The following is a 72,089-nucleotide window of genomic DNA, read 5'->3' as shown; positions in this document are numbered from 1 at the left end:
GGTCCTGCCTGCGTGGGTTTTCTTTGCTTTGCATCCTTAAAAAAGAAGCAGTTCTCTTTGTTCTGGCAAGCATATTTAAAGCAAGGTTAGAGAGGAAGATGGAAGAACTACCCCCAAACCTGCATGGCACTGACTTGGAAGAACAGAAGCTGAGAGAGAGCAGAGTACTTACTTCACTTCTCACAGACTGGAAACTCCACCATACTCCTCCGTCCCAGCTGCCCCGGGCAGACGTTTTGCAAAGCAGAACCACTGCCTCAGCCTTTCTCCTAAAAGCCCCTTCTGATAAGGAGGGAGGAGGAACAGTAACACCCACTTACTGAAAACACAGGCAGCGATGAGATTGGCAAGGCAAATGGGTGATGCTTGTGGAAAAGGTTTTCTTCCTTCTACAGGAAACTGGAGATTATGAGTGATGAAAAAATAAATGTTCTGCTAAATCAGAGGCTGAACCCAATTCTGTTCAGGAATGCTAAAGCTCACCATTAAGTAACAGGTCAATTGCTGTTGTACACTAAACTGCAAATTTAAGAAAAGCACACCAAATCCATGGGGGAAAGAAGGAGAGAAGGAGAGAAGTCAGTTCCTGAGGCTGTCCTTTTTAACTGTAGTAAAGGAGTCATTTTAATTCTGCTTCTTCATAATTGGAATTTGATTTTCCTAATGTTACACAATCTCAGGTGATTAAGTGATATAGCACAAACAAACTCTGTTTATTTCAGCATTCAAGGCACACATGTGACATGACCTAACAGACACTGTAATACATACAAATTGTCACTTGTTTCACATACAGGGATTGTCTAATACTTCCTAAGTTTTGCAAACACTGTAAGATGAACTACAACTAAACAACTACTTGCTCTCCAACTATGAAGTTAATTCTCTCTGCCCCTCCACCATACACACCAAGTGACTGATGCTGAACTTCCACTAACTTGAATATGATCAGTCTTGTTCTGCACCCTTTTCCTTAAAGAGAAAGGAAGAACTAAGCCACATATTAACCATCTGGCACCACCTCTCCTCTGGCCTCAAGCCCATTCATTCTGCAGCTAGAACCAATCTCCTACAATAATGTCAACACACAAAAATCAGCACCCAGCCTTCTAGATCATTACCCGTGGCCATCTTAAAAGCTACCAAGAAAACTCAGTCTGCAGCTAAAGGAGAATATTTCTGGCTTGAACATGCTTTTCCAGCAATAAGCCCACCTGAAACACTTCTAATAGGCTGTATGCTCTCTGCACCCAAGGACTGCCACCGCAAAGTGCCACTGGTACATTTAAACAGCACAGCTGAAGCCACAGACGTTTTGGCTTGGCTCTTGGCATCAGCAAAGCAGTACCAGCACTACCCTGCACTTGTACTACTTCTCTGGAATTATTAATTCAGGTGCAGATTATGCTGCACCTGTTTCTGATCCTAGCCAGGCTGTTGCTAGCTTCTCTGGCCTGTGCTCCATTGACAAAACACAGCTGAGCCCAAGGATGAACATCTGGAGTCGCTCATTCCACGGCTGACGTACAGTTTTCAAAGAATGCCATGAACTGGATTGGTTGTACATTTGATAAAGGCTTTATGAACTAGAAACACACTTTGCATGCCTCAAGAAGAACACGTAGAAGTGGTCTGTAGGGACAACCCACAAGAAGTGGAAGCTGGCATTGATTATTGCTTCACCTCAACCACTCTCTTTCCCAGGCTACGCTTAAATGATCTCATACCTTCCCTTACATACGTAGAAGCATGATGAGTCATGAAGCACCTAGAATTTCTTCAAATGCAGGAAATCCAGTGACACACAGGTTATTAAATCCATCTTCAAAGGCCAGCCTTTAGTTACAAAAGCTCTGGCTATGCAGTCCCCTGGAGCCATGCTAGACCCAGGCATAATGATCTGGCTGATGTCAAAAAGCTTGCAACTCATCCTCACAATGTGCCAGCCAGCAGTACAATTACTGAAATCAGTTATTTGGAGATGTTCCTCAAAATTAAGGGTTATCTTTCATCAAATCAACAGAGTTTGGTTTTAATTCGCACTGCAAACATCAAATCGTTCTTGCAGTTTTACTGCTAGGGAAGCAAGCTATTTACCTAGCAACTGGCTCCTTTCTGCACTTGTTTTATTCACAAGAAATGTGAAGGAACTTTCTACTTCCTCAGAGATACCAAAATTGATAACAGGCCATAACTCCTTATATGTTTATCTGCTAAGATTATTTCTAGCATTCCAATCATCAGATTTTCTTTAGTCAGAGGAAACTGTCCCACCAGACTACAGATACAAATCCCTTTTTAACTTCTGCAAGGTATTTTTTCTTTCCCACATGCAGTTATGTGGAAACCACACTCCTTCCCAATGGAAGACAACTCTTAGCACGTGCAACATAAAAGCCAGCTGCCTGCCTTAGCATCTGCAGTGACAGCTATAGAGGCATGCTTGAGCCTTAGCTTATGGGAAAAGGAGCCCAGAGCCACCTGTAATACACTGGCTACATCCCAGCTAAGCACCACACGACCACAGAAGCGAGCATGTGGCTGGGAAGAAAGAGCTGCAAGGAGGTGCTGAGGTCAGGCAAAAACTACAAACAAGTAGCTGGCCTTCAGGGAATTTGGGGGAATTTTAAGCATGCGGCTTGCAGAAGAGAAGGCTACCGGGATAAGCACCGGGCTAGAGAGGAATGATGGCAGCGGCATTGTTCATGTCTCATATCAAAGCAAAATTGCTCAGGACCAGATGAGAAGGCCCTGAACCAGCTCCAGGGGTGCGGTGTTCCTTCCCTCTGGGTTGTGGAAGACCACAATCTACTCTCCATATTGCTAAAATTGTGATCTTTAAATATTTTATCAGGTATCTACCCTTCTAAGTCACCCATGTAGATTAAAGGGGAGCCAAGTTCAAGTCTTCTCAGTAACAATAGCTGTTAACAATCGTTCTGTAGGCACAAACTCGGCCATTCGCTCTCCAAAATTAAAAGCAGTTTAATAAATTCCTATCTTCTTTTTAGTTAGCCTTTCAGTTGCTTTTGCCAGATGCTCTGCGAAGACCACCTTCACAGCAAGCTGCAAGGCTGAAATCAATGCATTTCATGGACGAGTTATCAGAGGCAAGAGTCAAGTTTGTGAGCAAGAGATTAAGCACAGCTCCTGCTTGCACTGTACACCAGGAGCCATCCCAGTGTTTGTGCAGCAGCATTACACTTTTAGCAAAATTAAGCATGAAAAAGGCACACTTGAGGTAACTATATGCTGCTTTGTGGTAAGACACTAGCTATTAATGATAGAAATTTGCATAACATACCTTTTTCATTATAATGACTGTTGAATTTAAAAATATATATACCAGAAACTACACTATGTTGAAACACATTCATTAATAGGGCTATCAATCTGAAAAATACACACATATTAATAATTGGCTTTAAATAGAGACAGAAACAAGCACCCACTGGAGCATGTGGAAGCTGCAACGGTGAGAAAGAGTTCAATAATAAGCAGGGGAAATTCAGCTGAAGGCAAAGCTTTGAAGTTAACTCAGATGATAAACTGACCTGAACTCACATGTTGGAGTCCAGGTTGACAAATGTGTACATTTCCCCTGACACTCTTTATTACCTTGAGGCAGTACTGTAACGTCACTTGATAACTGTTGCTTTTTTGCACCTATTTAGTAGCTGACTAGCCCCAGACCTTCTCTGGTACAGAGCTGATAGATGTAGGGTTACTGGTCACAACTGTCTTCAGTGCACCAGGAAAAACCCAAGCCAACAAGCAAGGGGCAGGAAATATTGCAAGTTCCGATGTCTCAAGTTTCCCCTGCATCATTTTCATCAGGATACGGCCTCTCTGCTATATGAAACAAACACAAGATTGGATTGGAAATGAATGACTTGTCTACAGTTCAGCTGAGATGTTGTACTACCGTTCGCACATGTGGCAATTCACAGCTTCCCAACCTGTGCAATTTTTGCTCCGCTTATCAAAACAGCGGTGTTGGCAAGGTCCACATTCTTATCTTCTGATTCCAGCCTCTCTTATGTTGGATGGGTTACAAGGAAAATTTCACATAACTGAGACTCAGATGAAACTCAACTCAAAATTCCCTCACCCTCATTTTACTGAAATAGGATAACACAGCTCTTGCTGCTCAAATTACCACTTGATTGCACTCAGAACTGTAGTAATAATGCTACCAGACAAAATTTCACGTTGTCATGCTTTGTGTTTAGCTGGCATGCGATTCAAAGGACTATATTTACAGCAGCTTTCGTTTTCTTTAGTAAGTTAGCAAAGTCTTTCAGTTTCTTCTTTGCTCTGTACTTGAACTAGGTGTATGTTAGGATACGGATTAGAAATTAAAAAGTAAATACCAAAACACCTCTAAGTAGAATCCACACTGATGGGTACTTTCTGGACAGATAACTGGAAGAGCAAGACCTATTTTCCTGAAGTTTTTGAGGCAGATCCCATGGAGTTCTACCCTGAACTTATCTGCAGAGTTCTGTTAAATGGTTTAACTTTTAATTGCATTTCAGCCTCTTACTAATGAAGTCTCTGCAAACACGACTGAAAATCCAGGATGCAACCTTGAAGAATTCCTTCTTCACATACAACACAAGCAACACCAAAGGACTTTAGTTTCACTGCTGTCAAGTACTGATTCAGGGAAATAATTTCTCACTGAGGCAGTGCTGTCATCTTGTGTTTTCTCTTTCTCCCAAACTCTCACTCACATGAGGTGGAGAGCATCTCTGGCAAAGAGGCTCCTTAACTCCACTCACCTTGATGTCAGCTCTCAGATGTCAAGGTGCTTCAGACATTGCGAGCTAAACAGGGAGCAAGAGCACTCATCAGGTGTAACAACATTTAACATCTTAAGGAATTGTATTCAGCTTAAATTCTCTTTGAGACATCAGTGATACCATCATTAACGCATGATAGCGTTGTTCTCCATCTGATCCACTCTGATGACTTACGGCAATGCATAAGAACACTACAGAAAGGACATCACCAGCAGTAGGGCTGCCACCACCCAGTCCCACTGAGGGCACGATTACAAGGGGTGAAGGAAAGACACTGTAAATATAAGACAACACAGTCATTTATGGCTAGCTCTCAGGTTTTCAAAGGGAGTGCCTGCTTCACGCTGACTTCCTGGGTTATTTCCAATTCAAGAGATCCAGAGAAATACCTGAATGAAGCTGAAGCAATTCTGCTGCTTGCCCATTACTTCAGTTTTTAATCAGCCAGAGCACACAGCTGCATAACCAAACACTACCCCGTGACACATTATGTGTAAGGCAGTTGAACAGAAAGTTGCAGTGGCAGTTTGGAAGCCAGGACTCCAAACACCTGAGTACTAGACTTTTGCATGTTGAAAAACATTCTTTTTATTATCTTCACTGGATACAGCATAGGCAGCCCTTTTACTTCCAAGAGATCCCAAAGTATATTTAAGATTACCAGTTTTAAAGGACCTGCTGTGGGACAGGGAGCAGTCCATTCAGCTCAGCTCAGTTTACACATCCAGAGGCCATCCCCCTGAATCGGGTCTCGCAGCCCAACACGGAACAGGCCCTCTCTCTCCTTCCCCCACTGTGGTACCCTGAATGGCCGTGGTTTGGTCTGCATCTTCAGCTGGAAGAGATGCTCATAATCATGGGGAGGGGGTGACAAAAGCCAGCCCCCACGCAACTATTCCTTCCCCAAGGATGTGAAGCTTGGACATGCTGCAATTCCCAGGGCAAGCAGCAACCCGAGGCATGACGAATTTGAAGCACTGCTGTTATCTCACCTCTACTTTAGCATAGAGAAGCTGACAAAAAGACGTTCACACAGGGCCATCTAGGAGACAGAGTCATGAGAGCAGCTTTCATCTAAAAGCAAGGGGCAGTTATCATGTGTATCTGATGGTGGGTTATGTGGCTGTCTTGTGGGGGAAAGAAAAAGTCTTCTTTTTCTCAACAAGCACTGATGGCCAGGGGCAGGTCCCAGCGTAACAGGGCAGGGGCCTGCAGGCCCTCTGGCGGTGCAGGGCGCCTGTGCCCTGCCCAGGCTGTGGTGCAGGATGAGCGACGCTCGCTGCAGCACGCAGAGAGTTTTTTCTGCCCTATATTCAGGTGCAACCAAGGCGTAGATCTAACGTCTTCTTACGATTTAATCAGATCACAGCTCATAAAAGGCACGGGGCTGAGCAAAACCCCTCCTGACAGGAAACCCTCCTGTGACCTACTTGAGCACGCAGGCAGTTGTACCTGACGTGTGGCTCAGTGGTACCCAAACACCCACCGATACAAGAAACTTGAACAAGGAGAGGTAGGAGTGCCAAGAAAACGCTCAGCCCAGGCTCCACATACCCCCAGCATGCTGCAATCTCCTCTTTTTCTCTTTTTTTTTTTTTTTTCCCTGTGTTTAACTTTGCATAGGATCTTCACCCTAAGAACTGGGTCGGCACGCCCCAGCTGGCAGCCTGCTGCTTCCCCTGGGAAGAGGGGTTCTCCCCAGCAGCCACAGCAACTCGTCCCGCTGTGGCACGCTCCCGAAAACCAGCTCAGCTGCCCATGGTACCAAGGCTGGGCCATGCTGAGCCAGGCGCAGGCTCTGCCGAACCTCCCAGAATACAGGCCAGAGGCATCTTTTCAGCACGGTGGTTTTTCTTCTCCTAAATATCCATGTGTTGTTGAAAGGGAAGACTTCTGTCAGGTAACGTCATTCTTGCTAAGACAGGTGAATGCGCTGAGCTATTCCTAGGAGGCTGCTGCTACTCTCTCAGAAATTTCCTGATCCCATTTGAACACAGCACTTTACTCTCCTTGCAATAGACTGACATCTCCATCATACTTTGAAGTTTAGGAAATGATAAAAACCTGCTTTCTACCCCTCCCAAAGCATCTCTTACAATGAGACCCTTCTCCCCACACCTGTACGTGAAGCCAATTTGTGTTTCAAAGTTTAATCTCACATGGCTATCTCACATTTTCCTGCCTCTGCATCCTGACTCTGAATCACAGCCCATGCAGCGGAGCGGAGGCAGGGGATGACTGAGAATTGCCAGAGCTGTAATTGCCACGGGGCAGTGCTCAATCACACGCCTCCGCTCCCCAGTTCCTCTTCTGTCCCATCAGACAGAAAGGGCATGTGTGTCCACCCAGATGTCGGCTTCCCTCGCCTACACACCGCTTTCTTTGTTAATGCATTTTCCTTTAGAAAATAACCAGAGAAAATGATGAGAGTGTTGCTCTGCCTGAGGACCAGCACAGTAAACCAGGGATTTGCATTTAGAAGTAATACCTAATATTAGCAAAAATACATTTCTTGAGACCTAATCATTTGTTCAAATGAATTTGAGATGCAGATACAATCTCACTGGTTTCTGGAGAGCTGTGTCCAGTTCGATCAGTGACATACTTAATGCTGAATTAAGCCCTGGCCTTGAGCATTACCGCAAATTGGGGATACCCCTCTGCAGTGAGCACACTGCAACCTGTGCAGCAAGGGCCCTTCCCTTGCATTTCACGTGATGGAGGAATCCACGGACACCAGCAGGCTGCTCCCTGACTTCCATGGTGCAACACCTGACTGACTGCTGCTGTCATTTGGTGCACAGTTACCGCTACCTTAGCTAAAAACATACACACCTACCTAATAATGAAAATATCTGTGGCACAAATGCAAAGCATATGATAGATGTCCTTTAGAAGCATGTGCATTCTTTGAAATACACAAAAAAATAAAAGCCACCTCAGGCCTTCTTCTCCATGCCAACCATTAGTCCTCTTCATCCAAGTACTGCTTTCCATATCTTTTGATTTCAATACCAATATTTTCTTATCCTGTTTCTGCAGAAGACCCATTGTAGGCTGCTGAAACTGATTCTTTGGCATACACAAACTTGTCTTTTTTTAAAGCACAGCTCCAACTTCAGCAGTGAAAATGTAATAGGTTACTGAAAAAAAGTCAAAACAAACAAAAGTAGCAAAACATCTTAGAGGTCAATGGTTAATAGAGGCTAAAGACATTTTTTCCATGATCTTTGCATTGACAGTCAGAAGCACAGAATTCCATTGTCTAATAAACAGAAAATATTTTGCATATTTGGGATATAAACATTTGTATAAAAAGTACACCATTCTGCACCTTATCTTGTGTATTCAGTTTATAAGCTAACACAACCCAGAGGGAACTAATCTGCAACAGGTTTCATCTACATTTGGTGGAGGGGGAGACTTCTGGTGCTTCCAAGCAATTCTGTGAAATTAACCACTTCCCCGTTATTTTAACCTTAATTAATGGATACCACACTATCACGGCATTTCTGAATACAATGTTGTTTCAGGGCAAGATAAAATAATATACGGCTGACATTGTTTTATTTTTCTCCATTTTCAGGCATTGTAGGCAGTCAGCCAGGTTACCGGATCTATCGCAATGCCAAATTCACAGGACTGAGCACACGGCTAAGAATTAAAATGTAACATAACTCGGGACATAATTTTAGCTACTTCACAGTCCATGGATTTAGAAGATTAAACTCTACAATAACATCCAAAAGAAGAAAAAAAAAAAAGTGTTCCTTAAGTAACTTTTGAAAGGCTAATAAAGTCAGGTCTGGCAGATGAGAACTTTTTATTTTGCAAAGTTATTTTGCAAAGAAGGGCTAAGCAGCAGTGTATTCTACCTCTGAACTCCAAATCTTTGCCTTGGATTTTCATACCTGTGAGATTATTGCATTTTTTAAAGTAGAGAGAGAGAGAGAAAGAAGGGAGTAACCAGGTGCCAAATATAACCACATTGCTGTGTTTTCAGTGGTTTCAGCAGGCAAACTCCCACAGAGATCATTAGGTTCAAAACAATCAAAGTATTCATTTAGAAATTTAGCAAAGCATGTAAAGCACCCCTTCATTCAGGAATAAATGCAGAGACAAGCGTGACTATCTCACCAAGAGCTTTAATGTCTTAGAAGATGAATTTTGCAACAAAAACCTGGAGAAATACGAAGACTACCAGAGGAGAGTCTGACAGCAAACGGGCTGTCTCCCCCCTGCAAACCACAGTCATCAGATGGCTATGAGAAGCAGCAGCAGAACTCTGAAAGAGAGGGACAGCAGGCCACCGAGCGCTCCCTGCCATATGTCCCAGGAGACCACTTGGCCCGAGAAGGAAGAGCTTTGTGGGAGCTGCCTCAAGGACAAACCCTCTGGGGAGGACGAAGCCTGAAGGAGAGCCGCTGTGGGGATGGAGCTGGGAGGGCAGCCTGGGGAGGGAAGGCGGCGCGGCCCTCAGCCAGTGCACTGAGGAGAAAAGGGAGCATGTGCCCCCTCACCTGAGGTATTCACCAAAGGCTAGCTGGGGGTCTCTTTGCATGGGCCCTGCCCTCCAACGGCCCAAAATAGCCTTGATACTTACACACCAGCCATAAGCAGCAACTCATTTTTTAGTTAGTGGGGAGTTCGGAGAGAAATTAAACAGCAATGCCTCACCCCGGAGCCACACCGTACCCAGGGTACAGCACATCTGCAGCGTTTAGTCCAGACTGAAAACGAACGGTCAGGAAGCAAGCACTCCCAAGACACGTCTGTATCTGCATTTCTGCTGCGGTCAGTTTTTACATCGTTAGGAAACACTCTTGCTTACTTGCCTGTGCATCGCAGATTAGCATTAGTTACCACGAGACCTATCCATCACTCCAAGCAGCGAGCTGGCGGCCAAGGCTGCACGAAAAGCTCAGCTGGCGGCTCCAGTGATTACCAGCTCCGTCCTACGAGAGCTTGGACGGGATGCCCGGGGAGAAGCACCAAACCTTGTCACCCACTGCACCAGCAGTGCCCGAGCAGCAGCCCCCAGCAGTGCATCCACCGCAGGGAGGGAGAACCAGGCGGCGGGACGGAGGGCACGGCGACCTGCTGGGATGTCTGAACTCACACGCCGAGCTAGCCCTGCCTTCAGCCAAGCCCTCTCAGCGAAGCACAGCAGCTACACGGATGCGTTGAAAAACCCTCAGCAAGTCACAGCAAGGAAATAACAACAACAAAAAGTCACAAAACAAGGAAATAGTGAAATCCAAAAGGATTCCGCAGCCCAGACGGCGCTGCCTCGTACCCCACGAATGCCACCCATTAGGAGCGAAGGTGGAAGGCACAGCTTGTGCCACAGCCTCCCCTCGGCAGCTTCCCCTTGGGAACCGCAGCCCCTGCGCGGCGGCAGCCGGGACGAGCCGGGAGCGGGCACCTGCTCCGGGGGCACCCCCCGAGCCCCACAAAGCCACCACGGCCTCTCGGCGGAGGGGGAGGGGGACGGGGGCAGCCCCTGCCCTGCCTTACCTGGGTCTCCCGAGCTCCGCCACCGCGGAAAGGGCCTCGGCGCCGGCGGCGCGGAGGGAGGCGGAAGGAGGCAGGCACCGCACCCCACTGCCCCGCTCCGGCCCGGGCGGCCGCCCCGGCGCCTCCTCCGGGAGGCGGCCGAGGGAGCCGAGGGGAGGCTCCGGCCGCCTCCCTCGGCCCGGTGCAGGTGCCGAGAGTCCAGCGGCTGAAGGGCTCGTCCGAAGGCCAGGCGGCTTCTTGGGGCCGGCGGGAGTCCCCGCCGAAGCGCAGCCCCCGGGGTGTGTGAGGAGGTGGCACCCGGGTGCTGTGCCTCGCCTTCTCTTGCCCCAGCCCTTGCCTGTGGAAGCTGTCCGCCTGCTAAGTCCCACTAACAAAAAAAGTCTTAAAGTTCAGTCAGAATACATCTCTGTTGTTTTCCAGTGGCAGCCCAGAGGAAAGCGAGTGGGGCCTATGCTGCTCAGGAGCAGAGGGTTTTGTTGTGACTAGTGCGTAATGGCTGGATCAACACAGATGTCTTTCTGTTCAGTTCAGAGGAAATGACTTACAGAGCCTTTGTTTTCACTTGGGGGATTTCCTCTAAATAACATGTTTGGCGCTGTGGCCATGCCTCCCATGCCCGTCACACTGCCTCGGAGCACAGGGAGTTGTGGGGCTCCATCCCTAGCACAGGGCGTCCCTGGTATAGAACACCTCACGGGGACCAGTCCCTCCAGCCCGCTCTCACCACCCTCCCTCCACTCCATCCCCACACCTTTGTGGTAGTGTGCACTCAGCTGCCCATGCAGACCTCCCTACCCGCTGCCACCGATGCCGTCGGTTTTGCAAAACGGGCAACTTCTGCTGCATTTTTCAAGCAACAGCAACATCAGCTCCTGGAGTTGCCTGCTGCTGTGGCAGGAGAAAAGGGCAAGACCAAACAATTGCTTAAGGAGGAACTTGGAATAGCTTCTCCACATTAGGTGCCATTTTTGAGCTCCAGAAGGAAGTCTCTTCTAGCAGAGAGCAGTTATGATCATGCGACACCACCAGCTTTACATCAGCCCTAAGACTCCATCCCAGAGCTGCAGCAGCAGCAGCAAAGGGACAGGAGAGCACACCTCTGTGGTCCAAAGCAGGTGCCTACTGCCATGTGGGGGCTTCTACCACAATGGCAAAGACTTTAGGATGCTGGGATCAAGGCAACTGCATGATGACTCTGCTTCTGAGGATGGGGACACACTTCTGCAGGACTGAAGAGGGTTTCTCATTGCCTGAACGCTGCTTAGCTGTGCTGGATGGGGTGTGAGAGCAAGGGAGAGAGCTTTGCAAAGGCTGGGCAGCAAAGATGAGGATGTGCTGAGCAGCCTTCAGGAAATGCTCTGTTAAATGCACACTGAGCACATGCATTGAGGAAAGGCTATGGAGCTTGGGAAAAAGCATTGTCCACCGTTCTGTGTGGCTTCTTATGGCTCGGTAAGAAGGGCAGCACCACGCACTTGGATTTCTGCTGCAGTTTTGGTTTCTCGTGGCCTGTATGCCTTTGCTATAGTTAAATAGAGCAACTGGTGTGATTTCATTTTGAGCCACATGCCAGTCCTTGCACAGTGCCAGGGCTTGCAGAATTACCAGAATCTTGCCAGAAGTGTTTTGTTTTCCTTCCATGCTTCAAATATTTCTAAAAGCGTCCAAAGCCAGGGCCACTATAAAATATTTAAAGCATAAAGGTACTTTTCAAATAACAAGCTTCTTTAACACATCTATATAAATTTTACAGCCAGGAGGAGGCTGAACTTTCCACCCAGGGGAATGTTTCAGCTTTAGGATTAAAAAAAAAAAAAAAAAAAATGCAGAAAAAGCAGCAAGTTGTAACCAGAAATTATTTCATTTCCCTAAAATTTCACATGCTGAAATGTGATGCAAACAGTGCAGTAGTGGGGGAATGAGAAAAGGAGGGGACATTTCAAGGTTTTAGCTCTGGTTCTACTTCCAGAAGAGCTCAGTGTTGCTTGCTGTTTCCATCTTTCTCTCTTTTGCCTCTTAGAAGTTCAGGAATCCTGTGGACTGGGGTGGTGTAGCATCCATCCCACCTCTGGGCTGCAGGGATCGGAGCACATGCTGTCTGAGCCCTTTTCTTTAGTAAGCCCCTGGGGACTCAGTGAAATGAAATGGCATAGTGATCTTGCTGTGTTTTGAATTAAGGGCACTTGGCATCCAGAGTGGTTGATTTTTGCTCTACTGCAAAGGAGAAACAGTGGTGAAAAGTTAGTCTGGCAAATTGCCCCTTTCTAGGAGGAAGTCCCCCCTTCGGAAAGGATGGAGGCTTATGAAATTTCAGGACAAGAAAAATTGCAGTCGTTGTTCACTGTCTGGTTTCTATATCAGCAAGTGTGCTGTTTTTTTCTGCCTACTCTTTCTCCAAAGCTTCTCCTTTTTGAGAGATTTTGGAGGTGATATTTCCATTACATCACTGAAAGTAACTCTAAAGAGCAGCGTGAAATACAGACATACCATAAAATACATTTTCTTGCAGTCAATGTTGTTGTCACATGAATTTGTGACCTTGCATATAAGGATGTCTTAAAGGTGGATGGAGAGACCAGCAAAATAGCTGAAAACCACAGGGAGTATGTCTGAAGAAGCCTTGGTTAGAAGAGAAACCAGAAGGCAGGATAGCCATGGGCACTCTGGACAACCAGCTTGCAAGGTGTGCTACGGTTTGCTGGCAGCCACTTTGAGCTTGTATGGGGAAGATTTTAACTGGGGGCTGGGGAGCAGAACTCAGAAACACAACAAGTTCACACCAGCTAAAGATGTCTTCCTTCAAAATGGCCACTAAAAATATATTCAAGAAGGGAATTCAACTGGGAAGGGGAAAATAAATATGTGAATAGATTTTAACAGAGAAGATCGCTTTCACAGTTAATAATGCTGAAGTTAACTAGTTTGCAGCTAACTCAGATATGTTGAAAGGAACTTAAACCTTTATTAATCTTACCTACGTTCACACATTTATGTCTTCACATGGAATTATCATCTAGACTCCTCCTAATGAGACAACTCAGGACTTCTAGAGCCCAGATCATCTGACTTGTTTACTGTGGGATGAGGTAAATTGCCTATGGGCAGGTTTCTCCCTCTCTCAGTTAATCACTAAAGGCATGACAACTAGATATTTAGTGCATTTTCATTGTAAACTTTTGAAGCTAGGGAAGATTAATTTATTTTTAATGTGCCTCCCATTTTAAGCCTACCCTATGGAGTTCTTTACTGCAACCCACTGTAGTAATATCTTCTACATTTTTCTACTGGGAAACCAATAACAAAGTTCCCCAAGAATTTCCGCGCTGGCTCAAACCAAGAGTCTATAATAGTGACTAGCACCGGACACCTAAAACTAAGATGTAGTTAGGTCCAAAGATAAGGAGTTGTAGCTCTAGGTAAAGTCTCTCATGAGTTCTCTCTAGCTCTGAAACTTTAGTTTTAACTTCCTTGCAAAGCATTTTCAGTTTAGTTTTGGATATTAATACTCTGGATATTCTTGTTATCCATGTATCAAACTTCCTTTTTAATCTCGCTACTTGCTGATGCCCATGGCAACACACTGCGCGGCCTAATTGTGCACTTTACCAATGCTATTTCCCTTCCAGCCTTTTACGTCATTTTGTTTCTATTCGATCCTCTCTGTGAAACAGAGAAAAATATTTTGTTCTTCTACCTAGCCAAGTTAGGGGAAAAAAATATCAAGTATGGTTCAATCCAGGCACAATGTGTATCAAGGGAACAATAAACCAAGAATTTCTACTACACCATGAGACAGAGCCTGTGCTTTGTCCCAGCCCTTGCTACTAGGACACGTGTCAGGACTCCATGGGGGCCAGGGAGCCCTGTTCAGCTCCCTGGGAGCCATGGGAGATGCCCAGGGGGACACCAGGACAGGGTCTCACAGCCAGGGCCTCTCCCACCACCCTAGCCAGGGAGCAAGGCAGGCTTGAGGTCAGCCAGGTTCAACCAGATCATCAGATTCTGAAAGAGGAGGAAAATAGACTGTGAGCTCCCAAATCCTTTTTCCCTTTCTCCCTGAATAACCATTTGTGCTAGAGTTTCAAAGACAAAAATGAAATGAAGACCTCTCTAATTTTACTTCAGTAGCCTTCGAGCGTTGTGATGCAATATTTCATTACACAATCACAATGTTTACTCCACTCCTCTGCTTCTTTCTCGACTCATCTGCTTCCTTATTCAGGATGAATAAAGTTTACAAAACAATCAATTTTTCAGTCTTTTCCCATATCTATCTCACAGACAGCCCTATGCCTTCATTTTTTGGTGTATTTTCTGAAGCTTACTCTGAGGAAACATTTGATATATTCATGGGGTTTTCTGTGGCATCCATCACTACAAATGAGTGGAATGGACCACCTCCAGCCTTCAAGAGAGGTGGTACAAAGTGGGTATGGTCTACAAAACTTTGGATGGGATGGAGAGGGTGAATAGGAATCTGCTGTTTACTGTCTCTTCTGATTCAAGAGCTAGAAGTTCTCCAGTGAGGCCAGTAACAGCTAGATTGAAACCAAACAGGAGATGGTTCATCAGGCAGCAGTCAGAAGATGTGTGGAACTCTTTGCTTCACAAAGGATGATATGGACAGAGTAAATCAGATGGGTTTCAAAAGACACTGGTCAGATGCTTAGAAGAGAAATCTATTGAGAATCACTAGAACCTCAGATCCAGGAAACATTCTGAGACTGAACCTTGAGGAATACTTGTACCATATAGGCTTGCCCTGTTCTTGCTTTTCCCTAGTCATCCATCTGTGGTCACCAGTGGAGGCAGGATGCTGGGCTGGGTGGATTTTATGCTTGACAGGTACAAATGAATGTATTTTTTACAACAGTCCTGTAAGTTATTGCAATATTTTTTGCCTGTCCTACAAGTCATCATAGTAACTCACCAAGAGCATACTAGCACTTTCCCCACCATCAACTGTTCTGCATCTGGCACAGCCCAGGACCTACTTTTCAATCTCCCATAAAGAGAAATCAATCTTCTTTATTCCTCTGAAGATTTTATTGCTGGACAAAGACAAAGTTCTTGAGAAGCAGGGATTGAGATAGCAGTTGTATCATCCATTGAGGTCCCTACTCAGCTGAAACATTTAAGAGCCCCTGCATGTCTTTGAAAGAACAGATTATTCCAGTATAGGGGTAGGTTATAACTATAATTGCACAATCCCATCATAGTCTGAGGACTCCAGCAGTCATGATCTGGGCACACCAGCACCAGATATGCCAGGCTTCTGCATAATATCTATGTGTTTAGGAAATCTGCCTAGCTCTAAGGGCAACCAAGCTACTTACTGCTGCTGAGTATTGTTTTTACCTGCTTTACTTGAAACTAAATAATCCCTATGGCTCTGCTTCTCCTTTGCAAACAGTGTATTTCCTCTACTGCTATAACAGCAGGCAGTATTCTGGCCACAGTGGCTACACCACAAAGACATTCTCTGCCCTCTTTTATTAAGATGCATTAGGATGATCTGGGGAAAAAATATATACATATATAAATCTTCTGGATTCATTACTAAAAGGTAATGTAAAAAACAGGAGAGAAGAGTTGCTTTCAAGCTCAGATCAGGCTATCCTTCCTTTGCAGACTCAAAACCCAGATTCTCCAGCATATCATGGAGTCGACAGTAACGATGGTGGATATACTGGACTCCTCTGCGTGAGAGTCCTGTGAGCTTTCTTCTGAGAACAGACCACACATTTAAAATACAGAAGTAACTACTTTCTCAAGGGCTCTTCTGCACTGTAAAATTCAAGCAAGAAATTTTATAGAAAGACTGCTGGCTGGAGGAAGCCCCAAAAGACAAGCTTCACGTAACTGCTTTCTGGGGACAACATGCTCCACTGGAAGACTGAAAAAAAAGAGCCTGAAGAAGAGAAAATACTAACAAGTCTGACCATCCCTTTTTACTGGGGTAGGCACGTGGTAACTGGGGTATCATCGTTCTTTGCAGTGGCCAGATCAGGTTCATCACAGGTCTGCCCCAGTCCATGGAAGAACAGTCTCCTCTCCCACTACCGTTTCTGTCCTCTGGAGTCCCTCTGAATCTTTGTAGATTAGGGTCTCTCTGTTTCATAGCCCATGACAGATAATTCAGAGGAAAAGATGATGTAAACACAGTTCATGTTCTGGGGCAAATTTTAAGGGCTCAGAAACAAAGAATATTCCTATAGCACTAAATGGACATCCAAAGGACAATAAATGAAAATGTGAGCCCAGTCTATGGGATATTTACTCATTTGCTAGTTAATTGTCTGTTTTCCCATTCTGTAGCCAAACATAAATGGGATAGCCAAACATCAGAACAGCAAAGGATACAATCTGAAAAAGAGAAAAAAAAAAAAAAAAAAAAGAAAGAAAAAGAAAAAGAAAAAGCAGCAATTATCCATATGCACCACTCATCCTTTCTCTTCCTGACATTCCTTGCTGCTGCCTTTGATCCTTTGATCACTGTCTCCTCCGAGGAGGTCCCTCTAAAAATAACTTTTCTTTCTGGACTAGGCCACCAGCTTCTCCAAGTGGGAGGTCCCAGCTGCCTCTGCCAGATGCTGGGAAGGGTGACCATGGCCTGCCATGACAGCAACTCTCATCAGTCCAGCTGGGATTAACCTTCCTGCAGCTTCCAGATCTTTGTTACCATGAGGCCTTTTTATCCTATCAGCACTAACCAGTTGATGTCAGATTTCCCTTTGGCATGCTGAGCTATGCCACCTGAGATTCTGTGGTGTTTATACCCACAGCTTAGGCAGGAGTGATAAAGAGATGAAGGCTAACTCCATGTAGAAAAAGAAACTGAGGAAATACATGATCAAACACTTAGGTGATAATCATATACTAGAAGAAAAACTGAAAAGACTTGGTAAGGAACATTAACACAGTTATTGATTTAAGGATCAAACAGCAAAAGAAATATACATCAGGCTGAGTTAGCATTCAAAAACACATACATACACCTCTCTCTCTAAACCTACTGTATTGATGCATTTGAGTGTTAAGCTGGATCCAAACATTTGCAAAAGGCTTTGCTAAACTTCTTTAATTTGTGGTAGATCTGTTTGACCACGATTTCTTTGATCGTATAACCCCCACACTCTCTTGCCCATTCCTCTCTGTGGCTGTGTAGCACTGCAGTGCTACTTGTCATACCCCAGGTAGTCAGTTATTAAAAACAACTCTTTAACTTCAGTACAGCACAGCCTGATTTGAGGGATGTCTTGATGTGCTAATGTAATAAAATAACAGGAATTAAAGTGGTGTATATAAAATGGTGAAGAACGTAAAGAGTCTTACTTATTTGCACAATTTACCCCACACGCTGGGTCAGCATGACAGCACTGGGGAGCATCTTAAAGTTTTTTGCTGGTAGTGAAACAAAGAATAACTACCTAAAAAGGCAAGGATGTGGATGAGGGTGTCAGATTGCTCCACTCTGGTGGTTTTCAACTTGTGATCCCTGGGCCTCTAGATACTTGAGCAAGTGCTTCTCAGGGCACCATAGGAGCTAACCAAGAAGGGCCACCTCTCTTAGGCCAGTCTGAAGAAAACATGAGGATCCTGAAATCAAAACCACCTGAAAACCTCCACCCTGCACCAGCACATCTCTCCATGTGTCTTGGACCAGTCTGCAGCATGCAGCTACCAGCAGCTGTGGCTAAGTGACGCTGCGGGGCAGTCTGAAACGTTTCAACAGCACCGTGTGTGGTTTAGAAGCCACATGTGTGGCTGCTAAGGAAACGCTTGCCGACAGCTCTCTTCACGGATTCAAAAGCAGGTTTAGACTTCAGATACAGGTGGCAGGGCAATAATTTAACCACTAGATATAGATGTTACACCGAACAGATGCAGAGATCAGCAAAACTGGAATTTCATGGGTGACTTCAGTGGAATTACACCAAATTTATAGCAAAAATATTGAGATTTTGTTTCAGGATGTGGTCTGTTTAGCTATACTACTGTAAGGTAGGTGGTCAACGTGTAATTTTAGTTTGTACATAAAGTTTCATGTGAGACTCTGCATAGGCTTAGAACACAGAACAAAAATGCTAAAATTAATATAACTTTTCTTCTCCGGGAGACAAGAACATTTCTCCATTTACAAGAGGTTTTACCATTGTGATACACAGCCATGTTACACTGATTTAATTGGAAGAAGTAGCTGAACCACTTTGATTAAAAGGCTATCAGCCAAAATCCTAACCCCCAGGATTAGATTCTATTTAGATATGTTCCCAGGGAAATTGTTCTGAATTTACAGGTAGGTCAGACTATGCTTTGTTTATAGAGCTTTAGGGTATTTGGGTTTCCCTGACACAATATCAAACCAGAGAAGAAAATATGTCACAGATCTGGTTGACTGTGTAAATCCACTTCAGAGAATGCCAGCAGTAGTATGACAGCAGTCTTCACATTTTGCCACCTGACCTTGATTTATGCCCTCATCAGGCCAGTTTGTGGCACCCCAGTAATGACAATTCCGAGTAAATCCAGCGTAATAATTACTTATCTCAATATATGCTACAGTGACCTTGATGGCATCCTGCAATCATCCTAAAAACCTTTTTTTCCAATCTTCATTGACAGCAATTAATGTTACATGTTTTCAAAAGACTTCAAACAAATGGCTTTAGCTTTGTTACTAAGCAATTAGTAACTTCACGTTGAAGTGTTTTATTAACTGATGTTCACTTGTAAAGTAATATTTACCAGTTAAATATGGCTATGAAGTGGGGACAGAAAACAAAACATTTTTGTCTAATTCATCTTCTGTGAATTCTGTTGATATGAGTAAAAGCTAAGTGGCGATAAATGTTATCTTTTTGTCAAGTCCCCAGCCATAGTGTTGCTGAAAACAGTTCTACATCTGCTACTTCATTGTTCCAAAACTCTCTTAAAATTGAGGTATGGGGGATTCAGGTGACAAAATGAGGCCGTAATTGGTTTTCCACTGCACAATTAATCCTGCTGTTTTGCAACCTCCTCTAATTCATGCCTAAGTCTGATCTTGTTCTGTATTTGAACTCCAGCTGTCTAACTTTTTTTTTTTTTTTTTTTTAGATCCAGCATGGTTGAATGCCATGGTGCTTAAGAGATGTGTATGTACTTGTATGTGCATGTACAGATGGAGAGATTCACACTCACACACAAACATACGTATGCACACACACAATTTGTTACACACCTAGGAAAGCCACATTAAAACAATACAATTTGTCCCATCACTTCAAACTGCAGAAATACGACAACTGAACAATGGACAATGATGCTATTCTTTTCCCAAGTTAGTACGTGGTGTGCTTCAGTGGATTCTGTCATAAACTGTATTTTTGGAGAACTGTTTAGCTACCACTGCTTAGATACTTAACTCTTAGGAAAAGCAATTGTGATGAGCATTAAAAGCATTTTGTAAAGTGTAATCAAACTCTTTGGGAAAAAAAAAAAAAAAATCATTTTTCTCAATCATTTCTTGCCAAAATTCTTATGAGAAAGGAAGAAGACGGTAGGTCCCTTGCCTTCACGTGTTTCTTTGTTCTAACACACAGGCATGTCACTGGTGATAGATGCCTGGGCCATGACTACGCATGGGCTGACCCATGACTATCTAGCCTCACATTTGGCTTGTAAACAATAGTAGGAACTGAGCCCATAGAAAATATCTCACTCTCGCCAGGCTGCAGCATTGTTTGAGCTGGGAAATCGACACAAACTGCTACATTCCTGGTTAAAAATACGAGGCCTTTGATTTTCTCTCTACTCTGAACTTTCCACCAAAGGTTGACTTTAGTCGTTTCAGCACATCTTTTGAGATCTGAATATAGTTCAACTCTTCTGTAGAGCTTTCTGTATTGAAAAAAAAAAAAAAATGTACAGCACTGGAACAGGCTCAGACCTGTTAATAAAGAAAGTGCAAAATGTGCCTTATCGCATCAGATCCTAGCATCCCACTGCGCCCTAACGTAAGGGCTTGGTGTTGGTGGAGGAAAGGCAGAGAGCTACCACTGCTGCCTCAGCCCAAGGCAGCTTTTCCTCCTCCTGGAGGAGGCCTGTCCTTGGTTCACATTTTGCTCTGGAGCACCACTGACTACAGTCACTGCCCACACCTGGGCTGAATCTGTCTCATCTGTTCTTTTCATTTTGCAGCCTCTACAAATCCCTCACAATGAGTGATTCAGCCTTTCCACCAAGCAATAAAGGCATTTAAAAGTCTGTAGCTCACTGGCACATATAAAAGATTGTTTCAAGCTGCAAATGATAAAATCAGTCACATTGCACGTGTACAAAGTATGATACCGCAAGGTGTTGATCATGTATTGTTTGTATTGCAAATGTTTGGTCTGTGTAGTATTGCAACTTGAATATGGACAAAGCTAGAAAGACAAATCTGAAATCCTTCCCAGATCTCTGAACACCACTCCTGCTATCACAGCCACCCCACAGGAACAAGCCACTAACAAGGGCGGTAAACTCTGGATGGAAGGCAGCTTTTTGCCTCCACTACCCTCAGTAATGAACAAGTCTAGATTATCTGGCAGTGATGGGTCTGTTATCAGTTTAGATGTAGTGGCAGCTAGTTTAGACTCATTTGCTCCTGAGGAAGCATCCTTTGACTTGCACAGTTCTTCCTCCCAGGTGTTTGCCCTCATTTGTAGAGAGAAATCATATATTCTCAGAAACCACATCTAGCTAAGTTGAACAGGACTCTTTCAGCTTATACTTACAGTCTCAGTATTTTCTTGACAATTTTAAGATACTCTTTTCTGAGCTTCTCCCAGTATGTATTAATCTTTATTAACTGTGACAGTGTTGTTCTGGGTACTCCAAAAAAAGTCTCAGCTTATACAGCTGTATAATATTACTCTTTAACCTACTTGAAACACAGCACCAGTAGATCTTTAGAGGTGTTTTCACTTTTCATGATGATGTTGGAGTAGTGGTCTATAGGTATCCTGTAACGGACAATTGACTAAAACAGACATCTGTTCATCTGTAAAAATATCTGTTCATCTCTTTTCAGCAGCTGAAGGACCTGCACTTACTGAAGAAAATCCTACTGGTCTCTAAGTTTTTACTTTAGACTTCTGTTAATTGAGTCATTGATTTATGTCGGTTCAGTCCTGTGCATTAAAGACACTTTCTCTGTGTTGCCAGTTTCTTCCCTCTATTTTTCCTGTATCATCACAGTGACTTCCCACATGCCACCATGTCAGGCACTTTACTGAAATCCATATAGGTTTGCTTTATTGCAGTTCCCTTCTCTGAAAAAAATCACATAATTTAGCAGAGAAAATACCGTGTTAATTTGACACAATCTGTCTGTGGTAACTATTTCTCCCACTCTTGTATGCTTTCACATCTTTATTTCATTCAGGAAGTGTCAAATCTAATGGTAATACACCTTTGTAGATTACATTTTTTCCTCAAAAATGAAATTTACTTAATTTTGTATTTTTTTAATCCTATGGTTTAATCATCTGTTTTAATAAATGCACTAAAACACATACCATGGGCTTTATTACCTCAGTCACTGGGCCTCCTCAAGAACTGAGCTCTTTGCACTTTGCTTTCACCTCACATGTGATAATCTGTTTCCACACCCAAGCTCATTAACTGTCTTTGGTTTGCCTCTGTGTACTACGTCATTACCATTCCTGAAACTGAGGCAAATACTTTGTTTGGAGCAGTGCCTAGATTGTCTTTAATCACAACATGTCTACATTATATAAGGCATTCAACTCTCTTATTTATTTATTTTATTTATGTGGCCAAGGTACCTTTTATTATTTGCTTAAATTTCCTTTGCCGTCTCTATGCTTGACTTTTGTTATTTTCACCTTTCCCATAAGCTTCTGCCTATGAAGATTTTATTTTAAGTTCCTTGTAAGCTCTCTCTTTGCACATAAAGTGAATGGCTTCTCAGTTTGTTGTGAATGTAGTTATTTCCTATAGTTTTTCCCTTTGGAGTGCATATTTAAGATAATTTCTGCAGCACTGACTTTGAGGAACTGCAGCTGCCTTATAAAATTACCTGACTGAACGATTCTAGCAAAATATATGCTCGTACTTCAGCTGAGTAGCACCAATAGGTTCAAATTAACATTTATTATATTCAACAGAGCTTGGCTTCCTATTGAACAGTACTACTAGGTGTAATTTGGAGGATCACCTTGCCATTGCAGCCAATAAGTCATTACTGAAAATAAAATATCCCCGTTATCCAGTCTGCTCGCGTTATCTGCTTGTCGTGGCAAGACTGGGAGGGAAGCAAATAATTCTTCACTGGCTCTCCCCACTCACTGCAGGTTTTGAGCAACGTCTTCCCAGTTCGCCTCTCATTCACAAGCCAGATAATCTCCCTAGAGTGGGAAATCTAATGGTGGCTCTTGTGGGCTTCAGAAGAAAGTAGGCACTTAATTAGGCACTGAGACACACGCTCAGGGATACAAGTGGATTTGAAGTTTCTCTGACTCCCTGCAGGGCTTTTCCTTTTGCCTACACCAGCTGAGAGCAGCTGCTCAGTTCCTCCTAGGGGCTAGCCAGTTTGGGAGGGTGGCGGGAGGCCACAGGGGGAATGGCACTAGAACAACCAGCAACGTGAGCAGGAATGTTTTGCTCAGTCCTATGCATTATACACACACACACACACACACATATATAGATTTACCACAGGGGTAAAATCAGCCCTCATTTGACATATAAAAAATATCAGTGCCTAAGAATCAAGAAGAAAAGAACCACGGCACTGTGATGAACAATTCTGATGTTGATGGGAAGATCAGTAAGGGCTGGGAGAGGTTACACTGGCAGATTTACTCTTTTTTTTTTTTTTTTTGTATTTTTTTAGGTCATCCTCCAAACACAAGGAGGGTTGAGCAGAGTTTCCTCTCCAAGTGCCTCCAAAGCCAGCACAGAGACTAGAGCCGACAGGCCCATGGCACCCAGTGCTCCACAGCCATCCCCCAAACCCCGCAGCCACCCCCAAACCCTACAGCCATCCCCCAAACCCCACAGCTGTCCCCAAACCCCACAGACATCCCCCAAACCCGGCGGGTGAGACTCGGGCCCAGCGGGCTGACGCTAGGTGGCGACGGCCGCCTTCCGTATGGTGCCAAGGGGCCTCACGATGCCTCCAAACAGGAGGGGGAAAAAGGGCAAAGCTGGAAGTTTATTTATCTTGTGGGTTCTAATAATGCAGCCGAAGGCCACTTATCAAATAAAGAATTGTCGTTTTCTCTCAGGCTCAAGTACAGGTGTGGTATCCCCGGCTTTTACTGCTAATATAACTCCCTGAAAGGAAGGTGTGGGGAGCTGGGGATCGGCCCCTTCTCACAGGTAACTAGTAATAGGACTACAGGGAATGGCCTCAAGTTGTGCCAGGGGAGGTTTAGGTTAGAAATGAGGAGACATTTCTTCTCAGAAAGAGCTGTCAAGCCCTGGAACGGGTTGCCCAGGGAGGTGGTGGAGTCACCGTCCCTGGGGGTGTTCAAGGAAAGGTTGGACATGGTGCTGAGGGACATGGTCTAGCAGGTGACATTGGTGGTAGGGGGGTGGTCGGGCCAGGGGATCTTGGAGGTCTTTTACAAACTTAGTGAGTCTATGATTCCTGCTATTGCAACCACATTTAAAACTGATCGTACTTCTTTCTTGTCTGTGAACCTTAACTATTTTTGTCAGTATTAGCACATTGCCTTCAGTCTTGTTAAATACAAATCAGAAATGTATCAGTTAAGCATAAACCTTATTTAATTGCCAAGTTAGGTCTCTACGCTATGCTCTATCTGTATTCCCTCTGTCCCCTCTCAGTCACAAATTTTCATGAAAATGTCAACAAGAAGATATTTAAAACATACCAGCTTTTTTCAGTATATGTGTAAATGAAGCATTTCAAACTTCCCACATGTCTGAAAATTGTTCACTTTTCAATTATTTTGCATTCTGAAGAAGACTTGCCTCTTATTCCTGCTAACAAAAAAGTGCTGAGGGAAAACTGTTTTCAGACTCTCCTGAGTGCAATGAAATATTTTTCCTTACAGAGCTGGCTTGTTAATAAAGGCGTGTCGGGAGAGTTCTCAGTAAATTTTAGAAACTTTTTGGAACGGTTTAACAGATGATTGCTTCATACGGGTGGAGTCATATAAAGCTTCACTTGATGATAGTCAAGTGCATGAAAGTGGTGTCTGTAAACGAATATAAATCATGTATCTTCTTGACAACAGAAAATCCTTTCCCAGTGTTCTGAGTCACCTCAGTCTCATCACAGCATTTTAAGTACGCTGAGCTCAGCGGGTTTCTAAAGAGCAATTATTTCCAAGTGATGGATAAACATGAAATACTGGTAACTATCTCCTCGACAAAAATGAATTTACATTTGTTAATGCACAGTACATGCAGATATGCAAAAAAATCAAGGAGCAAAAGACGTTAAACTTGTGAAAGGTATACCGTGATGATGAACCGAGGGTGAACAGTCAGATGTTACTTGGGGTGTCTACAGTGATATGAAAGATTTATTACAATGCTCAACTCTGATGACAATCTGTGAAAAGAGTCATCAGCCTAAATTAATTATACGAATTATAAGGATTGAACCATATATTTATTCATATATTTCTAGCCACACGGCATGCCATGAATTCTAGTCTCATTAGAAATCTGTTTGTGCAGTATCCTAAAATTGCTCTTCTTCCAGATCTGGAGCATAAAAGCATGTTTAAACATGGTTGTGGTCAAACTGCTAACATCTTCTTTCCTGTGCAGGTCTGTGAGGTCTGTTAATTCATGCCAAAGAGATATACTTCGTATTTGATGATATCCAAGATAAATGTACTTCAATAGCAGAACTCAAATGGGATGGGATCTTGCCTGCCCTTCAGACAGGCTTATAATTTAGTAAGAAGACCAGCGTACTGAATGCAGGTCCTTCTTCACATGGGGTAGCATCAGTAGTAAATACAGCAGGTAATCTGCCTTTAAGAAGATTTGTAAGGGCTTTTAAAATGTATTTTGCCCACAAGCGCTGTTGAAAAATTTACTGCTGTTCACAGTTTCTAAAACACAGTTATTGAAGATGTGTTCAAAAGCCCTGACTGTATTTCTGTATTTCCAGCTAACCTAAGTCTAACCCAATGCACTAAATATGTTTTCACACCACTGACAGGGTCAGATACACTCAGAGATATCTTTCATAAATAATTAAAGTTACAATGTAGGTTTTTTCAGTAGAATTTTGAAACTGATTCTGAAAAGGACATACATTTATTCTGCTGTGTATGTAATGTTTGTGCGCACTAGCTATTGTAATGACAAATGATTCTTTCTATTTTGCCAAACTTTAGATAAACACTGCCTAACAAGAACATGTGTGGGCCTGTTGAACACCTCCTTTGAAAAGTCTGGCAGGCAACAATCTTCCTCAGGAGACTAAACAAAGCTGCTTGAAAAGCCATCTAGTTTTCCATATTGAAGTTAAATATTTGCTACAAATGTTAACTGCCACTCTGCACCTGTCCATCTTCATGTATTCTTCCCTCTGAGGGATCTTTTGTTATTCCAGGTGACAACTGAAATAAAGGTTTCAAAGTCAGAATCTAATAATTTCACCAGATACAGAAGCAGCAACACAGCAAGTTACAGCTGTAAAAAACGCAGTTGTCCATACTTGAGAGCTTAAACAGCACCAAAGCAGGGCTCCTGTTGGCCTTTTTCTCAGGAACCACTTGTCAGCTGCATGCTGAATTATTTCTGTGACATGGGAACTTTGCCCAGGCTTCTTTTCCTTTGGAGGGAGTGCTCCTCATTTCTTCTCACCATGTGAGTGAAGAACCTGCCCTGAGTCAGAAAAGAGAAGCACGCACACAGGTAGACACCATTGCCCTTAAGCTTTGCTGTTACCCATTTCGATATTACAGATCCCTGATCATGTTATCTGTGCACTGAGGGGCTTTCAGAGTCCCTGACTCTACAGAAATGCTGCTTTCCCTTTCCTCCTCTCTGCACAAAAAATGATAGCATAGACACAAACTGCAGCTGCTCAGAAAAAATAATAAAAAATAAAAAAATAAAAAAATAAATAAGTCTGCAACAGGTCTAATTTCACTCGCAGAGGATTTTCTCTTGAACTTCTGACAGTGGAGGGATTTCATTTTCGTGGCATTAGTATCAATTAAAGCTTTTTCTGTATAAACAGACAGGGCTCTCTGTTTGCGTGTTTTCTCACATCTGGCCAGCACAAGCTTGGAATTTGTAGAGTGAGCTGTTATAGAAGCCCATTATTGGCCTGATATTTAATGGGAGGTTTCTGGTCCAAGCCTTCCTTCCCGTAAGCTCTCAAAACATGAGAAGGGCACCCTCTGCATGAGAGTGAATGAGAAAACAAGATTATGATCCTTGCTATTCAAGTCCAGACTATGGTGACTATTAACCAGTGACTCCCTTTGTTCATCTCAATTGCCTTTATGTTTTGGAAAAATAGCAGATGATTCAGCAGTATTCAAACTTTTTTTTTTTTTTCCCCCCTCACTTTCCTCCCCACTACCCACTCATCTTTGCAGCGTGTATCTTGCCAGGAGAAATAACTGTGAATGCTACTGGCAGCAAAGCAACGGTGTCAGCAGGGGACAGAAACTTGGGGTAGGGAACCATAGGGACAGACAGACCACAAAAGGGGCTGGGGAAGGACAGGAGGAAGACTGAAGGAGAGGACAGGCGGGATGCTGGCAGTCCCCAGAGCACTCCTTGAGCTGTGGCATTACATCCCGTTGTGATGACTGATGCCCTGTAATGACACAATCACAACAAACTCAGCACCCCCAGGAGCCCAGGGCTCTCTCTGGTCCCAGTTCTTCTCCACGCTGTCTGCCTCATTCCTCCAGCACAGCCCTTCTTCATGGCCTCACTCACTTTGTTCCCCTTCAGTCCCCAGCCATCAGCCCCATCCTGATCCCAGTAGCTGCAGGACAAAGAGGACCACCCCCCACACACTGCTTTTATAAAAGCATGATTAATGCAGGTGGCCAACATCTGATCTGCGAACAGTTACAGAACAATAAGGAAGCTACACTGTATGATCATTGTACAAATAAACTGAGTTAAAACAAACTTCTCAATATAAGTTAAGACCGTTTTTACACTCACCAACCATTGAACTGTCAGCAGTGTCACCAGGAGTGTCACAGGGTCACCAAATGTCCTTAATAGTAAAAATCTTATTGTTTTTGCTGCCTTTCGGAGGACTGCAAGTTCTGTTAAAATTATCCGTGCTGATAGAACGTGTCTGGATTTCATTAAGGCACTTGGTACCAAGTGACACAGAGAATGAACTAGATTTACAGACTTGTTTACAGAGTAATCTCCAATTAATTGGAGAACAATTAATGGTTATTAATGTAGTATCACTGAGCAGAGTGATACCTGGCAGAGTCCCAAAGGCCTCGGGACTTGTTTCATGGGCCAAATCTGTTTTAATAGTTTTATACTTGTGACAATTCGGCAGACCTGTAGTAGTCTTCTTCTGATAAAAAGTTTGCTTTGCCAACAAATAATGAAAGCTGATTTCCCTGATAGTAACTTTATAAACTGCGTCATTAACTTTAGGAACGGCTTTATTAAAATATCCCATCCGAGGAGTACTTTGATGCCGTTACACACCAGGTGATCCTGGTCCAGGTGAAATAATATGCATAGTATTTATGGATCAAAGGCCTGGATTCTGGAAGAGTCGGACTGTGACGGCGGGTAACTACCTCAGCACAACTCTCAAACAAGGGTGTTCAAAACGAGGTAAGAATTCACGAGTAGGGAGCACCGCACATGGCAGCAAAGAGACCCCATCCTGCTCTCCACGCTCCAGCCCGCTGCATTATGCCTAGCAGCCCACACCCCACACTTTCGGGGCGCTATGGCGAGGCCCTCCCCGCGGCGAGCAGCGCACCCCCACCCCTCGCCCCAACCGCCGCACCCCAACTGAGGCGCTTCCGTCTGAGCGCCCTGACGTCACGCGGCGGGGCGGCCCGGAGGGAGGCGACAAGATGGCGGCGGCGGCGGCCGGACGCGCGCCCTCCGCCCTCTCCGCCGCCGCCCGCCGGCGCCGCTGAGGAGGAGGCAGCGCCCGCCCCGCTCCGCCCCGCCGCCGCCCTCCTCCCCTCCCTCAGCCGCGGGCCGCCCGGCCATGTAGACGGGGCGGAGGAGCCCCCCCCCACCTCAGCCGCCATGGAGGACGCGGTCCCGGGCGTGAACGCGGACGCGGAGGTGCGGAAGCTGCAGGAGCTGGTGAAGAAGCTGGAGAAGCAGAACGAGCAGCTCCGCAGCCGCCACGCCGCCCTGCCCGCCGGCCCCGCCAGCCCCAAGCGGCCCCCGGCCGGCAGCGGGGCCTCGCCGGGGTCCCCCCTGCTCGCCTCCGCCGCCGCCTCCCCGCCGGCCGACGGCCGCTGCCTCAGCCCCGGCCCCGGCCCCAGGGCCGCGGGGCGGCGGCCGCCCCCCGAGGAGCCCGGCGGGGAAGGCGACGGCCTGCTGGACGACGCGGCGCTGCTGCGGCCCGACGAGCTGGAGCGCCTGGCCGGCTGCGAGGAGGACGAGACCGGCTGGTGAGGAGGCGGCTCCGGGGGTCCGCGTCGCCAGGCGGGGATCTGGGCGCTTTGTGCGGGGAGGCAGCCTCGCCCTGTGGCTGGGAGAAGGGGTCGCGGCCCTGAGGGGCTGCACATGGCGGTACTCCTCCGCTCCGAGGCCCCGCAGCTTTTTGTTTGTTGGGCCGCGGTGGGGGTGTGCGGAGAGCCGGCTCCGGTCGTGCCACGGAGGCGGTGGGATGTGCTGGCACAGGTTGGGAAGGCGGGGAGGTGTTGAGGGACCTGTGGAAGGATTTTGGGGTAGAGCGGGGTGAGCCACTGTGCTACTTCCTGAAACACATCAGGCAGGTTGAAAGCCGGGATTTCTTCTCGCTATAAAGGCAGCAGATGTGCCGTGCTCCTTCATCTCAGAAATGTGTTGGCTTCCGTGGTTTCCTTCGTTGCTAGCCACAGTTTACTTCAGGCAATCCCTCTGTTTTAAATGGACTGCTTACCCTGCTGCTCCAGCAGGAACACCAGCGGGTGTTTGCTCGCCTTGTCTTTGTGACACTTTGAGCTTCTACTGTGAAGCAGGAAGGTTTCCTTTCTCTTAACGTCATGCTGTTCTCCAGCTGTCTTTCTGAAGTTTCCCATGACACTAGTTGAGGAGCAGCATAAGAGCTCTGGGAGAAGCAGTGGGGAGGAGCATGGTGTCAACAGGGAAACACAGGGCAAATGTGTACTGCGAGGAAAAGTGTAGCAAAAGCAGTCTGACTTGGCTCAGAGATGGTTATAAAGTTCAGCTGCAAAGGTCTTTTTCTAGAACTAACCCCCTGACAAACAGATTTTTGTTTAAAAACAGAGATCTTTCAGAGTAATTAATGCTATTAAAAACACTTAAATGATTTCATGCGTGGGCAGTGTTTCAGTTGCTCAGGGAGAATGCAGTGTGTATATTTCCTAAGATAAGTTACTAGCCTGACATCCAGCCTGATCCACTAGAGAAGTATGAGAACATAAATTTATTCTGATCCAACACAAGGCTACTAAAATAAAACAAGGCATCATCTTCCAGATGACGAGTCCGTGCAGAATAGCTACTCTTATTTCCCAGCTTATGTCTTGTAATCTCCTGGTTTATAGCACGTTAGGGAAATAAAATATTCTGAATTTGTACAGTAAGTTTGGAGTGGGATGGCAAAATCTGTGAGTGTCATGTTTTCTGGTGACAATAGCTGTTACTGTTTTTATGTTAATCCTAAATCGTGGGAACCATAACACATCTCTTCAGTGAAAGTTAATGTCACAAGAGCATACGGTGACAGTGATGACAAATGCAGCGTGGCTTTGTTTACGCAGCTCTGGACGCTCGTGGGCAGGCGGCAGAATTCGCTCAGCACTGTGCTTGCTGGTGTCAGGTGTTTGGCACTTAGGCTGCCTGTTGTTGTGGCTTCAGTTGCGTTTCTATGCAAATTCCAGTCCTCAAAAGACAGCAGAACTCAAGTGCAGTTTGCTGCAAGTCTTTGCTCCTTTCCTAATATTATAGTGACTATAACACTAAATTTCAGTCTCAGGTGTAGCACTGAGAGATAAAAGAACTTGAAACGAGTAGTTTTAAACATTTACTTGTTGTAGCACATGTCAAGAAATATCAATGTGTAATTAAATAAACCTTTGTCCTTTCATGCTATAATTTACTATGCACTTAATGATAGATGTGGTTTGGCTAGATTGAAAAGTTGGCAGGTGAATATTTTTTTCCAAATTATTTTCTTAAGTGGAAATCAAACTCCTGCAATTTCTGAAGACCATTTAATTCAACTGTAGAGGCACTAAGTATTCTTAAGACCTTTTTTTCTTATGAAGGTAGGATGACTTTATCTTCATAGAATCATAGAATGTCTTGGGGCCGGAAGGGACCTCACAGATCGTCTAGTTCCAGCCTCCCATGCCATAGGCAGGGATGCCAATTTAAATAAAATGATCAAACCAGATTTTTGTGCATTTGGTAAACAGATTATCACTCTAAATGAAGCTGGAAATTTTGAGAGCGCTAGTGGATCAGTCAAAAAGAAACAACTCTGAAAATAGAAGGGATGATATATAAGTGGATTTCTCTTAAACTTTAGTAAAGATCCTTCTCTTAAGGCCTTGCTTATGCAAGGTCACTCAACAAGTAGTTGAATCAACTGTGAAAAGAGTGAATGTACTCAATTAAAATTAATCCTTGTGTGAACTCTTTGTGGTTCAAATGGATTTGGATCACTCCTGCTTATCCCAAAATCCCATTTGAACTGTAGGATTATACCTCTGTAGAGGTGCAATCCACTTACCAATTGAGGAGGCCTCAGATGGAAACAAACTAAATTTAAATCACAGCTTGAGCATTAAAAGTTGATTCATCTGTTGATTCGTCTGCACAGAGAAGCCTGGATTTGTCTTGGCTGCTTATTTCAGGAGGATGTTGCTGTGGGAGTTAATACATGAAGAAGGGTGCTGGTTCTCTCAGCTTTGTGTAACGTGGGCATTTTTTCAGTCCATGTATTCACAGACCTCATCATGAAATGGTCTGCAGCCTCATTGTGGCAGAAGCAATACTTTTCTTCACTGCTAAAACTGTATTATTTTACATTTAATGCTCACACTAGATTAGTGCTTCTGGATCCTGGTTAAGAGGCTCAGACTTTATTCCTAATATGGTCCTGACGTTGCAAATAGCCCCGTGCACATGTGCCCAGTATACTGAACTTTACCTAGTCCTGCTGAGAGTTTGTTTTAGGCTTACTAATGACTTTATCAAGAAGTTAACACTAATTCTGGCGATGCATTTGTATAAGTATGCCTGTTTAGCTGTTCTTGAGCCAGTCTGGATTGATTATTTTTTTCAGATTTCAATGTGATCAGGTCTTTCTGTAAACCAATTAAAAAGACAGGAGGGCAGGAAGGGGGGATCAGAGTGGAGAAGTCTTCAGAGAGGCAGGAGGTAGCATGCAGCTGCCTTCCTGACATGCTGGCGTGACAAGGTTGGGCGTGAGCATGTAGCGTGCTGGAGATGACTCGGTAACAGTACACAGGGTGGCCTGCTGTGCTGCTTCTTAAAAGTGAGCTGTCTCCAGTTTATTGCAGGATAAGTGTGCACACATGGACAATTACCATAGCGTAGTTAACGTACTGTGGATCCACGCTGTAACTGGTTTTGCGGTAACTTGTTGCATGGTCACTTTCTTAAGCTCTCTGAGAAGCTTTCTTTTAAAAGGGAGAGCAAAGCATACATTGATTTTTCTTCCAAACGTGTATGCAGTCTGTGCATAGCAGAATATAGAGGTTGCTGTGTATAAGCTTTACATGTGCTGCCCAGCAAACTTTGGAGCAGTTGCATCCTCTTTAAATGATGCTGCTGTAAAAGCCAGCCTGCACTGACCGGTGTTTTCATGTCATGTTTCACTTCAATCTTAAGCCTCCCTCGTAAGGCAGGAGTAGCCGATGGCTGGCTGAGTTAATTTCTAGACAGAAAGCATTTGCTGGATGTTTAAAGTTAAATTACTGGGATTTATTCACATTAATATTTCAAATAAATATTTTCAGCGTTTTTGAAGGCCTCATATTGGTTGGGTAGCCTGTTTAAAATGGAAAGTAAGTGCTCTTACTACTCCATGCGGTGTCATTCAGCAGCTATTTCTGTAAAAGTGATACCTATTTTTAATAGTTTACACTTCTGTTCTAGTCATCCATTCCAATTAGCTGGCTATGCTGCTGTTTTGAGAGAGGATAAAAATATGATTCTCATCTGTAATGATTCGCACTGATCATCTTTCATCTCCCTGCTTAATGTTCGGTGAGCACTGGCTTTGTGTTTTGGGAATCTAAAGTTTGTGGTGGTAAACTAGCAAAATGTTGGGTGTTTTAGGCTAGAGCTGCACCTGGGTGACATCTCGCTGCTGGAATTGCATTGCAGCATTTCCTGTTGGGCTGCCAAAATTGCATTGTGTTAATGTGGCTTGGGCTTCTTGGAAACCGAACAGGTTCGGATCAGTTCCAGCCTGGTCATTTAAGTAAAAGAGAAGCGATGCTCTTCATTTTCTGGCAGACTAAGTATGAATGTAATCTGAAGTCTGTGGTGTTTCTTAACCAAATTCAGATAAAGGCTCCTCAAACTAGGAAGACAACGTGACAAGAAGCATGTAAGATGAGTAAGGATTACAGAAATTATCAGCTAATTACATGTAACAACTGGTAACATCGAAGACTAATGTCCTTGAGATATCCATTTTGTTGTGAAACAGATGTTTGGGGACTGAAAAAAGAAAAGGAAGACTCAGGAAAGAATCCTGAGGAACAACTTTTTTCCGTTTCTGACTTTTTGTGTGATATTTATGGCTTTTAAATACAACTGATGTTTGGATATCATGAAAGCTTTGGTACAGATTTCCTTTATTGTCTTAAAGATATTGCTAAAATGTGCCTCATAATCATGTCTTGTTTAGGCATGGTCCACGTTTCTGCCTTCTTATAGGTGTTGGTAGAGCTCTTGAGCCTAGTAATTAAAGAGGCTTATTTTGGAACATGTTTAACAGGACACAAAACTTCTCAACTTCTTTCTCTGTAAGTAACAACAATGCCATACTAGAGTGTGCATGCTCTAACAAATTCCTTGTGAAAAGCCTCCCAAAGCCTGTACAGAGTTTGTGTGACCGTTCCAGGAAAGCTGCATCATGGTGTTACAGGAGTCTTCCAAGCTCTTGAAGGCCTCTTGTCCTTTTTTTACAGTATCTCTCTCAAGCAGTAACGTATTCCTTTGAGATGAGGAAATGAGCAAGGGCTATAATTTCCAGAACTAACCAGTCTTTAATTGTTGTGGTAGTTTTGCTCCCAGGTGCACTTTGCAAGCCCTGAAACTTTCCACTTCTGCTTGAAAATAATACCATGTAGTTAGAAGTGCAATTATAATAGGAGGATTTAATGAGACTGGTCCAATTAGAAAGTCCAGATTCTTTAACTCTCTACTGGTATAAAGGCTGTCAAAGCATTTTTGTAGTATTCATCTCTTTGTTTTTGAGAGACGTCCAGTACTTGACTGGTGCAGGAGGAGACAGAAGGAAGTCTGTGGGCCAAGTATGTTCAGGGATGCTAAATAGTTGTTTGTTTTTTTTTTTTTTTCTTTACAACCAGAGGGTCTCTTCAGTTTTTTACCTGTAGCTGTTTATTCAAAATTGACCTTAAAATTTATCTCAAAGTGCTCCAAATAGTATCTCCAAGAATTTCAGATTCATCTAAAAGTTTAGGTCAATGGTGTTGTGTCCAAAACTGTATTTCCAAGGCTGTCCTATATTCTCATCTGTTGCTTTATTTACTTTTAGTAGCTTTACCTCATGTTTTTTCCCTTCTCTTCTAGGGGAGTGTCTTACTGACCAGTCCTTAGATACCCACTTTTCCTTTGCTTCTTCTGTTCAGGTTGCTTTCTTCATCCCACTTTTGTCTGTGATGTGTTTTGTCCACTGATGCTTCCTTGTCTCTATCATATGTGACTGTTTTTGCTTAAAGCTAATGTGACTAAAATAAACAAGCTTTAACTCCAGGTCCTTCAGCTTGCTGTCTTCCATCTAATCTGATCTGTGATTTCATACTCACCTGCGTGTTCTTCTCCTGCACTCGAGCAGTAGAAGGATTTTAGTTCAGAAAGGCTCCTCCTTTCTTCCTGGTTAGAAGCTTGGCTTCTGACTTCATGCCTGTGGCAACCAATTGCTTGCATTGTAATGCAGTGCAACGGAAGGTGCTCATCAGGTGAGGTAATGATTATGGAACGATTCTGTTCCTATCTCGGTGTCCTGTTCTTCAGAGCTTCTTCCAGCTCAACTGTGTCCCAGTGCAGCGTGCTGTGGCTTTCCATGCTGGCATTGTCATATGAGCATGTAGGAACAGTTGTCTTTCTGCAAAAGCTTTTCCCTTTTTGTGCTGTGTCTTCCTAGGACTAATCCGTAGAGCCCCTGACTGCTTTAAATTTCAGGTTGGCCCTGCTGTGACACAGTGCCTGGTATGACAGCTGAAGGAAGGAAACAGTGCTATGTTCAGCACAGTCATAGAGTTCTGGGCTTCTTAATGCACCTTCAAAACCAGTGGAAGTTCTTGAGCTTCTTTCTGTGTACTGTTTTCTTTTACTCATCTTGTGGCACTAAACTTTACTTGAGTCCTTATTCTCTTGTGGATCAATTGCAGTGCAGTTTTTCTGGTGTGCTAACATTTGAAGCGTGGGTGGTAACCGTAAGCTGTCAGCTTCCTCAATTGCTTTCCATTTCCTGTTTTTAGAAAGTTTTTAGAAAGTTTAAAGATGTATGAAGCCATTGGTGATCTTCAGCCGTAGAGTTGCCGTGCTGCCAATCAGCAGTGCTGCCAATCAGCAGTTACGGTGCTGCAAAATGCATGAACAGGTACAAGTGGAACAAGTCTTCTGGGAAGCTCTTCAGCTAGAGAGGGCCTGCAGCCTCAAAGTCAAGCAGTAGTTTGCTAAAATGATCGCTTAGCTTTATGAGGCTATTTCTACATGCTTATTTTAATTGTGTACTATCCTTTCTCTTCTTTTTTTTTCCTTTCTGCTATTGGGAACAGAGAAAAAGTAGAAACGTGACTCCAGTCCTTCGCCTTGCCCTTGATCTGGATTTTCTTGATTAAAATTAGGCAAATAGTGAGTAGAACTGTGTCAGTTTCAAAACTTAAGACTGGCTGTTCTTTCTCAGATGCAGAATAACAACTGCTGCTTCATAGGAATGAGAATTAATTATTTCACAATGTAAAAGAAACTGTCTTGAGAGTCATTGTGTTACTGCATTGATGCACACTTACTTATCGTGAGGTAGCGGAGTAGCATGAAATATTCTCAAGTTCTGCCTTTCTTGATACGTAGGGTGAAACAAAAACCTTCAAAGGCAAAGCCACTGGCTGGAAGGAGGTGGGAGAGTCTGCAGTATGTGTTTGGTTTGAAGGGGAGTGGAAAAGTAGGAGCTGTATGAGCCTGAATTGTTTCAGTAGATAAACTACTTGTGAAACAAATGCAACAGCTGCAAATTGCAGAAAATAATGCAGTGGAGCTTAAAATATTGGGTGCCATTTTGATCAGTCTTGTAGGGTCGTTCAAGATACCCGTTGTGTGCATCTTTAAAAAGGGGACGTGTATTTTAACTTCTTGCCTGTTGCACTGGGTATTACTGTAAACACTTCAAATGTGCATGGAACTTCTCAAACACAGCACAGCATGCCAGCGATCCAGGGAGCTGGGAGTCTTCTCCACACAGCACAAGAGTTGGCAGTGTTGTCTTTGACACTTCTCGGTACTGTGTTACCCTGCCTTAGGACAGACGAGTGCAGGAAAGACAGTAAAAGTGCATTCAAACTGTTAGAGAGCTAGTAAGTGTTAAACATTGTCTTTAACTCCATGTAGATAACTGCATAAAGCACAGCAATTTGTGTAATTGTTGCCATAGAACTGTGAAAATCCAGAAGTTCCTGTCCTTTCCAGGGTTATTCAATGATATAAATACGTGATGGGCTCTTAGCTTTTCTTGGGGGCAGAGTGCTTACAAGGATCTCTACAAAATCAGTGGTACCTTCCGCCCAGTGTCATGTTGGGCATTAAGCTGCATGGAGCAGTGGTGGTTCGCATTGTTACAAACTGCTTTGGTTTTGTGTGAAAACAGGTATTCATAATCCTCTGTCCTCCATTCACAGTCACAGCCTTTTAGTTTTGGTGTTTGGGGGACGAATGTATCAGAATATGCTCTGGACAAAGTGATCAGTGTTTTGGGTAAGATGTCCTTGGTGATTTTTAAATATGCTTCTTGGGAAGCTTTTGTAAGAAGCAACCTTAATAGTAGTGATTAAAAATAAAATTCTTTTAAGGTGTTTATAAAAACAAACCAGGAACTACAGAAGAAGGGTCAGTTAATAATCTCTTAATAGACCAGTGGAGAATAACTTCTGTGTTGTCGATGTCGTTGGCATAAAGGGAACAGGCAGTTTTGCAGTTTTGTGTAGAAGCATGCTGGCTGGGCTGTCAGATGTTCCTAAGCTACCCTGTGAAGCCTACAGCCATATTCACCTGGCATACAAGGTCTGTCATTGGATACTCCTAGAAGAAACACTTGTTTAACCATTTCTGCATATACAAAAGCTCCAGGTAGAGCTGCAGATCTTGCAGTTCATTGTTGTCTTTTGCTGAAGCAAATATCCCAGTTTGCTTTTATTTCAAAGATAAGGCTTAAATATCCCCCTTGTGAGTGTCTGATTGCATTTGACTTTGTCTTTAAACTGTTTGTTGAGGGAGGGTGAGTTTTCAGCTACATTTTTAGAGCCTTTCAAATTGGATATTTATTTCTTCCATCGTGGAATGCTGAAGTTAAAATAGATGAGTGGAGCTGCTGATGGGCAAAGGCCTCAGCATATCTTCCAGAACAATATGGTCTCATTGTTTCCCTTTACTCTCCTACATGCATTATCTGTTGATCCTTGTTTTTAATGCTTGACTGTCCACCCCTTAGGACAAAGATAGTCTCTTTGTTCTGTGTTCAAATGAAAATTAAAGGATCAGGTGCTAGGGTACAAGTTATAAGTAGAAAGAAAATGCGTATCGTTCAAGGATACTGAAATATGAGATATGTCCTGTGTCCTTCAGCACTGGTGCTTGGCTATTAAGGTGCTTATCACTTGCCAATATCTTTGCATTTAGGAAAACTACAGTTGCATATTGGTTAGTGCTTTATTTCCTTCTGTAAGTTGAATATTACTTAAATCAATGAGATCAATCCTCAGTTATGTGTTTATGCAACAGAGTGAAATTGTCCATATACCTGTGTTTAAAAAGTAAAGATGTTTATTTCTGGCATATCAATCAGTTTTTCACAAAGTAGCAATGTAGGTAGGCATCAGCTCTTGACAGAAGTCTTCAGATAGCCATGTGTTATCAGTATTATTGTGTATCCAAAATCATTAATTTAAAACTAAATCTTACCCTTTCATTAAATTTCAGGATTGTACTGTAGGTACAGTATAAGAATAGAAATAGCATACTAAGCAGTATTTTCTTACATGCCTGTTTTATGCCCATTTTGTCTTCATAATTTTTATTTCTTCTTTTCAGGCTATATACATCCCCAAAGAAGAGACTGACTCCAGTGCAAAAATCTGTTAGTCCATTAGTTTGGTGCAGGCAGGTGTTGGATTACCCAAGTCCTGACATTGAAAGCGCTAAAAAGTCACTGATCCACAGGCTGGAACAGACAATGTCAGGTGAGTTCCTTCATACTAACACCACTGGGTTGTGCATATTTATTCTGAAGAGTTTAGAGGGATCAGAATCAGCCAATAATAGCTGTGAGAGAAGAGGATGAGATGCAGCAGTTACTTCTGTCTAAAGTTGTTGTGGTCTGAAAACAGTAATCCATTCTCCTAATTTTCTGCAGTGACTAAAATGAAAGGAAGCATTAGCCAGGAGTCAGGATTTCAGTTAGGTCACCTGCGTAGTAAAAATATGTTTCTTTCTGAAAACATTTGACTGATGACCTTACCTTGGAGATTTTACTTTAAAGTAGAAGGCTCTAGTAAACTAGCATAATTGTTAGGTGATGTCAGTTACCACAGAGATTAGTTTCTTGCTAGATGAGCTACTGTATTCCATCTAAGAAAATGAAGGCTGAATTTCTTGAATACTTTGGAGGAGGTAATATTAATTCATTTTCTTCCCATCCCAAGTAATTTAAGATGATGTCACCATTAGATTAAGAAATTCAGAGTTTGATTCTTTCTTGACGCAGCATAGTTGGTTATATTTGAATCTGGGAAAGGAATGGGTGCCTGGCCCTTGAGGAAGAAAGCCTACCATCTTCATCCTTTCATTGTCAGTCTTTCTGATGTCGAATTAGCAGCAAAAATGCTGAAGGTCTGATTAGGATTTTCTGTTCATCTGATTTCTTTGTTAATTTTCTTGATAACTTACCAGCAATACTTTTCCCAGTGAATGTTCTACATTTGTTTTAACCTCTCAGTCTTTTCCAAAAATTACTTTATTTTAGCTTTTGTTTGAGCCTATTTTTACTGGAGGAAAAAAAAAGTTATACTAAGATATTCCTTTCTCTCTTACTATGAACATCTATTCTTGCCCTGTATGTCCATCTTTTTTTGGTGTTATGTGACTTTTTTTTCTAATTGTTATCTGCACGAATTAACAGAATGATTGGACTTGAGCTAAGAATATTTGAAAATTTAGTTCCACGAGTGTTCCCAACCACCTTTCATATACAGAAACTTCTCTGAGTTTGACTGTAACTTTTTTCCCCTCTTTGGATTCTTCTCTGGAGCAATTCAGTCTTAATTCTGATTTGTATTAAGATTGTTCGTAATAAAACTTGAAAAAATTGCTGGTAGATAACACAAAAAATCCGGTTCTTGTTTTTATAAAACTAGTAAGTAAAATGGTGAAAGTGCCTTCAGTATGAGTCACCTTTTTCTTTCCCTATTTCTTGTGCTTTGTGTAAGCAGCCTTGACAAATGTCCATTAAAAGTTTTCCTGAACAGTTAACAGGCTTCCTACAGGTATAGACTGAAATGCTAAACAATGAAAAGTGCCCAGGTCACAGGGATTTATGGAAAATGATGCAAATCTGGGAGCCTGAAGAAATTGTGGTATGACTTAACTAAGTATTTAGGACTGTATAGTAGTTAGGTTAAGCATGAATAATTTTCTTTTTTTTTTTTTTTCTTCAGAGCTGAGTAGAAATATTCCAGAAGTACCACACATTCTGCAGCCCTTAGAATATCTTTAAAAATTCAGTCACGGTAGAAGCAGAGTGGCAGGATACTACCATGTGGAATGGACAAAATTTAAAAGTTTGATCATTCAAACTGAGTCTAGGCAACTTCATTTTTTTTTTTTCCATATACCAGAGAATCTGCTTCTGGCAGGGACACTTGCAAGAATACAGCAGATGGCCTATAGTACTCATTAGGGGAAAATATTACTGGTAGAAAAGACGGGCAGTAATACTGCTACTTGGAGAAGATTGCATGGAAAAGGGAACTTGCAACTGAAAAGAAAGTTGTTCTTCAGAACAACCAGACTACTTGCAGCAGTAGGGTAGCAAGAAGCTCTGCTGGAAAAGACAAGTAGTCCCTCTTGTGTGATTCTACACCAGGATTTCCAGAATATTCTGGGCTTTTTATTTTACATCACATTTGTCCCTTGTGGACCCCTGTCACTTAACTGAAACAGTAGCTAGTAACAAGTTAAGAATTTTCAGTTCCAGTTTCCATTGATAAGGCTTTTCATATTACTGGTACTTTCTCTCCTGAGAGAGAAAGTCTCCATGTTGCAATTTTTACTGAGGCAGCAGTATTTTTTTTTATTGAAATATTTGAAATCAAATGCATGATCACTACAGCCCGTAGAACTGTGTGTAAAAACTTCAGTGTTTTCCATGCTGAGTTTGATTTTATTTTTTTTTTAGTTAAGCACCGAGCGTGTTCAAAACCAACTATTATTTACCTAACCTTGGTCTCAGTGATGGAATTCCCTAATGATTGTTTTGAATTACCACAGTGACTATTAGAATAAACTTGTCACTTAATCATAGCAAACACGTTTCAGATCTCTATCATGGGGAAAAGTTGGTCTTGATTCATAAAGTAGGTCTTCTGAACTACCTAAGCATCAGTTTTCTGCACACAAATTTTTCTATTCCTCTCTTCTGGAGCAAAAGATGATTCAAGACCATTTAACCAGCTGTTGACTAAAACTAGGTGCTGCATGCTGTTTGTGAATGTTGTGAAAGAAAATATACATTAATGTAAAAATGCTGATCATTAACCCTGCCCTCTGGTGTTTTGAAAGCTAATGTGTAATATTTTCTAACGTAAAATTTCATTTTAATATAGAATCACTTTCACATTAAAATAGATCCTGATTACTAATGTTGTTTGACAGTCCTTAGACCGCATTTTAAGCTGTAAAACTACCGCCTTCCTAAATTAGAGAAATCCCTGTTGGAATTCTGTACCAGAAAAATGGTTTGGGTAGAGCTCTTTTTCCTGGGGAAGAGCACAGTGCTGAGAGAGATAGAAGTTTGTACTTGCCTAGGATGAAAAATGCTGTACCACAAAAATTTCATCCTGTACCAGGGAGTACTTTTCTGTATGTAACAGAAGAATGCTTTCTTTCATCTGAAGAAATCTGCATGTGATAAATATTTTGTGTCATTGTGGTATGTATAAAGAGCCTGTTTTAAAGGTTAAGCAGTAGTACAATTGTTTCCAAATTTATTTAACATTTTGAAATACTTGTCTGTTCAGTAAACACAAAATAAAGAACTGTTGTGCGTACTTATATATTAGGGTTTTTTAACCATCCTTTTCAGTAAGAGATTGAAAATTATTCTTTGTGGTGTGGGAACAAAGATTCAACTGGAATAGGTACTGTGGGGTTTCCTACGTGAATACTAAAATAGCACTTGCTGTCAAAGGAGTTCCCATCAGAGTCAAACAGAATACAGCCTGCTTGTAATTATCTGTTCTGTTAATTGAGCTTTGTAATAAAACACAGTTTTCCATTCAGATATCCTCAAAATAAACTGGAGGTACCTTAAGAACACTGGCAAAAATTCATTGGATTCCGTAATTGATGAATTCAGCACATGTCCTGTAAGGCTTAGAGTGAAAGCTCTGAGAAGTGGAATATAAAACTTCTGCCTTTGTGCACTCTAAAATAATACTAATATTTATTGGTTTAGATACCAGAGAGGCTCTTTACAGAAGGTGCTGTTTAAGGAATCTGCTGTAAAATTAACTTCAGTTTCTGCTCTTTCTGCCTCTGTTCCGTTCTGCTATCCATGGCTTGTGTTGAACAGCTGAGGAGGTGGTGACCAAGTGCAGAGTGGAGCAGGAGGAGGAGCTGAAGCAGGTTTTGGAGCTGAAGCGGGCTTTGCTGCTGAAGGCAGTGTTTCATGCAACTGTAGTCTATTTGGCTTTTAATAACGTCCAAATAAAGAATTTACACCAAATAAACATTTTTAATAAATAAATGTAAAGTTGTCTGACATAGCAGAATGGAATACATGTTTTTTAAATACGCTACCATCAGTAGCCTAGTTGTTACTGCACTAGTTGAAACCCTTTTTCTGTTACAGACATGTCACGCTTTTCTTTGAAAGGGCTCAATTTCTTTTTTATTTTTTTCCCCTGGAACGTGCCTGAGTGTATTGCCACACATCTACAAGGCCTCTTTTCATTTTATAGTATATACACATAGTTTCAAAATTCTTTTGTCTTGAAGTTTAGGTTCTATCAGCTAGGTGAGCTGCAACTTAATCTAATCTAGACTTATACATCATACAGTTTTGATCTCTAGCTTTCACTTCAGTATTTTGCGACGTACTTGCTTCTTTGTTCAAGTACAATTCACTTATCAGCTTGACATAAAATGCTTTCGGCACTGAAGAAACTGACTTAACCAAAATTGACCAAATTTCCTTTGGTTCCCACTTCCCCCATTGAAGTTCCATTTTCTGTCACTTTAAAATAAAAACTAAATTTCTGAGCAAAACGCTCATTTAAGTAGCTATACAAATCATCCACTGTAACCTGTCAACTATGGAAACAGAGATATCCTAGTTGAATTTTTGGCAAGTACTTAAAATTCCTCGGGAAACACTTTAGCACTGATATTTAAGATCGGTAATAGAGGAAAGTACTCCATTTTGGCTCTTATGTTGCATATAGTGTTGGTGTCCATGGATAGAAAATCCCGAAGCATTAGAACTGGATAGAAGAGATTGCCTACAGTCCATTTGAAAGAGTCATTAAGTACTCTATTTTGATAAGAGATTTTTGAAGTTTACCACATCAGATGTGAAAATGTAGAAAATGTGATTATAACTTCTGCCTAAACAAATGTCATGTCAAGGTAGCCAACGTTTTGGCATACTTTTAAGAACTTCATTTGGCTGAAGTGTTAAATAGTCAATAAAAACAACCAAAATAGAAAGTGGATCTTAAAAGAAGCATTAGTGTGGATTGTTGCGTTCGAAGCAGTGGCTGTTTCATCTGTCTTGGTAAAAACCTGGCAACGTAGTGATTTGTGTCATCCTCCTGTACTTGAAAAATACTTTCTGAACTGAACAAGTGATACTTTCCTGATTGATTCCTTTAGTTATGTTCTTCAATAAACTGAAGAACAGTACATGAGAAAAACCACCATGTGGCATGTATTGTCCTGGTGACTTTCGGAGAAACTTTTTTAAGTGGTAGATTCAAACAGCACTTACAGATCTTACTGCAAAACACATTTGACCATGTTTTCTGCTTTTGAGTGCCCAGCAGGTTCATGGTATCCAGAGATACAGGTGCATTTGCTATGCTTAACTTTTTTTAATCCTTTTGGTGTGTGCTTTGGGGATGTTCAGAGGTGGTGTTGCTGGTGGTGCCAGTCTTGGGGTTGCTGTTGAAATACTGCGTGGTCTGGACAGGTCTTTGAATTGTGGAGAACTGGACCTGAACTGCATTCCCATATGGTTTTATGTACAACTTTATTGTTCTTTCACCCTAAAAGACCACTGCAGGACATACTCTTTGAATGCTGGCTGGTTTAGTTTGTCTGTATATATTAATACTCTCCCAGAGATTAGCTACAGTTCTTGGACAAGGGCTGGGATGAAACCTAGGGAGAAGGAGAACAAGTTTTTTGATAAGTTGATTGATATTTAAAAACAGTAAAATTCAAAGGTAACTGCCTCGGAAGTTTCATTTTATTATCTGGCTTTATGTGTGGAAATTGTGTTCAGATTTCACCTGGATGGCTGCAGTGATGCAGTAGGCTCCTTAGCAGTAGCCAAGAGCAGTCTTTCTCTGTCAGTATTTTTATAAGCTAAGGACTTTTTTTTTCTTCAGTGGGCACTTGCTGTTCTTGTAGCATTGTCTTTGTCATTTTCCAAGGTAGGCTGGTATACAGGGTTGCATCCAATATTATTCAGAATGTAATAAAGGCAGCTGTGTTTCATATACTCTTACATCCAGGGATGCCTCTTTTCTTTATCACTAAATACAAATTGGATGTTTTTTGTAGCCTTTGATACTTGATGGTGTTCTCTGATTTGCGTGTAATTGCATAGGTTGTACGTTAAGATAGCTTAGCTTAGTCTTTCAAGTCACTTCCCTTTTCCTTCCTTAGGCTGAGCACATTGAACAGAAGAGAGCAGGTGTAGCAATTCTACATTTGATTTCTACTAGGAAAGACAAATAAATTACAGTAAAAAAGAAAAGACAATACAGTTGTACCTAGGAGACTCGGAAAGCAGTTGGAAAAACTCCCTGATGACAGAAGTGCTCTGATTGGATTGTATAGCAATTACATCATGCTGAAGATATCATGTAGTATTACACTAATTTTTTGATGGTTCCCTTCTTATAATTTGTCACTTTCTTCCTCTTTTATACAGCTTTGAAGAGACAGAATTTGTACAGTAGCCCTTTCAGTGCGGTCAGTTACGCAAGCTCCTATAGTCCAAATACTAGTAGCCCCTACAGCAGTGGTTTCAACTCTCCCTCCTCAACACCAGTGAAATCTGCTTTAGTAAAACAGTTCATACCTCCTGGTACCTCAGGTAAGTGTGTGTGTCTGTGCGGAGCGGAGGTCCATTCCTTTTAAAAATACGTGCTCAAATACATTGCGTTTGCACAGAACTTTTGGAAGACACCAAAACCTGTCAGTTTTCTGCAGGAAGTTTGCATCATGCAGTATTCAAACGTTTTAGGAAAGGCATTTTTGTGGACCTTTTGGTGTGAGGTATGTTTTAAACGTTTGGATGTGTATTAGCAGTAGACCAAAAGTCTTGCTGTTGCTTCTGTGGAGTCCCAGCACACTTTTGAGGAGCTTCTAGAATTGGCCCTGCAGATGACTGAGATATAAGTTGCATAGTACACATTTAAATGTTACATGTTTGTGGTTGTAGTCTCTGCAATTGCGGTATTACTTACTCACTGAAATATTTGGTATGCTGTGTATCTATCCATCAGTACCTCTGAGATGTGAACAATGTAATCTAAGAAAAAAGCATATATTTCAGTTAAAGACATTCCTTGAAGCTTTGCAGGCATCACAATAAACAGTAACTTCTGGCAATGTTTTCTGCCTTTATTCTGCACTATAGGTTCTTTCTTTGCAGTAGAAAAATCGATGCTTGGAACATATCTCTTCAGTGAAGTCAGGACGTTGGCTTGTTATATTTACTTTAAGTCACGTTAGTTTGCAGGGAAAATGAAAAAAAAAAAAACATTACATTAACAGTCCCACTACCCGTAGTTCACTGTGGACTTAGAAAGAGAAGCCTGCACTACAATATACTCAGCAGCGTCATTACCCAAGTTTTATTTTAATGTGTGTAGCCCTGGTCTGCATTATGTGCTGTGCTTGCCTTCAGGACAGAGAAGAGATAATATAACTGGAAATGGGCTGTCAATCAGAAGGCAGCAGATGGGAAAGTTTTACCAGTATGTTACAGTCTAGCAAAGGTGTGTGCTTATAACAAGTAGTATTTTTGGATAAACTGTATTTTAAGCATTCAAAACAATCAGTCTTCATTGGATCAGCAATTCCTTATTGTTCAAGAAAGATACACAAATAGTCTAACTTATGTCCTACACTGTAGTGTGCAGAGACAAGACTTAAAGCATAAATGAAACAGGTATGCAGTTGCTCTTTCTGCAAAAGCTGTACAAACTCCACAGCAGTTAAAAAACTTGGTACAGATGGACCAGAGTATATGTCATTAATTTCTTCTGTCATCGTTACAATGATTTTATATAAAATTACTCATTCTGTTTGTGTAAATAATATTTTCAGCCTAGATTTGCAGTCAAGTATTTCAAATGGTCAGTTAGCCTCAATGTGTTAGTCATAATCTGTTCTCAGGTTGTCGGTTCTTTTAACAGGATATGCAGCTTGCTTTTTTTCTTTTTTTTTTTAATAAATCTGTTACTCAATTTTCTTTCTATAGGTCACCTTAAAAGCTCAGCAGATAGGAATCCTCCACTAAGTCCACAGTCCTCTTTGGACAGTGAATTAAGTGCATCAGAGATGGATGAGGACTCTATTGGATCTAATTACAAGCTAAATGATGTTACAGATGTGCAAATTTTAGCACGAATGCAGGAAGAAAGTAAGTGTTTTGCATCCTAAAAACCAAGTGGGGCATTTGATACATTTTTTTTAAATTGAACAACTGCAGTAGGACTTAATTAGCAGGAATGAGAAAAAGGTTAAGACTCTACTAGGGATGTACAAATGTAGCTCTCCTGAGAAGAAATGTAAAGTCAGTCTGGCAAGACATATGCAGTGGCATTTTTCACTATTCTTTTTTTTTTTTTCCTTAGGTTGACTTGAGTCTTTGTTGTCTTGGTCTCTCTGACACTGTAGAAAGTGGTAGTAATTTTGGTTGTCTAACTCAGTGGTCTCCAAACATTTTTATTGCACACCCGTATCAATAAAATTCTTGAGCACCCCCCATGTATATGTATTAATTTATAAATTATATACATGTACAGTAGTATATTATGTACATTATAAAAAGTAGACAAAAATATACATTGAAAAAGAATGAGATAAAGTGATGCAAACACTAATTAAAATATTATTTTATATATTAATGTTACAAAAAATGATTTTTTTCCTTTATTATAGTGGATTGTCTTCTGTACCCCCGAGGTGTGGGCACACACCTTTGGAGGCCACTGGTTAACTGAACTCTGTTTCTCTAGGGGGAGCTTGTCATGTAGCTGCTTTGTTGCATTTCCTAATGCATTGCAAGAAGCCTTTCACTGCAGTTCTTGTAGGATGTTACCTGATAGCAAAATTAAGATGTGTCCTGTGTTGTGAGTTTCCAGCCTGGGAGAGGAGATGAACAAGTAGACAGTAAACTATACCGATGGCTGCTGTAGTAGGGAAGGGGATGAGATCACCTACTTATTTCAAGAGATTATAGCCTATTAGATAACTTCATTTGATACTAATCTGGAATCAATTTTGTATCTCAAATAAAAAGAGGGAAGATGAGCCGAATGTAAGTTTGAGCTCTGGGCAGATATCTGTATGTGCTGTCTCTAGCCTGAACCATTTGTGGGCAGAGAAAAAGTAAACAATGTTCTCATCGTTGCCAGGCCTCCGGCAAGAGTATGCAGCAACTGCTTCACGGCGTAGTTCTGGTTCTTCCTGCAATTCTACGAGGCGAGGCACACTGAGTGATCAGGAGCTTGATGCACAGAGTTTAGAAGATGAAGAAGATGGCATGCATCACGCAGTGCACCCTGCTGTTAACAGGTTCTCACCATCACCTCGTAGCTCTCCCTGGCCGTCACCAAAACAATCTCCAAGGAATTCACCTCGTTCCCGATCGCCTGCTCGAAGTATAGAGTACAGTAGAGTGTCACCCCAGCCTATGATTAGCCGTTTACAGCAACCTCGTCTTTCACTTCAAGGCCATCCTACAGATTTGCAGACTAGTAATGTCAAAAGTGAAGGTAATAAGTTGTGTCTCAAATTCATTACACAATTAGTTAAAGTACTTGTGTAGTTGCTGTAAAGGATTTTGGTCAGTGTAAAGAGCTAAGACTATATGCCTGCATAATACCATGGTCTAATCTCAGAGTTGTTTAAGAAAAGCATAGCAAGCAAAGCTTAAATTTTGCTCGGTAACTCTTAATAGTCAGATGAGTTGATAGGCTTCTATTTATTTTAGATATTATCCAGTCACTGAGTGTAATCAAGCTTTGTGGTGACTGAATTCTGTCTGTGGCAGGAAAATGCACTAAAATAAAGCAGAACACAAGGGAAATTATTCACCAGGAGGGTGAGGCCTTGCAGATGACGGAATAAGATGCAGAGAGAATAACTGCAGAGATAAGGGTAACACTGCAATTTATACGTGCCTTTAGCCTGTGAGATAGCTGAACACTCTCTTCGGACAGTGTAGGATTGTGACCGTTTTGAGCATGAACATGTTCTTAAAAATAGTAGTACTGTCTTTGTTGGATATTTTAAATATTTCAAAGCTGTGCAAACTGCCACATAAGAAGAATAATACATGCAGGAAACGTGACACAATTAGACTATATCTAACCTTAATCTATCTAATCAATTTCCCATTATATGTGATTATCTGGCAAATAAAATCTTCAATGCAGAAATAATACTAATTTAGGTATTAAGAATACACCTTATTTATTATTATTATTCTTTAAGGTAAGTTGGATGTAGAGTGTGTGATGTAGAGATGATGTAGAAATGTATTTTGAAACAGTTTTTCATTTTTTTTTCTCCACTGATACAGCAGAGATCTATGCCACTTACAGAATTCCACTGAAATTTTAAATTTTTAATTAGGAAATTAAGTGTGCTAGGCTAGAGCTTTTGAGGAAGATGATCCCGCAAATTTAATTAGCTGCTTAAGAATATCTTTGGAAGGGCTAACAGAAATCTCATCTAGTAATAGTAGTTTGAGAAAGTTTTAGGTATAAAGGAAACCAGTCAACACAGAAGTTAGTAAACTATGTTGTAGCTCAGTCGAGAATTAATTTCCTGTTCTTTTCTAGGGCTTCATGAAAGTCTTAATGCATACTAGATGAGCTACAACAAAAATATTCCATTAGAGGCAAGGTACCAAAAACTGGCATCCCACGTATCAGAGGGATGAAAATAGAGCGTGATCATGTGTTTCTGAAACACTTCCAAGGAACCCTCTTGGAATGATTTTTGTGCTGTTGGATGTTGCTTGGATATTCAGAGTTGTTACACCAGCAGCCTAAAAAAGTTGTTTGAGATATTTTTTTTTCAGCTCTAGACTGGTTAGAGGGAGATTTAGATGTTCAAGATGCACCAACTGCAATGCAAACCAGTGCAAACTTCTAAGTGAAGAAAGTATGCTTGTAAAAGTATTCAGCCTATGAAGATGCTTACTTTTGCTTTCATCTTCAGTGCTTGTGCATGGTTAGAGTACTTCTTCCCCGCATCCCCATTCATCATCAGGTTGGCCATCCATCATGCTTTGTCATCTGCACTCCTGTGTCCTGAAGTGTGTCACCAGCCCAGCTCTGCATGGGTTGGACATAGCAGAATGTCATTTGACTTGGGAGAAATTTAATGGCATCTTTGTGTATTCTGTGGCAAATGGTACCAATTGTAGAAGATCCTTAAAGAATCAGTACTAGCTGAACAGATAGTCAAATGAGATGTGATAGAAGAAGCGTAACGTTTATTTAATTTTGAATGTTGTGTGTTAACAGTTTCTTTCCAAGTGCGTGTCGGTTATTCATTATATAATATGCTATTATGAGGCTGGATAGTCCCCAAATGTTGACTGAAAAATGACAATTTGTTTTTAATCTTCAGGCAAGCATTGTATATTACAACTTTATTGATGAAGACTTTGAGAAGTATGCCAAACTGCAAGTTAGGTTTCTCTGTTGAATTGCTGTAATCATAGAACAAAACTCAGGGAATTAAAATCTTGACATGATTCAATTTCAGAACATGCCATGACTGACTTTTTTCACCACAAGTGAAAACTGTTCATTCTTCCTTTTTTATATAAATGTTGTGTATATGATGCATCTAAAGAACTATAATGTAACAAAATATGCATTTAAATTGCAGTGTAGTTTATATACCTAACTATTTGTGTCACTTAGATTTTTGGTTTCAGCTATTGGTTAAGAGCTTGGACTTTGTCCAGCATTTGACTACATATCGTGATATCGTTGTGTTGTTTCATACAGAAAAACTAAGGCGTAGTCTTCCAAACCTGTCCAGGACATCTAATATCCAAGCTGAGTCTGTGAAAAACAGCAGAAGTGACTCAAACTTCCAAGTGCCAAATGGAGGAATACCTCGCATTCAACCTCAAGCCTCAGCCAGTAAGTACTTTTGTGGCATTTCAGTGTATATGTTAGAATTGAGTGGTGGTACTGAGCTTTTTTCCAGTGTCGTGGCACAGAGAAACACTGCATGCCACACTGGCAATGCTAATTTTGATTTTAATCACATTTGTCTGGAAATTTATTTATTTTGGTAAAAGAAATCAGGTACTGAATATATTCAAGGGATGTTTGGTCTCTAATTAAAGTATCTTTTGTACTGTCCTAAAAGCATATACAAAAGCACTATAAAGAATGTAAACATAGTAGTGTTAGACATTTCAGAAACCATTTATTTTCTGTGATTAACAGCAGGTATAATGCCTAATACTGTTGAATTTTATTTTCAGACCACAAAAATGTATCAGGCTACCAAAATACTTACCTAGGTTGGGTTTTGCTATTTTTAACTAGTGAAACCTGATCTGAATCATACATGCAATTTTAACTCTCATTTGCAGTTTTTCTTCCTCTGTTCTGTCACCTGACAATTCTGTGTTCAGATGCAGATTTTACTTTTTTCAAGTGGCAGTGTTTCTCAGTAAAGGTTTGGGTGAACCTGCATCCTGTGAAACAAATTAGCCCAGTGCTGGGTTAGTGCCTGCTAGTTTATCTAAAAGTGAACTGCTGATATGAGAATGCTGCTAATCTCTCAAGTCTCCTAACAACGGTGACCTTAAAGAAGCCAAAGCAAATGAAACTTAAATATTCAGTGCTTCTTTGTATGTCAATATTGACAGTTCCTGTTGTTTAAATGTTTCCTGACCATTTTATTTTAAAACAAGTTTCAAAATGAATAAGACTGTGTGACATTTTCAAAGGAAGAACACGTTATGAATGTCATTATTTGTAGAGCTTTGAACTATAAAAGTTCATCAATAATCTAAATATTTGGCAAGTAATGTAAGATAGTATCTGTGAATGAAACTAATTTTATTTTTACCCATTGAACAGTAAACGCATACTGGTGTACCAACTGGCCTTTTTAACTAGTCCTTTCAAAACAGTGTGCTAATACAGCCAAATACAGTTAAATACAAAATAAGGAATACAGATCTTGCCAAAGACTACAAGATTTCTATCTCTGTAGTGTCTCTGACTGGATGTAAGGGTTGTGTGTCCCAAGTGTGTGATACTATAGTCAAATCTGTAAAGGTTGTATTTGGTGTTTTAAAATTGAGCAAACTTGAAAGAGGAAAGCAAAGAGGGCAGCTTAGGTGGTCAGAACGCTGTTTTCAAAATTAAAAGTATCTTCTTAGTGAAATTTTATGGAAAGATCAGGCAACAGAAGTCTTGATATTCAGTATTAATTGAGTTACTTCATTGCAGGAGTGTGACTTATGTTTATACATATATAATTTTTTTTCCAACTGCTGGATGGATTGAGAATCATGGAGACTATTAGGTAAATTTGTTTGCTTTTTATGGGAATCTTTCCCCAGATGTGAACCACTCTAGACCAACTTACATTTCAATGTAAGTTAAGTATAATTAATAAAGCGCAGATTTCTAGCTTTTACAGTTTCCCTGCTCTTACAGATGTTTGTCAGAGTCTTGCTATTGACAATCGTAAAACGGTTTGTGTATGAAGTCAATGAGTAAGTATCTTCGCTTAGCCTGGATTCAAAAAATTTCCTCAAAACTGTACATTGTATTAAACAAATACAGAATTGTGTCTTTTTTATTGTATACTTTTTGTTTTATTGGTTTTATATTTTGTCACCTTGCACAAAGCACTGTTAAATTGCAGCAAATTTTTGTTTTCCCTTGGCAATGACTTCCGGGTCTTGGGATTCAAAGCTTCTTCATACCTGCTAGTTTTGCATGAGCTTACCTTTGCAAGGATGCTGGCTTGCCACCTGAGGTCACTACTTTTCTCTTTGTCAAAGATCTGCTGTTCATAATTTACTTGCACATTCGCTGTGGCTGCAAAACTGAACTTGCTATGGTTGCTGGCATTCAAAAATGAGTTAGGAATCCAGTAATTTTCTGTACAGACAATTCCTGTTACGGGTACATAGGCAAATTGTACATGCCGGATTAAAGAGTAGAGGAAAGATACTTCCAATACGTACGATTGTAAAAGGTGAAGAAGACATTTGGTATTACAAGTTTTAGCTGTAATTTAGTGAAAAATCCAAATTTTCTTTGAAAAGGGATTGACTGAGTGAATTACACTTTAGTTTATAACTATTAGAATCTTCCTTTACATCTGTGTCACCTTGCTGTTATGCAGAAAGGACTTTTGAATATGAAAGCTGATAAATATTTTTCATCTTAAAACACTGGAAGATATGGTAATACTTGCATTCTCCAAGGAACAGGTATATTTTAGACTTTAATGTGTTACAGATCGCAGAAGTCTCTACATGTAAGTACTACACCACATAGACGGTAGCAAAGCTATTGAAAGGTGGCTTCCACATTGGAGCTATGTGCTTTCTTGTGGATTGAGTGTTCATGATACTTCTGTACTTAACTAGCACTTTTTAACACAAGGATGTGAAATCTTGAAACAGAGTTAAATATGATACCTTTTCAAAGAGCTAAACTGTAGATTGTACAAATTATGAGTAAAGTCACTGTAATCTGCTTGCCAAGATCCAGCTCCTTGGCACATTCAGAATAAAAGAAGAAATTTATTGTTTTAAGGAAACCAAGTATTCCAGTTCAGTTAATCAGAAATAAACAGAACTATGTATATTCAGCTTGCACCGTTTGTGACAGGTAATGTAATAGCATACAGAGCAGTTCAAGAGCAGCAAATAGTGTGGATGAACATGCACTCCATGCTTACCTCAAACTGCATGTTTCTGCAGCATTACTCAAATTGCCCTGCCTGAAGTTCTTTTCGGTGGTGTAGTGCACATAATTGCTTAGCTGTTGAGGGCTTTCCTGGCATCTCCATTCAGAAGGAAGGAATTTTATATATATATTTTAAATTCTTTCCATATCATCGCACATCTCTGACTTGCAAGGAGTGTAAATAATATGGGGGAAGAAACTTAATGCCATATACAGTAGCATATTTAAATCCAATTGAATGACTTAAGGAGAAACTAAATTCAAGATCATAAATATTGAAGGAAGAAGTTGTTCTTGATTTTGTGTGGTGAACAAAAACACTGATTCAGTAAAAAATGGTATTATGGAATACTTGTGGACAGAAACACTCCGGCCCGTGGTCAGCTTCACTAAATTCCTTTAAGAAAACAAGTCATTTTTAAACATCTTACTGCGTTTAATTGGCTGCTTATGGGTAAGCCTTAAAAAAAAGTTTATGGCAAGACCAAGTGCCAAAAGTTGAATGAGAAATGGATATTGCTTCTTGCTTTGTTGCATTAGGTTCTAGTTAGTGGAATGATTTTTTCTTCTTAATAGCCACAGGCAGCATTTTATCATGTTTATAGACACGTTTATTCCTTTTTGCTGAAAACTACAGGTTTTAGTTATTAAGATCAATATGAATAGACCACTTAGTCAGATTTTCAGAATGGAAGTAAAATGCATGATCAAATTCTCTTATAGCTCACAAAATGTTGCAAATTTGCAATACTGGCAGAAGGATAGGAAAGGTGTTGGCAATTATATACTATCATATACTATCAAGTTTAGAAAAAAAGGATTAACATTATTAGGATTCTATTTGTTCCTTCTCCTGCCTTCTTTATAGCATTATTCACCAGTTGGTGATGGGAGTACTGAGCTTCCTTGCTCAGGGTTAGGCTCTTCGTGCACAGCTGTTCCCCTATCTTTCTTCCCTCCCACTATGGAAATAAGCCTTATTAGTATAATCAGTTAAAACAAAAACTCTGTACACTGAGGTGAGCAGAGGTGATTTTTTCATACATTATAATTTTAACAAGCCTTTTTGTAGGCATAGCTTCATTTCATTGACTACTTTCCTTCTTCCCTCCTTAAATGTGTTGCAGTGAAAATATGCTGAGTCGATGCATTCTTTCTGGCAATAGGTAGTTCTCTCTTTGCCAAGATTCTGCGGCTCATGGAACGTTGGCTTCTCTCTTGGTAACTGGTAGGTAGTGAGGATGTTTCAAGGCAGTACCAGACCTTGAGCATTACTAGAAAAAAGACAGGACATAGCAGCAATGAAAACATTTTGGCACACTGTCCACATGTTGGCAGCTGCTGATTCTCAGTTTTATGTCTTCAAGTTTGAGTTCTCTTGTGTACCATTAGATTAAAAAAAAGGCAGACATCTCTCCAAATGGCTTATGTTTGCTGTAGCTTTTTGATATGATCATGTTCATAACAAGATGTGGTTTTGTATAGTGCTAGATGGTTTTGGAAAACTACTTTAAAATGAAAAAAATAATCTTGCTAGATCAAGTACGACACTTTAATTTTCATCTTTTTTTAATCTAATCTTGCACTCATATTGCTGTAGCATGTTTGCTAGGTGGCTTGTCTTCCCTTTGGTGTAATTTTTTTTTATTTTTTTAATTTTTTGGCCTTTCTGGGCTTTTTGCCCTGCAAGAAGCTTTACTCTTACAGAATCTGCGCATTTTGCACTGCAAAATTTCTGACACGCTCCTCTGTAACTCTTTGCCATTAAGAGCAAGCACCATTTAAAAACAAAGCATCACTTCCAGAGTCATAACAGCTTTTTGAGTGTTTTACTCACTCTGTTCCTTGATGCTTCACAACTGGATGCCATTCTGAAATTCCCAGTAAATTTAGTTTTCTTATCTTAGACAAATATAACACTTCTTGTCTTTCAACAGCTCTGCAAAGGCAGAAAAATTTGCCTCGTGCTGCCTTCAAAGCCAAACAGTTTCTTCAAACTCCATCTACAAAAGGAGGTAATTAACTTACAGCCTCTTATCAAGCTCCAGCAAATCTCAGATAACTGTTCACCTGCATTGAATCTCACACATTCTAGATTAATAAAGTTGCTGTTGCATGTTAGATTAACTAGTGGATCTTGCTGTATCAAAGAATCTAACTTTTTGGTCTAAACATTAAAAATATGTCCCTGGATCATGTGGGGAAAGAAAAAACTCTGTGGATAAAATCCAAGGATTGGTGACTTCTAGCATTAATCAGTAAATCTGGATTAGAAAAACCGACTTCTGAATCCATATTCATAGGGGCTACGTTCGGATGTTTTTTTGTTGTTGTTGTAACATAAAGTTGTAAAAAAAAAACTTGTAAAAAATCTGTTTTGATTCTGAAACAATATTCAGGCAAATTAAAATATCCTTCTTTACTTTGCACTGGAAACGAATGCTAGCAACTTCATCCTTGAGCATAGAATGTTGAGTTTTTGCCCCTGTGCACACGTGCTTGTGCTTTCTCTTTTCCTCTCAAAACTGGATGATTATCCCCAACATATAATAATTTAGTATTGTCCTCTCAAGGAATCGGAGTCTTTTGTATATAATATCCCAGTTTGCTAATGGCTGAAGTTGACTTATTTTTGAGAAGAGTACATGATCCAATTAGACAAGTTTTAACTGATTTTTAATTAATGCTGGCAGCATCGTATGTGACAATCCCTCAATTTCACTACCAAGATAAAAGCAAGTTCATGGGGTTGGTTTCAAGTGTAGTTGGTCCTGTTGCCTATTACAACCTTAGAAGATTTCATTTTAAAAATACTTCATTTGGGACCAATTCATTATATACATATATATATATGCTAGAATCCCTTAAAAATTGTGAGACTACTTCATGCCCATATTGAAGGTAGATAACAAAAAGCCTTTAACAATGCTAACTTCTTAAGTCAACTTCATTCCATGCGGAAAGTTTTATTGTCCTGTCTTCCCCTGAAATAACAGAGTATAATGACTTTGAAACAGATTCACATGGCTAATAGGAGGTCTCTAACAGTCTTCGTGACATTTCTTACCAAATGCAGAAAAATTACGTCAGTGTTCTGCTCTGGCATATGACCATCATCTCTATTCCTTCGCAGATCTTTCTGTGCTGTCTTTCCAGTTGGCCATGCCTTTGCCGTCAGCTGGTTATCTTGAACACTTACAATGCTGATGGCCTAGTCTGGAGCTGTGGAAATGTACAGAAATTTGTCTTTGAGTTTATACTATTTTCAATAATTTATTATACCTTAAAGAGGGAGGAACAGAACCCATTCCACTGTCAGTTATGTGTTCCAGTTCGTCATGAGTCACTGAAAATGAGGACCCAATATGGCCTTTTCAGCTATTTGCTATTTTATAGTCCTTGATACGTTGATTTTCTTGTTTCTCACCTAAGCATGAGATTCTTGGGATTATGGAAGCATTACACAGAATGAAACGACTTTCAAAAGACTAGAGGACCATGAGCAAGAATTTTGTATCAGTCTGGATCATTTCATAACAATGGTTACTATTAAACAACTGAATTGATACTGATTTCAAGTTGTGGTGCAATCCAGATGATTGTAACCTCATAGCATCCGACTTTGTCAGGTGGGGATCACTTGCTCCCTGCCCACAGTCAAGGACAGAATGGTGAGAGGGTGGGAAATCTAGCTTGTGACTGCACAGTGCCACTGAGTTTTTATTATTGCCACAGGTTTTATTGTAGCTGGTTCTAGTTAGTTGTTTAGTTTCTTAAGGGGATGGAGTTGTGTGGTGTTGTTAAATGCTACCCTTACATGTTTTCATTAAACATCTATCAGTTCAATACTGCAGATGGCTATACAACATCAAATGGATTTGACTAAGGCAGTACCTCACTCTTTTTAATCCTCTCTTACAAATAGGCCAAATCATGTTTTATTAAATATCCCAAACTGTTCTAAGACAAAAGTCTCCACATGTAGAGCAAAATTATTAGGCAGTTTGCCAATGATTGCATCATGTAGACTGCTTTGGAGATCACTGCACATTGGGAGACAATTAATTCCTTTATGTAAAAGGATGAGTACAGCTCTCAGCAATGCCTGCAATGCTTGTGCTGACAGGAAATGTCTTATGAACTGACAGCTCAAGTTGGAAGCATGGTAAAATATGGTCAAGACTGGGGAACAAGAGAACTAATTTGCTGGATACTTGCTTTCACTGACAAACTTTCTTCAGTTTCAGATTTTCATTACTTGTATTTCGTACCTTAAACCCATTATCCATGGTGAAGGTTAGTGCCTGAACTCCCATTAGCAGGCCCAAAAGCTGTGAGTGGTTTTTACACGCTGGCGTTGTTCAGCAGGTCAGTTGCTAGCATGGTGCTGTATTTGTAGTCCAGCAAGCATGGTGATGAGGGAATTAGTGATAAAAGCTCCCTATGTTTAGACTGTTGAATCACTTGGAAATTGCAGATTTGATTACACACACCAGTGTTAGAGGCAATTTCACATTTACAACAAAATTTCTAATATGTGATCTTAGTCCTAGGAGTACTTTGCTGCCGTTCTTGTCCAGTCATTCTGATGTTAGTGCTTTCTGTAATCCACCATCTGGCTTGACACCAAGGTTTTTGTTTTAAGGGTTTTCATTTATTCTCCTTGCTACTTACCAATTGTCATGTACCGTTGACATCTCTACCACCTTTTTTGTCAGCTTTTCCCATGGGCGGCTTCATGCTGCGTTTGATTTTGCTGTCAGTGGAAAGGCACTCTTGGATAATCCAGTAAGGAATCAAATCCAATTCACATCTGTAATGAGATGCACATTAATCTTCCTGGACATCCCCTGTCTGGGATAGCTTCAAAATATAACCTGAAAATACCACTTTCTCTGTATCCCATTTAGGAGTTCTGTTCTTGGCACTAGTCACTAGTCTCTTTTTCTCTTACTCTCTTGTTCTTAGTAGATCCGTCTTGTAAAATGATAGTAAATGCTATGTGAAGGACCATCTTCTTTATGTACAGCATCTGTCAAAGAGGAAATGAGCTGTGTCTCTGTGTAAAGAAGTTTATTTAGTAGAAGAAAAAATAGCGCATGTGAGGTCACAAAATGTAAATGTGGTTTTGTTTTTTTCTCCTGATTGATTTGATTGTCCACCTGTTACTGAAGCCCACCAAAACCCTAATCAGCTTGAAAAGCTGGTGAAATTCCATTAAGAAGATGGATTAGTTCAAGTATTCTGTTTATTGATAATTTTTGCATATTTTGAAAATATTTTGGATACTCATAAAAGAACTGTGCTGAAGATTTGGCGCTACCAAAGGACTTGAATATTCTTTTTGTCAGTATTTCACTGTGAGGATCGATTGTCTTTCATTGCCAGCTGTCTATTAAAATTCATAAGTAATTTCTATGTTTATAATAAGTAAAACTCTTGCTATTGGTGGAGCAAAATAGATATGTTGTACAAAAATAAAATGTCAGCGGCATGCGTTTGTGTGTGCACCTTGGGTGAAGGGCTTGCACAGACAGTATGCTGTCTTGTAGGTCTAAGCCTATAAATGGGTTTTTCTGGCTTATTAACCTTTCCTGGGAAGGACTTGGTAAAGGCTTGCATTTTACATACTAACTCAGACACAAAGTATTTGAATTCAGCTATTAGTTATCTTGATGATTTAGATAACATTTGTAAGAAGGGGAAGGCTCTAAGTTGTCACAGTTGTCTGATACAAGTATCGTGGCTGCATCTTAGTCTCTTTGGTGTTGGGAGTTGGCTGATAGTATATTTTTTCCACCTTTGGACAGTAAATCTTGAACTTGACCATATCGTGAGGTGAATCCCAGTGCAGTGGACCTGGTCAAGAAGAAGAGCATAAAAGAGACTTTAAGATGCCCTACTGTCTGAGCTTCATTGTTGCAATTGATGAATCAGAAATATGCACAAAAATGTCACGTTAGAATCCTGTATTCTTGAATGTGTTGTTTTAGGGATGGAAATTAAGAACACATTTCTGAAGCAGCTAAATTTCTTATTAACAAATAGCGTTCACCTCTATTTCTTTTGACTCGATGGTTATAATGGTTAGAGCCTTAGCATTACTTACAAAGCCAGATAAATATTCATAGTAGGTAAATGGAGCATTAGAATTATGATACCAAAACACATGACAAAGAGGACATCTGAATTCCTGTTTCTCATTGCTGCTTGATTGGCTGTACTCCATTACACATTCCATATTGTTTGAATTTTCACATAAAATCATTTCCTGTTTTTAATTTCAGTTATACCGTAAGTTAAGCTTGAAAGTAATTTCTGTATTTTATTTTCCAGTACCTTCTTCAAGTAAATTCCGCTCCCCAGCAGCACCATCTCCCCTAGCTCTCCGACAACCAGTGAAAGCATTTAGTAACCATGGACCCAGTTCTGTTGCTTCTCCAGAAGCCGCGCAGCTGACGCACAGCAGTTCTTCACCAGGGCCTCTTGGGGCTCAGAGTTCAGGCTTGCCAAGCCCTGCCAGCAGTATTAACAGCACTACTCTTACCAGACCGGCAGGGACAGCAGGGATGAGGAGTGGTTTACCCAGACCCAGTGCCCCTTCTACGGGGGGCATCCCAGTGCCTCGTAGCAAACTTGCACAGCCTGTTCGTAGGTGAGTATGTGAAAGGCAGTCTTAATGTGAAGTTTTCATATTGTACTTTGTACCCTGTGTATGTCTGCTGGTCCTTCCTGCACTTCTTACTTTGGTCTCAAGGTCTTTAGAAACGATGGAAATGGAGACCTCCACATGGACCATTTGCATGCGTTTCCAAAATAGATTTGAAGCAAAACGGAGAGAAAAAGACTCTTGAATTAGAATGTAAAGATGAAGGAGTGAAGCTGAAATGAATAACAAAAGATACCAAACTAAGTAATTAAGTGTCGTCGTCTGGGCTGAGAAGGCAATAAGCAGTTGTTCTTGTGGTAAAAAAATTAGCAAAATGTAGCTGGCAAGTGAAAATCCATTTGTACCACTAAGTTACACATCCTGAAGTCAGAATTGTTGAAGTTCTTCTTGTAACCCATTTGTCAAGCAATGATACCACAGTAGAACAGTTTCTCTCCTTGGGCAGCTAGAAACTTTGGGAAGGAAGACATGTTAAGGATAGAGGGGGCATCCATAGCATATTCTAAACTTACCGTAAATATCAGTGCAGTTAAGCCACAGGACAAAAGAGTTACCACCTCTAACATAACCTCTGTGCTAGCACCCAGCTGTAGAAGTTGCTTAATTGCAGAGTTTTGGAAAGCAACTGTAGGAGAAGCTACTTATTAGCTGGAAAGTCTACACGGACAGTTTGTCTTCAGGAGGATAGAAGGAAGTGGTGCACTTAGAATGGCTCTTAGTGCCACGCTACTGGGCATTGTCGCTGGAGGTGTCAAGTGGAAGCCATCTGATGTAAGGAAGCAGTCATCCATGAGGAGTATTGAGAATTCCCTTAAACAGAAGGGATAAACACTTGGTCTCCAGTATTATAGAAAAGATGAGACAGCTGTAAATAGCAAAGTGGGGGAATTTAGTTCTGCAGTAAGTGCTGGGCAGGCGAACAACAAGTGACTCTCATAGTATTGACTGTTTTGCACTCTCTCAGCAGTGTGAAACTTCATGTAATAAACAGCAGTTGTTTTTGACAGGAAATCCGTAATGTGCAAAGCGTGTTTGTCCAAATCACAACTGGTCTTAGAAGTGTTTCACTTATTGCACAGCTATTGCTTTGGAAAGTTTAGATATATAGCATACTGTATCTATACACAGTGCAGTAAAATCTATGAACTTCAAAATTTCAAAATTTCAAAAGCAAAATGTAATACTATGATATTCTAAATGAGGATTTCCCTGTTTATACATCACTGAAAAAAAAAATCTATTTTTAAATGGCAGGAAATCAAACAGTAAAGTTTTCTGTCTTGTTATGCATGTGTTTTTCTGACATGGTAAATGTCAAGACATAATACATAAACTGAAAATACTTTGGAGTTTATGTTAAGTAAACTATTGCAGAGAAGCAAATGAAGAAAGTGTGCATTTTATGTACAAAATGTTTAAGTTCTTATGTATTATAGATGGAGACTTCAACAGTTACGTATGAAACTGAAAAATATCTCATTTTATTTTAGATCATTACCCACTCCTAAAACCTATGGTAACATGAAAGACGAAAGTTGGAAAGATGGCTGCTATTGAACTGCAAAGTGTAATGCAAAGTTCCAGTGCTCATGGATGCTTCCTCACCAGACTAACAGACAGCTTGATTATACAGACTGTTCAGATGTGACTTTTGGGATTTGTAAAAATTCCAGACCTCTCTGTCTCTAATTAGCACAAACTGGCAGAGATTATAAAGCAGCACTTTAATGACATCTAACATCAGATGTTTGGTGATCATACAATCACTTTCACATTAAATTGCTCTCAGTTCTGTTATTGGTTTTTGTTTTTGTTTTTTTGCTTGCTTGCTAAAAATATATCAATTTGAGCATTTATGACAGTGGCCAATGTTCGGGCAAAAACCTAATGAATGCCAAAGAAGTGCCCATCTTGAAAAACAGCAAGTATAACAGTCAACTTAGATTGTCCAAAACTTCATTTTCAATTGTTTTAATTCAGCAAAATGATTGGTAAATAAGTACTGTTAAAACAAGACCACATTAATCAAAGTGGATATTCTGATTGCAGACTGCTACAGTGCTAACAAAACATTGCTTTTCACGATTGTTTGAGATTCTCGTTGGGGAAAGTGGTACGTACATCCTTCAGAAAGAATCAGAAGTTACTCTGGAGGCTTAGGTAGAACAGTAAATAGTAGCCATGGCTTTTATTAACATTGAAGGTTTGAATGTAGCAGACGTACACAAACGCAATAGTGTAGATTGCATCTTTCCGACGTTGATTCATCAGCTTTACATGCTCTTATATGTTTGATTGCCAAAAGGGCTTCGTATCAGTTGTACAATCTCTCTAACCTTAACGTTTCTGGCTCAGGAAAGATGGCCTTTGCTATTGTAGCCACATTTTTAACCCATGGCATGCTATTTGGGGAAAACCTTTTTGTATAGCAGGTTTCCTTGAAAAGGAAAGAGCAAGTAGTAATGTTAATTTGTTCTAATACCATACCACTATGCTTGCAGCCTGGAACACAACTGTAAATGCTGGTAGTTATGGAGAAGGAAACACAACTATGCACTTGTAACATACAAATTTTAAGGTAATGAGTTGACTCTTGATGCCAAATGATATTCATTTAGGTGATGTTCCATGGTATGAGGGAGTTTTCTGTATCCTATTTTTTTACTTTCATCCATTTCTTAAATTGGTTTATTTTAAATTGTAAATATTTTTACAGAAGATACTGCCCATGTTAAGTGTGTTTAAATATGTACTTTGCCTTACATATGTGTATCTTACATCACTGGTAACAGAGTATGAAACCTGCTATGTCTGTTTACAAGCTATTAAATTCCTCCGGTGGCTCTGACTTACTCTAACACTCATGTTTTGCTCAAAGCAACTCATTCATATAATTACCATTTGAACCATTGTTTTCTGTTCCGGAAGACATCATGCAAACATTTGTAACTAAAGTTGTATTGGGTGGGACTAGTGAAATGGAAGGGATTTTGTTTGAAGCTTTTTCAGTATTTTGGATGTACAGTTGATGAAGTAACAGAATGTGAATGGTATCCTTTGTGCAATGACTGACGAACACTAAAAGTTGGATTGGACGGTAGGTAGCCTTCAGCCCCGTTAGTGTCTGTGGTTGGAACTGCAGGTGTATTTTGCCTCCCACCACTAAGAGGATAACTAAACCTGAAATTCTGGCACTTGAATTTTAGGCTAGCATTAGCATATTCCTGGATGAAAAGCCATGCAATACTACTTGAGTTGGAAGAAGCCAAATAGGAAGGAGTGAAGACTGATTTGCAGCTCTTATGACTGCAGCAGCTGTAGGCAAGTTTTGGATTGATGAGCAACTTCACACTCCAGGCCAAGATCTGAGCTGAGACTTTGAAGTCGGGGTATCAAATACACTGTAATTCAGTAAGATTTCAGCAGAAATAAAGAAACTACCTTGCACCAGTAGACCACTCCTCGGCACTAGTCTAGCCTTGTGTCACTCACCGGCGCAGGTAATGGACGTTAGTCAGTATCATGTAATTAGTAAGCAGAAGAAATCAAATGCGCCTATTCCCATAAAAGCCTGAATTCTAACATTTCAGCTTTTTATAAAGCAATGCTGCAGTCTTCATTGACAAAAGATGAATTTTAATTGGTGGATTTTATTAAACACTTAATAGACTTTTAAATCTTGAGATTCAGTTTAGGTGACAATATTGGGGTTTTACCATGGCTACATCAAACTGTTGTATACGTTTCCTTAAGTTAAGTAACTCATCATTTGGGTCAGTTCAGCTTCAGTTCCGTAAGCATTCTTTTCTCTGCCGTTCTACTCCCCCTGGAATACAGCTAACGACTTCCTGAAAAAACAGACTATCTGTTCACTAGAAAGCCTTTGTGCATTACCAGTTGATATCAGGAAATCATGGGGCTCTGTGTTTAGAGATTACTGCAGAAGTGTGGAAATATGGATTTGATAAACTAGTGCCTATGATTTACTTAACTTATGTTTGATATAGTAGTAAGGGTTTTATGAATGTGGATTACTTTGTGTGCCAACAGCTCGGAATTGTTGTATGTATGTAGGCAGAAAGACTTGTTCTGCTTCCAAAGTTATTTAATTTTTTTGTGTTTGAATGTTTTTGTAAGTGTTAAAAGTGTAAAAATATATATATAAAATATTCTTACCACAAAATACTTCCTGGGTCATTATTTTTTGCAACAAACTGTTCATAAAATCTTTCACATATTTAGAGGGTATTGTTTTAACAGATTTGGGCTTTTTTTTTTTTTTTAATGGTTAGTCTGGTTTTCAAGAACTGTATTCATTTTTTCAATACTTACCAACATCAGCTACTGCCCTCTGCAATTCATGAAGAGAGTACGCACTGTATTTGGGTCAAATCTGTGATTCCAGGGGTAGATTGAGGTATTTGTGTTGTGCAGAGGCCTCTGCTCTGGAAGGACACCGCATAATTCAAGTAACAAGAAAAACTACATTCTGAATTTTCACACCAGTGATTTATTTGTGTAAATGTCTAAGTATAGAGCAGTGCTGGCCTACAACTCTTCTTCAAGATGTTTGCTTTGGGTTTGATGACTTTCTGTAATCTGCATTTTGTCACAAAGCCACATAAGCAATAGTTAGCATGTTCTGCCGCACATTGAGTCATCAGTTACTGCCTCTGTATTACAGGTAGTTCATTGGTCGTCCATGCTACCACTGCAGTAGGTTGGAAATCATTGAACCTCACAGACTGGAAATATATATAACCCCTTGAGTAAGATGACTGGAATAACTAATCCACAGGCTTTCCACAAAGTTTTAAAATGCAGATCATTACAGGGGAGAGGCTACGTAACAGACATGTAGCAATAGCACAGCCGTCAGGTTTGGTAAGCCTGTTTCCCTAATACAAATGCCACCTCTTTGTCATGAGGCGTAAGTATGGTTAAGCTAGCTTTACTTCTAGGTTGGGTGTGTGTAATGGTAAATCCGTTTAACAAAATTCAAAGGAGGCTCACTATTAATTGTTTATCCCAGTGTATCCCTATTGTGTAGTTTTTTTAACTTACTAAGCAAACAAGTGTGAGATGAGGTTTCTTTAAATAAACAATGACTGTGAGCATTGGCCATTCTCTTGTACAAGACTGACACCTGCAGGTAGTCCATCCATAATCTCATTTCAGGAAGATGAGGCTGAGATGCGGGCACCCTGAGGTAAACGTGTTTTACATAGACCTTCAGCATAGCAAAGGTGCTTTCTCCTCAGAGGGTCTTGTGTTAACTCCCTAAACTGAAAGGAGCAAAGGCTCCTTTAGGCTCATTTTTCCTAGAACCATTTCCTAATGGTATTTGCAGCCCTGGTATGTCACACAGTTGTGCTGTGCATCGCTGTCTTCCACATAGATGATCAGCTCAGCTGTGACTACATTAAGCACTTGCAGGACACAAAATTCAAGAGTGATTGAACCAAGTTCCGGATCTCAGCAGGGTTAAAGGCACAGGTGGCTCAAATGGTTCCCTAACAGCAAAGTGATTTGTCAGCATAGTGCATCATCCGCACCTGCTACAATGAATTACAAAATATATCCAGGTGTATCGTAATGTTTTTCACCAGGCACTGCACCCTGGCCACGGACAGACAGGCTGTGGGGCTAGACAAGGTGTCCTCTGCTGTAATATCTACTACGTAATCTTTGTTCTGCAAGCAGAGCTCTGTATGAATGAAGATTACTGGCAGGACAGGCATAGCTTGTGACAAATCCTCTTCATGCTCCTCCTTCAGAAATGAAACAAGCAAGTGCTGCTGTTTGGAGTCTCCTCTCTGGGACAAGGTGGGTGAGAGGACATCAGGCAAGCTCTCTGCTCTTCAGTCCCTGCGTTAGCATCTAATTTCCTGGCTCTGTGGTTGCCATTTACTTACCCAACCACAGAGCCTACAGCAAGGTTATGTTGTTTCTGTCCATCCACTCCAGGGCTAATGCAGACATAAAACCACCATTACCCCTGCTTCAGCTGACTTGAATAAGGAGAATTGTGTCCTGATTCTCCTCCGTTTCAAGAACTGCCTGGATGGCAGCGGCAGCAGTGTGGCCTCAGCATCAGAAAAAAACATAATGGCACAAGACTGGGATAGAGGGCACTCCTTCAGTTCCTGCTCTGCCACAGTTTCTGATCATGCTACCCTTACGTTCCTGGGGCTCAGCCCTTCACCAGTGCCGCTTGTGCCTGTGTGCCCAGAGAGGGGGCAGGTGCTCTGCTATTTGGAGAAAGGGGTCAGCGCTTCGTGTCGTACCTCATCCATGGCAGCGGGGTAAGTTACGAATGGAAGTTTGGTCAGCCTCAGTTTATAAGACCAAATGTCACAGCGCAGATAATGTCTACTGTAAATGTCAGGGTTGGCAGAATTTTTTTCTTCCTGGAGGGAGGTGGAAAAAAATCAACAAAGACTTAGTTAATGTATTTATGCTGCCATTCACACAGGCTTAGATGAACCGAGCTGGGATGGTATTGCCCAGGCTGTGTTCAGGTACAAGAGCATCCTGAGGGACGTAACGATGTGCGTGTGGCTGAGGTCCTCTCATCCAGGAGCAGAGCAGCTTTGATAACAGCCTAATTCTCTGCTCAGGTCTGGCAAATTGAGCCTACTTTCTCCTGAAAAGAAAGCAGGGATTTAAGTGGTATCTGGTGGTCTTAGCACTACCGTTTATCCCCATGTGAAACTTTGCACTCCAGGATAAATAACAAACATATTGCATGGTGTAAGAGCTTGAACAAATGAGCTAGCAAGAGCCCAAGGCACTGAGATGCAGGCTGATGTGCAAGGGCTTGCACCTCGCCAGCCATCATGCCTCATGGACCACTCAGGAGAAATGGAAGATGCCTCTTCCAAAATAAGTTACAACCTTCCAGGTAGGGCTTACAGCACCTCATGACTTCTAACCCTCATTTTTCCTTACCTCGACAGAGATGCCCCTTCAGATGCTCCTAAATCTGGGCTGAATACCTCAAGTGTATAGTTACAGTATTACAAAGTTGTTCTCATTATGGGTCTCAGAACCCGTGGCCTTTACAGGCATTGTGCTTGTCTCAGCCCATTTCTAATGCTCCAATCCTGTTCTTCTGTGCTGGTGCCCCCACCAAGTTGTTTTTTTAAATAGCAGGTTGTTCTTATCAGCACGTTCCCACTTCCTGCATCCTCCTAATTAAGAAGATAATTAAATAGCATTAATTACCAAAGCGAATCGCTGAAACCTACCAGTAACCTCATCTCAAAAGTCAAAACCCAGATGGGTTACATTTATAGACCATTTATGCACTCTGCTTTTAGACCTACTTTCCTGTCTTTCTTGCTTTTTAACTCATAAATATTGCTTGGTTGGTTTGTTTTTGGTTTTCGTTTTGTTTTCTCAGGACTCTCCAGACACTAGAGGGTGTCCTTGCTTTTGCTGCAGCTTTCTCTCCAAAGTTAGGTATGGTTGGGTTTCAACTCACCCATCGCCCTCGACTTAGGTAAAACTCTTCTTGGGGTCCTGTGTGAATGTATCCCAACTGCATTTATCCCAGGAGTGCTTTGGTGTGAGGCAAGACAAAGCAGTGCAGAGCTGGGCAGGAAAACCACCCCTCTCATACAGGTGTCTGACTTCATCTAAAACAGAAAAGAGAAATTTCAGAGTCTCTTTCCTGCACTTCACCCTTTGTTCTTAGAGCTGCCAGCCTATTCCAGATGTTGTGACCGACCACTTCACTGCCATCCCTGGCAGTTCTGTCTTGTAGAGTAGTCTTTATGATTTAGGACAAGGACGGCTTCTTTGTTTTTCATCCATATCACAGAGTCTGAAATAGCCCTGCTAGACTTTACTCAATGCCAAGGTAGACCTAAACCTCCTTGGATGTTTAAGATTCAATACTTCCCCCTGGGTTTTTCAGCCAACTGGGTAGCATCACACAGCATCATCCTTTCAGCAGGACAAAAACTGCTTGGGCATCTTCACTGTGCCTCAGAGCTGAAGAACAGAAAGTCCTTGCACAGAAAACCCGGTGCCTGGTGGTCAGAGCTTGCTGTAGCAGAGCAGAGGGTCGCTCTCGCTGTGGGTCCTTTGGGTGAGCAGGACTGATGTGGCTGCAGAGATCGATTGCTCGTGACATAAATCCTGTCCTACTGAGGGCTGCTGTGCTGCTGCTCTAACACGTCAAGAAACTACAGCTGAAAACTGCCCCTATGGGTGCTTACCAGTTGTAGAAACATGGTTCTCCACAGAGGTTTGTTCATGATGAAGAGCTCGTACTGTGTATGTGGAGTTACTGCTGCAGCCTTGGCAGTAAGGTACAAATTGATCCCCATGTACTACTGCAGGTACAAAGGAGCAGCTTCTTTAGAAATTATATGTCAAATAAGTGTGTATGCAATGATTGTTATACATTTAATGCATTAAAATTAATTTCTAACACTTTGTTTTCTGTTATTGCTACGGATAGAGCAAAGGTAGCTCACAAGCTACTCATTCTATACGTGTTTATTCCAACAGTGTTTCCTTTTTCCCTTGAATTCTTTCCTCTGAACTAAAGGTCCAAGGGCTTTTTGTTCCTTCCTCTGAACATCCGACCTTCAAACAGTCCGGCCCGCTTGGCAGGCAGCGTGCAAAATGCCAGCTCAATAAAAGTCACAGGAAGCTCCAGCCATGGGCATCAGGGCTGTGCTGAGAGCCTCTCCTGCACCTGCCACCTTGGCTGGTGGTGTGCTCCTGCGCCGAGTTTCACCAACACAGCTTGGTGGCAGCTCACAGAGCAGGATGCTGAGGCATCAGAGGCTCAGGCACCTGGAGGCCAGGAGGCCACCACATCCCACCGTGCCACCCCAGAGCTAAACCTGCACCTCCCTCCCCTGGTCTTTTCTGTGAGACCTCCGCAGCCTCCCAGGCCAGCTGGTCCCAAGCTTCAGTACCTTTGTTTTTTGCTTGCCCCGTCCATACCTCATCTGAAGCTGCTTACAGTCAGGTTATCTTCCAAAGCTACTTCAATTTATTTCCTACCCTCTAATCGCTCATACCCCAAAGCAGCTGAGCGTAACCCCTGGGCTGAACATTTGTGGCTGATGTTAGAAATGGCAGAAACACTTAAGAATATTACATTTCCTGAGACAAATTAAACTACTCATAAAATCACAGCAGATTTGATTAATTCTTTAGCTGGATATATATATATATATTTGTATATTCAGCTAGATATATATGTAAATTTTTTAAAAAAAAAAAAAAAAACAGTGCAATTACATCTCATTTAAAAGTTGGCACGTCTTAGAACCAGCATAGAAACACAAAGGTTAATGAAAGATTTCAGCAGATCCACTCCTTAGATAGCTTTGATTTTACAGCCAAACTGTTTGTTTTTTAATTTAGCCTGTCCTAGAAGTGAATTTTTGCTAATTTTGGCTGCAGACAAAGAATACCCCTTTGTCTGTGCAGCAGCTGACAGTGGGCAGTGTTGGTGTCTCCATCTGTACCCCTGGTGAGGCCGTGGGCATGGGATGGCAGTCAGGGACTGGCAGGGTAGCCGCCCGTGAGGGGAGTCATACTGGGGGCTGCAGCACGGACTGGAGATCTGCAGTGGCTCCAGGTGACACTTCTGGCATTGCTAACTCCAAGCCAGCAGCTAAACACAGCATGCCAGCCTGCAGCCAAAACACAGAAGTCAGCCCGCAGCATGGCAGGATGTCCAACACCCACCCATGCAGTCCTACACCCTCTTCCTCCTCTGGACTCACCTCACTTCCATTTGTGAACCTTGGATTTACTTGTGCTCCTCCCCATGACCATAGAAAAGCTATTTGCTCTTACTACCAATCTTCTCCACATACAACTAGTTAGAGACCCTGGCAAAAGTCATCCAGCAGCTCCACCTTGGATCCAGAGCACCAACCCTTTGTTGTAGTGCCTGTTTTCCAAATTCAACCATTTTTTTTTTATTTTTTATTTTTTTTTAGCATTTTAAACATGTCAATTTATCTAAATTATTTTTGAAGCTGAGACCCCAGAAGAAAGCCACCACTTCCATGTAGTGGTAGGGTCAGCACCTCGGGCAGGAAGAAATACCACTCCATGCTTCATAAACAGCATTCTGCTCAAGCACCCCAAAAAGGAAGTCAAACATCTCATTGACTAAGACAAAAGTCATCTTCCTGGCAAATCAACAGGGCTACAAGTCCAAAGTACATTTTCCTTACGTGCAGCAACATGGCAGTCCTTCTAATACCATAGATTCAACATCAAGAATATTCTTTAAGTTATTAAACCACGTTCCTACTTCCTCCCAGCTTTAAAAATGTCCATACACCCAATGTGTGAAGATTATTTTCACAGGATTGATATACAACTTTATCTAGGACAGGTATTATGAGATTAACATTATGCTTGAGATTTATTTCTTCCCATTTGTCTGAGATTTCTTTGTAGATAGCTTGAGATTTAATTTAGGTAACAGCATACCTGTTCTGAAGTCTGTGTTGGATCAGCCCTGCAGATGTTCATTTTTATTATTCTGTAAAAATCTGCCAGCGGAACAAGCAGCATTTTTATCCTACGTTTATAAAGCTTCTCACACAACACTCAGCCCACATCTAGGAGCCTTAGACGCAGCAATACAAGTGAAAACAGAGGGCAAGGATTTCTTTGTGTAACATGAGATAGGTTATCAATACTGTTAACTCCTATCTTTCCCACGGGGGCTCACCATTGACATCCCTTTTAATATGGAGAAAGCTTGAGCAGGAGAGGGACATAATTTGTCTTTGGGGTGTCTTTCTTCAATTAGATTAATACTCCATAAAGCAAACAGTGCTGTAGGTATTATTAAATTTATTTCTGTATTTTTTGACATTTAAACTGTTCTGTAGGACAATATAGACTTGGTGTCATTTACTCTGATCTGGCTTTTTAAAAAAAAAAAAAAAAAAAAAAAAAAAAGATTTTACAGGCACAAGACCACATTTGTGTGCTCTGCCTCATTTGATTTATGTCCCCAACGCTGGTTAGGTTCCTGCATAGGAAATTAAGGGGGGGGGCTGCAAGCCTCAGTGGGAAACGGAAGCCTATAAACCCGGTTGGGCCTGGGCCAGTGACTGTACGCACATCCCCACCCACCACCATTTATCACTTCTTGCACATCCTGCTATCGGTGCACCGCATCCATCTCTTTCTTCTCAAGGAGCGCCTGTAGCATGTTGAGCTCGTGTTTCAACGACCCCTCAATTCCTGCCCCTGGCTGATGTGGGGAGGTGGATGCCTGGTGCCCACAGACGACAAGGGGCCACAGGGCACTGCTTGGCCTTTAAGGCTGAATCCTGCATCTTTTGAGGCAACCTCATCTTACCCCTTGTCCCTGCCTAGCTGGACAGGATGCTAATTCTGGCTCTTCTGGACTGAGCCGTGCATTAGTCATCAGGTCATTTATTTTATTACGCTTTTTCATCACGCTCCTGATAATACTCCGACTCCAGAAAAAGATCACAAACAGCAACAGAAGGGAGCAGTGCCTGAGGCAGAATGGTTTCCCATTTGAACTCAGGTAAAGGCATGTCACTCGCAACATTTAGTTGCTAACAAGAATTTGCTAAGGCAACATCTGAATGTACATTACCAATAACTGCTTTACAGTTACAGGCATACAGCTGCCTCAACAAATGTCCACCAACAATCAGTTTATGGGATTAGTCCTACATGAAAATGGGCCTGAAGCCTGTTTATAATGGGATGGCTGGCAAAAGATCTCTTCATCTTGTTTTTGAGAGGCGGATCACGTAGCTCTAAACACTTAGTCCTGATGTGAATTATTGGAACATCGCAACCTGAGTTCTGATGTACTTCATTTGGTGATTAATGGTCTTGAGGTGCTTTAAAAATAAACAGGGGGGAACACCAAGTATAACAGTACCGTTTTATTACAATAATAATTTCTGCCCTGGACTGCTAACACAGAAACAGTCTGCCAGTCTGAGCTTTAGTGAAAGGATCCATAGCAGACAAGGGGGACACAAAGGAGACAGTGCAGCCATGTAATGAAGCTCATGCTGCTGTGTTCAGGCTGTGCCTGGATATTTCCCTTCCACGAGACCTCAGCTTAATAACATCTCAGAAGTTATGAATGTCAGAGCATTCCTCTCATGGGAGGAATACAGTGGAGAACATGAGTGTGACTGAGACACTGGCACAGGTTGCCCAGAGAAGATGGGTATGCCAGATCCCTGGCAGTGCTCAAGGCCAGGTTGGATGGGACTTTGGGCAACCTGGTGTGGTGGGAGGTGTCCCTGCCCATGGCAGGGGGTGGAACTGGGTGAGCTTTAAGGTTGCTTCCAACCCAAACCATTCTGTGATTCTATGATTTGAAATAGGAGTCAGAGGGAGAAGTGGACATGACTACCACAAACAGGGAGGTCAGCTGAAGAGAAAAATGCTCTGGTGGGCACAAGGAGACAACATGGGTGTTGCCCACAGGGCCCCAGGAAGGCTGTGAGGCCAGGCAGAGTCACAAAGCAGACACAGGATGAACTGAAGAGGAGAGGCTCTAGATCAGAAAAGGCTGCAGCGAGTGGGACTTGCCAGGGTGAGTGCCACAGGTGAGGCCTGCACGCTGCCATCCCCCTCCCACCACCTCCCTGCCATGGCAACAGCTCCCATGGAGAAGAGTGGGAAGGGACAGGCACCGAAATTTCCCCACCCCAAAATGCAAGCCCTGCTTTTGGGTTAGGGAAGCCAGGTCTGTTGTAGCTGATCCGCCCTAGGAGCAGTGTG

The 72,089-nt window shown here is 41.6% G+C and overlaps 2 protein-coding genes across 4 annotated transcripts in view; one reads left to right on the top strand and one right to left on the bottom strand.

Annotated features, from left to right (window-relative positions):
* TEC (tec protein tyrosine kinase) overlaps positions 1-10,786 on the bottom strand; it is a 49,970-nt gene extending 39,184 nt beyond the window's left edge. The window contains exon 1 of the mRNA XM_035324268.1: positions 10,323-10,786. The gene's annotated coding sequence lies outside the window, so the exon portion shown is untranslated. The remainder of the gene's footprint in view (positions 1-10,322) is intronic.
* A 17,671-nt stretch (positions 10,787-28,457) lies between these two features.
* SLAIN2 (SLAIN motif family member 2) lies at positions 28,458-63,497 on the top strand. Of its 3 annotated transcripts, XM_035324270.1 has the most exons (9): positions 28,458-28,942; positions 38,028-38,176; positions 44,371-44,535; positions 45,928-46,089; positions 47,087-47,446; positions 49,700-49,837; positions 54,580-54,657; positions 58,979-59,297; positions 60,803-63,497. In XM_035324270.1, the coding sequence occupies exons 1-9, from the start codon at positions 28,569-28,571 to the stop codon at positions 60,867-60,869; spliced, it is 1,812 nt and encodes a 603-aa protein (XP_035180161.1). In that variant the 5' UTR covers positions 28,458-28,568; the 3' UTR covers positions 60,870-63,497. The 3 variants fall into 3 exon arrangements, with proteins under 3 accessions (XP_035180161.1, XP_035180162.1, XP_035180163.1); XM_035324271.1 differs by lacking the exon at positions 54,580-54,657; XM_035324272.1 differs by lacking the exons at positions 54,580-54,657; positions 60,803-63,497 and adding an exon at positions 51,377-51,435 and having other exon boundaries at positions 58,979-59,116.
* The last annotated feature ends 8,592 nt before the right edge of the window (positions 63,498-72,089 follow it).

Source organism: Oxyura jamaicensis, chromosome 4 (assembly GCF_011077185.1).
Source record: "Oxyura jamaicensis isolate SHBP4307 breed ruddy duck chromosome 4, BPBGC_Ojam_1.0, whole genome shotgun sequence".
Lineage (NCBI taxonomy): Eukaryota > Metazoa > Chordata > Aves > Anseriformes > Anatidae > Oxyura > Oxyura jamaicensis.
The sequence above is the reverse complement of the archived record's forward strand: the minus strand, read 5'-3'. Positions and strand labels throughout refer to the sequence as shown.

What these genes read in the sequence shown, in the direction of transcription:
- SLAIN2 (XM_035324270.1), top strand. Translation starts at nt 28,569, where the DNA reads ATGGAGGACGCGGTCCCGGGCGTGAACGCGGACGCGGAGGTGCGGAAG. An exon ending in TAGTAATGTCAAAAGTGAAG is followed by an intron (nt 47,447 to 49,699) that starts GTAATAAGTTGT and finishes TGTTTCATACAG; the next exon opens with AAAAACTAAGGCGTAGTCTT. An exon ending in TCAACCTCAAGCCTCAGCCA is followed by an intron (nt 49,838 to 54,579) that starts GTAAGTACTTTT and finishes GTCTTTCAACAG; the next exon opens with CTCTGCAAAGGCAGAAAAAT.